The sequence below is a fragment of the Ceratotherium simum genome, chromosome 16 (assembly GCF_057802395.1).
Source record: "Ceratotherium simum simum isolate JZ-2026a chromosome 16, ASM5780239v1, whole genome shotgun sequence".
Taxonomy (NCBI): Eukaryota; Metazoa; Chordata; class Mammalia; order Perissodactyla; family Rhinocerotidae; genus Ceratotherium; species Ceratotherium simum.
In genome coordinates, this window is record NC_141915.1 from 8,498,714 (window position 1) to 8,570,802 (window position 72,089).

At 46.5% G+C, this 72,089-nt stretch overlaps 1 protein-coding gene across 1 annotated transcript; it reads left to right on the forward strand.

Annotated features, from left to right (window-relative positions):
* Positions 1-7,154: 7,154 nt before the first annotated feature.
* Positions 7,155-56,105, forward strand: LOC101408566 (myosin-13). Its single transcript, XM_014789501.2, is given in 40 exon segments — positions 7,155-7,358; positions 9,317-9,460; positions 9,546-9,702; positions 11,183-11,210; positions 11,299-11,410; positions 12,433-12,525; positions 14,320-14,383; positions 14,475-14,573; positions 14,686-14,789; positions 17,156-17,294; positions 20,226-20,344; positions 21,066-21,215; positions 21,334-21,504; positions 22,307-22,616; positions 24,746-24,819; positions 24,916-25,003; positions 29,997-30,114; positions 31,403-31,526; positions 32,570-32,706; positions 34,350-34,605; positions 36,093-36,335; positions 38,465-38,641; positions 39,654-39,799; positions 39,911-40,001; positions 40,870-41,259; positions 43,355-43,481; positions 43,570-43,688; positions 45,720-45,916; positions 46,297-46,480; positions 46,877-47,042; positions 47,700-47,747; positions 47,750-47,823; positions 48,570-48,878; positions 48,960-49,163; positions 50,677-50,802; positions 51,101-51,271; positions 53,770-53,874; positions 53,974-54,069; positions 55,528-55,662; positions 56,091-56,105. Coding segments are annotated over 40 exon segments (5,814 nt in total).
* Positions 56,106-72,089: the final 15,984 nt, after the last annotated feature.

Consider the following 72,089-nt stretch of genomic DNA (forward strand, 5'->3'; position numbering starts at 1 on the left):
CACATTCTCATTCTTGCTGCACACATAAGAAGCTGAAATTGAAAAAAATTACTTAAGTATTCTTAAAGGCAGATTACAAACTACGTAGCTTTTACTAAAGGAAGAATGGTTCCCCAAATTTGCTCATTACACTAATAGGTATAAAATACAGTGCAGAACTTTGACATGGCAAGCTCCAGGTCAAAATTCTTAGTTGGCCCAGAATATGATGTTCATAGGGTCAAGATTCAGTTTTCACGCACAGGCTAACTTTGCCATTCCTTGAGCAGAGTCTGCGCTCCTGAATACACCCAGCTGTGCCTTTACTCACATGTAACACTGAGAGAATAGGGATCAATTCAAACTTATGCCCAGTATGGTAATAAAAACAATTTCCTCCCCTCCCCTCCAAAACGTATGTTTATTAGAGGTAATTCTAGATGAATTATGACCAAGGAAACCCAAATATGATTGAGTCATGACCACACTATTGCTGACAAGATACAGTGGTTGAGAAATTCCCGGGAGAGGGATGAAAGTCAAGAGCAGTGTCATGGTGCACTGAGAGCAAACAGAGAGAGGGAGGAGCACTCGGAAGGTGGTGATGGGGACTAGGCGGACTGGCGTGGCTATCCCAATTAGAAGACCCCTAAAGACAGAAACAGACTTGGTGGTTGAAGCAACATGGCTATGTAGGATTGGAAGCAGGGCAAGCTCTTGGAACAGAGGAGAGGCCAATTAGGGGACTTTCTGGGGGTAGAGTCCGGGAGCACCAGGAGTCATGTCAGAGAGTTGGATCACACCTAACAAGGCAAAGCTTATCAGCCAAGAATGAATGGTTTTAGCCTTGGGTCCCAGAACACAGGTGCATAAATATGGGGAGAAGATTTGACTTAGCAACCGCATGCACGCAGAGGATTGAGGGGCTTTGCTTGACAGTGAGAGGTGAGTCAGCAGTGTGATGAAGCTGCCAAAAGGCAGTCACCACCTCAGGCATTACACCTAGGTCAAGAGAGGTGAGGGCACATGCTGATGGAGGACAACATGTGGTTTGGATATCACACTTGAAGAGATTAACAAGAGTAGGTTCACCATGACGTAAAGGAGATTCAAAAGCACATCATGGAAGAAGCAGACTAAGAGGGAGCTGGGGCTCTTTAGCACAGAGAAGATAAAGCTAAGGAAAACACACAGCAGCCATCAAATGGGTGAAGAGGTGTCTTGTGGGAAGAAGGTTTGAACTCTCTCTGTTGTACCAAGAGCGAGAATGAAGATTGATCGACCTGAAGTTATAGAAAGCCAGATTTTAGTATTAAAGCAAGAAGAATCTTTGGCCTGTGAAACCTGCCCAAAATGGAAAAGAGTTGTCCCTGAACAATTTCAAGTAGGCCGGACATCACCTTTGCAAGAATATTGCTGATACAACTCATGCACCATCTAGGTAGCAACATTAGGAGACACTGGGTTCTGAGTCACGGTGAGAGTAGTGGGTGAAAGGAGAAAAATCTCCACCTCAAAACTGGTAGTGTGGGCCGGCCCCGTGGCTTAGCGGTTAAGTGCGCGCGCTCCGCTGCTGGCAGCCCGGGTTCGGATCCCGGGCACGCACCGATGCACCGCTTCTCCCGCCATGCTGAGGCCGGGTCCCACATACAGCAACTAGAAGGATGTGCAGCTGTGACATACAACTATCTACTGGGGCTTTGGGGGGAAAATAAATAAATAAATAAAATCTTTAAAAAAAAAAAAAAAACTGGTAGTGACTTGAATCCCAGATGGAAAGTCTTGTTTTTCTAAGAAGCCTAAAAATATAGCTTGATCATGAGCTAGTGTAGTCTCTCCTCAACTTCAGGCTTTATTCTCACACCACCATCACAAATTTTGCAATATCCATTTATCACTAATACTATTAATTCACTTAATATTTTTATTTACATTAATTCCTTTTTTTTCTTAGATTTGTTTTTTAAACTTACCCTATATGCTTGCTATGAAAGTGTGGACCATCTACATCAGCATTAGCTGAGATATTTGTTAGATATTCAAAATCTCAAACTCCACTCCAGACCTGCTGAATCAGAATGTGCATTTCAACAAGGCTCCCAGTTAGATTCATATGCACACCAAAGTTTGAGAAACACCACATTATATGTCTAGTATAAACAGATATCACACAATCTCTAAATGGGAAGCACATATTACCCTATTTTATCAATTCTAATTTTCTTCACATTTTTCACAAAACGTTATCTCTGAACTTGGGATGCATCTTATAATGAATGGAAGGAGTATCATAGTTAGCTGTATTTTTTAATTAATCTGTGGAACACAAAATAGTTTATTTTACAATTGATGGCATCTTAGAGTTTGATAAAATAAGGTAATAGACTTTAAAATAAGCCTATAATTACTAAAATTAAGAAATATTTGCCTAAAATCATTTTGTGGATGACCAATGGGACCATGCCATTGTTTTAGGAAGAGTGGCTTTAGAAAAGCAAGATAACACTTTAAACCAGTGGTTCCCAAATGTCACTGTGTTTGAAGCCCTTGGGAAAAATGCAGATTCCCCAGTCCCAACCACAGCCATTCTGTTGCAGATGATTTTAATGTGGATTATCTTCCAGCACTTTGGGTATCCTGTTTAACACTAAGTCAAGCTAAGTAATACAAAGTCATAAACCTTTAACCTGACAAGATTCCTTCATGCCATAGGGCAACAATTCTCAAAGTGTGGTGGTGGAACCTTGGAGATCCCCAAGAACTTTTCAGGAGGTACATGAGGTCAAAACAATTTCCATAATAGTATCTGGATGCTATTTGCCTTTTTCACTGTGTTGACCTAATGATGCAAAAGCAGGATGGATAAAACTTCTGGTGCTTTATTACAAATCAAGGCACAGCACCAAACTGTACTAGTGGTCATTGTATTCTTGATTGCCACACGCTGGCACTGAAAAAATAATTTTTTTTTTAGTTTAAGAAGCCAGCTTCACTTAAAAATCACTTGAAATTTACAGCAGTAAAATTATTAATTTTATTATGTCTCAATTCTTATATACACATCTTTATAATATTCTATGTGATGAAACAGGAATTCCACATAAATCACCCCCACTGCACACCAGAGTTTGATGGTTGTCTCGGGGAAGAGTATACGTGCAGTTGTATAAGTTGTAAGAGGAACTAGCCACTTTATTCATGAAACACCATTTTTACTTGAAAGAACAACTAATGGACAAACTATGGTTATTCAGAGATGGATGTTTGGCAGACATTTGCTCATTATGTCATTGTGCTCATTATTTCAAGGAAAACAACTGATAGTATTTGTTACTAATGATATATTTGAGCTTTCAAGCAAAAATTAGAATTTTGGAAAACTTGTATCTGCCACTGTTAGCTTGACAACTTCTTAATACTGAAAGAATTTTCTAATGAGATCCATGCTGATATTAATGTTTGTGATTTCTTTATTTTGTATAATGAAACGTGTCAACATTCGGAAGTTCTTTATAACTCAGTGAACCAATATTTTCCAAATGACCAATGCATGATGTTCATACACGGGTGTAAGATTTATTCGAAGTTTAAGTCAGATCAACAGATTATAATGTAACAGAGTACAAAATGTTTGTTGATATGGTTTCAGATTCCACATTGCAACTAGCCTATAAGAAACTACCACTTGTCAAGTTTTGGTATCATATCAAAGAAAAATATCCACAATTATTTGAAAAAGCAGTTAAAATACTCTTTCTTTTTCCAAATTGCATAACTATGCAAGGCCAGATTTTCCCTATTTACTTAACCCCAAAAAACACAACAACAGACTGAATACAGAAGCAGACATGAAAGAAAGTAGCAAAAATGAAAAACAATGCTACTCTTCTCATTAATTTTTTTCGTTTTAGAAAATATAGTCATTTTCATAAAATATGTTACTTATGTTAACATGTAATGGATTTGATAGTAATTTTAAATGAATTAATATTTTTAAATTTTCTCTATTTTAATCTCTAATATGGTAAATATCAATAGTTATGACCTATATAAACCAAAGCTAATTGAGTTCTCAATCATTTTTAAGAGTGTGAAGGGGTTCTGGGAACAGAAAGTTTGAGAACCGCTGCTATAGGAAAACCCACCTAAACCACAACACTAGGGTCCACCTTCAGAGAAGGAGAAAGCAACGTGGATGAATTCTTCCTTCTCCGCCAGGTAGTAATTGAGAAAATTTCAAAGATTTTATTTATTTATTTTTTCCCCCAAAGCCCCAGCAGATAGTTGTATGTCATAGCTGCACATCCTTCTAGTTGCTGTATGTGGGACGCGGCCTCAGCATGGCCGGAGAAGCTGTGCGTCGGTGCACGCCCGGGATCCGAACCTGGGCCGCCAGCAGCGGAGCGCGTGCACTTAACCGCTAAGCCACCGGGCCGGCCTGTAATTGAGAAAATTTAAACCGGCTTGATGGCTGCAGTCCAGGAGCCCTCTTTGTAGGTGCTATTGAATTCCAGCCTCTTACTATGAAAACTTAACCACGAGCCCACAGATGGTTCAGCAGAGGCACTGGCCAAAGTAAAACTAAAACACAGCATATCTGAATAAGGCCCAGAGACAGGCGGATGCTGCCCTTTCTGTAGGAATCAAACTCCGCAGAATCGCAAGAAGGGATATTGAAACTTCAGTCAATTACCAACGAAGAGTACTTTCATAAAGGGGAAGCACGAGGAGGGTGACTTCCAAGAGAAAACTATAAAATACTCAACTTTCCCACTTTTAATAGGGAGCATAAAGACCTTATTCAAAAAATATGAACTATATCTTAAGAGAGAGATGGGAATACCGTGTGTAATTTAACTCCATTTTACGGTCAGTTACCGGAGAATGAATGGAAGGGAAAAAGGAGAGAAAGAATCGGAAAGGGGAAGAGATGTGGGGACAAGAAGTAGAGGAGTCTGGAGAAAAGAGATCCAGAGGGAGATGAGGAAAAGGAGTCATAAAGCCACACAGCCTGCGGGGACCTTAGAAATGAGCAAGGCTGGCTTCTTTACTTTCAGTGGGAATAGACAGCGGCCCGGAGAAGTTAAGTGGTTTGACCAAGTTCAGTGTCAGTACTTTAAGCCAGATATTCCGGCTTCTAAGCACGGAAAATACATAAAGAGAAGGGCCAACCAGAAAGGGGGATGGTTTGGGGAGGGAGTGACGGGAAGGATGAGTGGGAGTGTGTGGGAGGGGGAGGCAGAGAGAGAGAGAGAGGCAGAGAGGCAGAAAGACACTTATACACACAGCACACACACACACCCCCAACAGGCAGTGAGGTCTAAGGCAGGTATTAATCTAATTAAACACTGTTTGTCACACCCTGACACTGCTACACACAACTAAAATTTGGAGACCACTGCACCAGGCCCAGTACTTCTAAACTCTACTATGCGTAGAAATCACCTGGAGATCTTGTTAAAATGCAGATTCTTTTTTTATCTATGATTCTTTTTTTTAATTGAAGTATAATCGACATAACATTATATTAGTTTCAGGTGTACAACATAATGATTCATTTGCATGTATTGCAAAATGATCACCACAATAAGGCTAGTTAACATCTGTCACCACACATTGTTACAAAATTTTTTTTTCTTGTGATGAGAACTTTTAAGATCTACTCTCTTAGCAACTTTCAAACATCCAATCCAATTATTAACTATAGTCACCATGCTGTACATTACATCCCCAGGGCTTATTTATTTTATAACTGGAAGTTTGTACCTTTTGACCCCTTTAACCCATTTCGCCCATCTCCCACCTCTAGCATCCACCAATCTGTTCTCTGTATCTATGAGTTCTTATGTTTTTTTAAGAGTCCACATATAAGTGAGATCATATGGTATTGGTCTTTCTCTATCTGACTTATTTCACTTAGCAGAATGCCCTCAAGGTCCATCCACGTTGTCACAAATGGCAAGATTTCTTTTTTTTTTTTTTTGTGGTTGAATAATATTCCATTATATATATATTTTTTTAATTTTCTTTGTCCATTTTTCATTATCCATTTATCCATCAGTGGACACTTAGGCCGTTTCCATGTCTTGGCTATTGTAATAATGCTGCAGAACATGGGGGTGCAGATATCTTTTTGAGTTAGTGTTTTCATTTTCTTTGGATAAATACCCAGAAATAGAATTGCTGGGTCATATGTAGTTCTATTTTTAATTTTTTGAGGCACCTCCATACTGTTTTCCATAGTGGCTGCACCAATTTACATTCCCACCAACAATGCAAAAGTGTTCCCTTTTCTCTACATCCTCGTAAAATGCAGATTCTGACTCTGTCCCCTACGGTGGGTCTGAGATTCTGCATTTCTAACACACTCCTGAGTGATGCTGATGCAACAGGTTCAAGGACCACACTTGCAGCAGGAAGGCTCTATGCTAACAGTTGTCAGATGTGGTCCCCGGACCAGCAGCAGCAGTAGCATTGCATAGGAATTTGCTGGAAATGCAAATCCTCAGGCCCCACCCCAGACCCACTGAATCAAAATCTCCAGGGTTGGGGCCCAGCAATCTGTGCTTTAACCAGCCCTCGAGGTAATTCTGGTGCATGTTAAAGTTTGGAACAATTGCACTAGGCCCTAACGCCTCCCATCACCTTGTTACCTGTAATTAGCTAAACAAGTGTGGCAAATCTTTATATTCAAGTCATTACTTTTCACTGGGCTGTCTGAAATTTCTGCTAGGAATTATCAACATTCCAATAATTCTTTTCAGATACACTTAAGATTTGGGGACGACACTAAGATTGCGGGGCTCAAACATGATGCGCGATTAAGGAAGTACTTCCTGAGGCCTCTTTATTGGGCTCTCCTTGGCTTCCTCTAATTGGTTCAGACTTCCATGCATGGGGCTGAACTAAGAGATATTCCCAAAATCAACACTCAGAGATGAAAACAATCCCTGAAACTTTTGTCTTAGAGTAAAATATCCCCCTGAGCTCATTCCCACTTGCCCACTCGTAGCCCCTAGACCTGGCCCTAAATTCCTCAAGACCTAGGTTAATCCCAGGAGCTTTTGAATCTGGCCCCTTCTGAATGGAAATAACACGGTGGGACCCTTCAGATTCAAGAGTCACCCAAGCTTCAGACTCAGAAGTCCCCCTGGTCTTCCCAGCCCCCTGCAGTCATGAGCTCTGAAGCAGAGATGGCCATTTTTGGAAAAGCAGCTCCCTATCTGCGGAAACCAGAGAAGGAGAGAATCGAGGCTCAAAACAGACCGTTCGATTCTAAGAAAGCCTGCTTTGCAGTGGATGATAAGGAATTGTATGTGAAAGGTATGATCCAGAGCAGGGAAAATGACAAAGTCACAGTCACGACCTTCGACAACTGGGTAAGTGTTGACCTCAGATGTCCTTGATAATATGGGCATCTTCATTTTCCTTTGGAGTAGAATATTAGAAATTCCATGCTGGTCCATAGGAATCTGAAGATAGAACAAAACTTACATTTATCTACTTTGTAGTGAAGTAGCAGATGAAAACTGCCATTGCACACGTTTGCTCCTGCCTCTTTCCTCCTCAGAAGACTTGGGCTTTGAGAGTTTTTGTGATGTTTGCTTTGGAGAAAGGGGGAAGGTGAGGGTGGAGGAGGTTGGACTATTTAAGGTAAACATGGTTGATTGTTGCTGGGTGGGCCAACCAAACCTAGCTCTCTAGGCTGCAGAGTGACTTACAGAGGAAGCTCCAGAGGCAATGCCTAGTTTAATGCAGAGAATTACAGAGCACTGTTCAATTCAACATTTACTAAACTCTCACCACGTCTAGGTCACAGTGTCCATCACTTGCAAATATAAGCAAATCTCAGCACTTGCTTTCCCCAAGTTGCCACCTAGTGTAGGAATCAAGATGTGCACGGCAGGTATGAATCTCAGTTCACAAACTTGGACATACCAAATAGATTCATCTTTTTTTTATTTATTTTTATTGAACTTAACTTTTTTTTTTTTTAAAGATTTTATTTATTTTATTTTTTCCCCCCAAAGCCCCAGTGGGTAGTTGTATGTCGTAGCTGCACCTCCTTCTAGTTGCTGTATGTGGGACTCGGCCTCAGGATGAACGGAGAAGTGGTACCTCGATGCGCACCCGGGATCCGAACCCAGGCCACCAGCATCGCAGCGCGCGCACTTAACCACCAAGCCACAGGGCCGGCCCTGAACTTAACTTCTGATTTCAGCTTCTTTTCACTGAGCTGGAAATAAATTTTCTTCAGTCATTCTTGGGGTCCTCCCCCAGAATTGTGCCACACTTTCTGAACCTTACACAGTACCACACTGGGGTCTCACTGCCTCCCCAAAGGATCTGCTAAGAAACAAGTCCAGTCTCTGAATCTTCAGGATACACAGACTTTTCCGTCTCCCCTTGTGCTCCCTTGGGTGTCTCTCTCTAGAGTAGGGCAGTGGGCAGAAGATCCTCCTTTCCTCGAGAGATGTGGTCCATACCAACAAATCCTCTTCCTTTTATCTTTTCAGCAGAACCCTCAAAGCTCTTCTAAGGACTTAGACTTTTGGAAAACAAAAGCCAGAAAGCATTACAGGCTCTTGCTCTTTTCTGCCCTATTTTCTACCTCTCCTGAGTAACGGAGTGCAGAGCCAGCTGTATGCTTGAGTCGGGGAGAAAGAAGGGAAAAAAAAATGGAGAGGGGAAAATTAATTAATAGTCTCAAAATATTGTTCGGCCATGGACCATACTGCAAGTCCAAATGTTTTAACTGTCAGAGCAGAGGTACAAGGAATTATGAAAGCCTTGAAAAGACAGGGGAGAGAGGAAACGGGTCATGGAAGAGGTAGCACTTAGGAAGAGCTTTGAAGGTTTCAAAGAAGATATTCCAGACAAGGGAACCCACGTGAGCAGAGGTATTGAGGTTGAAATGCACAGACTGCATTGGAGTGGTTCTTTCCAACTTTCCAACATTTGTCTCATTGCAGTATTTAAAACAAATGGGGTAAACAGAGGCAACTTGCCCTGGCCCTGTCCACCCTGAGTCCCACCTGGCCACCCTGAGACCTAAAGGTCCCTATCGCTCTGCACACCTGCAACCTGCTCCTGACACACAGGATGGCGCGCTGCCTGGGGAGCATCAGACCAGAATTGGTTGCGCAGTTCAGCCAGAATTAGATTAATCAAGGACTGTTATTTACGGATCATCTCTGGGCATGGAAATGATCCATAAAGTTATCCATAGTAATGGGGTAATCACACCACAACATCTCACTACTTCCACCGTACTAGTAGAGTGAGGTATGGATCTTGGATCTCCCACTCATCACATGCTTTTTCTCTCAACACCCAGACACTCACTCTGAACAGTGACCAGGTGTTCCCCATGAACCCTCCTAAATTTGACAAGATCGAGGACATGGCCATGATGACTCACCTGCATGAGCCTGCTGTGCTGTACAACCTCAAAGAGCGCTATGCAGCCTGGATGATCTACGTGAGCACCCTTCAATATCTCTTTATTCCATCTATCTCTCTGAGTAAAAATAAGATCCATATGTTGCATATTTTGATTTTCTCAGACCTACTCAGGCCTCTTCTGTGTCACCGTCAACCCCTACAAGTGGCTGCCGGTGTACAACCCTGAGGTGGTGGCTGCCTACCGAGGCAAAAAACGCCAGGAGGCCCCGCCCCACATCTTCTCCATCTCTGACAATGCCTATCAGTTCATGCTGACTGGTGAGTAATTTCTTCCATTCAAATTTGTTAAAATAGTTTTTAGTTAATTATTCAAGCCCTTTAACTGGACTGGTTCTTAGTTATCCAAGCCCTTCACAGGCTTGGTCATCTGGTGCAATGATGCAAGTGACCTTAGGAGATTCACATGATTTTATGATGGAAAGCCAGGGGTGCAGTATCTTCCGTTACCAGTCATGATGCATAGGCCAGTGCTCATGAATGAAACTACACTAAAGACATGCTTCTTTGAGGGGAATGTGGAACATAAGGAGATGCCCTGCCCCCACCTCCAAAGAACTCCCCAACAAGAGCATGTTTGGAAGAGAGATTCTATTAGTAGCCAGTTAGGAATGCAAAGTTGGAGAAACAGACATAGCAATGTCCCTTCAGCTGTCTTCTTCCCCAGACGCAGGCTGCTATTTCTCCTCCCTAAATTGCCAGAACGGCACAGGAAATAGCGATGTGGTAATACTGTCACACCATCATGCCTAATATCACTTCTGTCTGTTCAACTTTCACCTGACTTGGCTTGGCACAAATACAAGAAGTAGAAGCAAGCATCTGAGATCTAACGATGCTTAAAAGTCATCTAGAACAATGTGGCCCAAACATCAGTCGTTCCCTGTCTCACCTTCATAATCCTAGTTATTTCTGCATACTTAATATTTTTCTTTAGATTGACTGAAGTTACATCAGTTTTAAAAGGAAGATTAATATCACTGTTTGTATTAGTTTCCTGGAGCTGCCGTAACAAAGTACCACAGACTGGGTGGCTTAAAACAACAGAAATTTATTGTCTCACAGTTCTGGAGGCTAGAAGTCCTAAATCAAGGTGTTGGCAGGACCATGTTCCTTTTGAAAACTTCAGGGGAATCCTTCCTTCCTCTTCCTAGCTCTTAGGGGTTTGCTGGCAGTCTTTGGCGTTCCTTGGCTTGTAGAAGCATCACCTTGATCTCTACTTTCATCTTAACAAGGTGTTCTCCCTATGTGCATCTGTCTCTAAATTGCCCATTTTATAAGGACACCAGACAAATTGGATGAGGGGTCCACCTTCTCAAGTACGACTTCATCTTAACTAATTACATCAGCAATGACCCTGTTTCCAAATAAGGTCACATTCTGAGGTACTGGGGGTTAGGCGTTATAAGCTCTGAGTCTGAAACTTGCTTTCTTTCTTAAAAAGGGAGATGAGAAAGTGCTAGTGAAGAGGTAAAGGTCTGTGAAGAAGAATAGCTTTCACACTGGGGGATTCACTCTTTGCATCCCATGCTGCCCATGTTACACATCCCACTTTTAGGAAATTGGCACAAATTGTTTCAAAGAAGATTAGAGATGCCTAAATTGTCACACCACTCATTAACGGCAAAGCCAGAACTAGAACCTATGTACTTTAACCACCCCTAATGTTGTCCAATTTTTATACTCTATTCTGCCTGTTTGATGTTTATTTGTTTCCCTTTGCTTCCCTCTGCATTTCTAGATCGAGACAACCAGTCCATACTCATCATGTGAGTAACCGTGTTTGCACCATGGTGACTTGGAAGCCAGGGCTGTCCCTTCCACTCTCCTTGATCTCACTTACTTTTAAATTGACAGCGGAGAATCTGGGGCTGGGAAGACTGTGAACACCAAGCGTGTCATCCAGTACTTTGCAACAATTGCAGTTACTGGAGACAAGAAGAAGGAGCAGCAGCCAGGCAAAATGCAGGTGAGCAGCTCCCTGCACCAGAGGCTTGCTGGAATAAGTATAACTGAAATCCACGTGAGCACCAAGTGTATGCGGGGCTTTGTGCTCAGTGAAGATACACAGCACAAGGTCTTGCCCCAGGAGTGCTTATGAGGCAAGGCAGGAAGTGGTCCCACCTAGTGGGCTCAGGCCCTAGCACCGGCTCCACCAGTACCACCGAGTGACGTTGAGCAACTGCACATCCTCCTCTGGCGAAGGAATGGTTTAGGCCAGTGGTTCTCAAACTGGAGCGCACATCAGAATCACCAGGAGAGCTTGTTAACAACTGATTGCTAGGCCCCATGCCCGAAATTTCTGATTGAAATTCCTATCTCACGTTCACAATCCTGATAATTTGCGTTTCTAACGTGTTCCCACTGTTCATGCTGCTGGTCCAGGAATCACGCTTTGAGAATCACTGGCAGGACAGTAGTTTCCGAACTGCTCTGGAGCCAGAAAGATAAGCTATCATGGGGGGTGAGGGTGAAAACTATGCTTTCTATAGGTGCTTCTGAGCAATAATTCTCATGAAATATTTTTTGCCACTTAAAATTTTTTTTGAGAACCACTATTTTTATCGTATGATCTCTTGGGTCGCTTTCATTGCTCACATTCTATTTATACTTCTGAACCCAAAGGTCTATATTAGATGGGTTGTGATGCATACAGTAACAGAGGTATATATTCTAAAAATCCATGATTTATAATGAAATGTTATCGGAGAAGAAAGACTGAGAAATCAAGATGGAGCCTGGAATCTGGTGCAGCCAGAAGTCACTTTGATGCTATACTAACAAGACCCTCTCTATGACGGGACACTGAAGACTCCTTGGGTTGGGGGTGGGGGTGGGATTGGGTATCTCCACACATCTGCACTGGCCACCAGGCTAGGCTGGTCCACATCTCTGCTTGGACCCTGCCCAGAGCACCTATACTTTTGGGTCATCAAGGGGCTACTTCGGAAGTCCAAAGTCCTCTCTTTTCCCCTTCTTGTTTATTATTAGGGGACCCTGGAGGATCAGATCATCCAAGCTAACCCCCTACTGGAAGCCTTTGGAAACGCCAAGACCGTGAGGAATGACAACTCCTCAAGATTTGTAAGACCCAGTCCAATTTTCCACCACCCGCAAAAAACAAATCTTTTCCCCAAATGCCACATAAACTAGAATATATCTGGCCTTATTCTACCCCCAAGCGATTCAGATCAATCTACCCAACTGGGGTATTCTGATACACTTTGAGGAACATGTTGGCTTGTTCCCAGCAGAGAGAGGATCTAGCTATCCTTCCCTGACTAGTGAACATCACCTCTGAGTATTCTGAAGTCATAGTAATTCAGATTCCGCAAGTAGACAGCAATTTCCTAATGCTAAAATTGATCTCTCTAGGTGGGAACATTTTAAAATGCTGAAGTACATTGAACAATATCCATTGGCTTATTAGCCACAGAAACCTTAGTGTGAACTAAGTTAGCAGATTTGAACTCCTCCAATTTATGAGGCATTGGGAGCAGGGAAAACCCAGTGAAGGCAGTAGAGCTCAAAAATTGGGAATAGGTTGATATTGAAGATATTGAAGGATATGTTCTGTCCTCCAACATTTCACTCAGGATTAATTCAACCAAAGAGGCATTTACTTCCACATTGGCAAATAAACAAACATCCAGCCCTCTACCTAATTTCACTGGCCAGTGGAGCAAGTACCCTGAGGTGAAGCCCTCATTTATGCCTGTAGTTGCAGAAGTACATCGGAACTTCACACGTCTCAGTAGTTGGATAATCACAAGCTTGCATTTTATTGTCACCTCTCAAAGACAAAATGGTCATGGATGAGAAAGTAAATGCATCCGTCGAAGACTGTGGCTCTGAGCCTTGACCTTTCTTTCTTTCCCTTGGTCGTCTGTGCATTGGCCACTTGCACATCTGTCTTCCTAGGTGCACAACTAAACTCTTCCTTGTAGAGGATCTGGGTGCAAGTCACACAGCAGAGATATGTTACACATGCTTGGACCAAGTTAGTTGCTGTGCTAACCAGGCACCAGCTTAAAGAGGAAGACAATGCCTTCCTCTTCTCACTCCCATTTATTTAGTTGATAGGCCTCTCTTCTTGGCCCTGACCCAGAAGTTACAATCATTCCAGTTTTTCTGTCCACCTTCCACCCTCCAAACATTTGCAGGCTGAGTGACTTCTATCATCTTCCATTAAGCAGCTAAAAATCCTGAAGACCCAACACTTACGATTCCCACATACCTCCATGACCCTTCACTAACTCGTCTTAGGCTTCATTCAGAAATGTTGAGAACACTATTGAGTACCAACTACAATCCACACTCTGTGGGTGAAGAAGCAAAGCAACATTTTTTTGCCCTTAAACTTGCTCACAGTATAGTAGAGACCAATTAAACAGATACTATAAGAAGGGAGTGCACACTCACACACACACACACACATACATGCACACAAATATATATAAAATTTCACCTCTCACTCCCCCAAAAACAGGAGGAATCTAACACTGAGTGGGTCTTTGGGAGCCTGAGACCTAGGTTTGCTTGTAGTAAGCAGTAAAGGAAACTGAGGCAAGAAATCTCAGAAGTAACACTCAGAGACAAAAAAGAAGACAGACAGATGATCCAACCAGGTTATCAATTCAAAGGTGTCATGAAGATTTTGAGAATCCAGGTACAAGCAAGATAAAAACCAAGAAGATAGTCTGGCATGGGGTGGTCCCAAGCAGAGAGGTGGGCATCCCCTGAGCTGTAGAAAGGAGCTGCATCACCTCCCCTGTGACCCTACACTTCCCACCCACCCGTGGTAGCACCTAACAGAGGCCAGCCACAGCACCATATAAATACAATAACTGTGGTGTTTGTCAACGTGCCATTGGACAGGGGAAGTTCATTCGGATTCATTTTGGAGGCACGGGAAAGCTGGCATCGGCGGACATTGAAACCTGTGAGTCCAAACACTCTGTTTGGTACCTTGGTATTTGGACACAGAGGCATCTCTCGGGAGCCTGATATCACATGATTTTTTGTTACTTTAGATCTCTTAGAAAAATCCAGAGTGACATTTCAGCTATCCAGTGAGAGAAGTTATCATATTTTTTACCAAATCATGTCAAACAAGAAGCCAGAACTAATTGGTAAGTTCTTAGGATAGTGTTCTCATCTTCTCATCTTTAAATCAGTCACATTGGAAAAAAACCCCAGAGTAAGTTGTGCATGAGATGCTCAAGGGATCTTCGTGTCTCACAGACCTGCTTCTGATCTCATCTAATCCCTTCGACTTCCCTTTCGTGAGCCAAGGAGAGGTCACCGTGGCCAGCATTGATGACAGTGAAGAACTGTTGGCGACTGATGTAAGCATTTTATTTATTCACGTATTTAAGCATGGAATTATTGAGTTTATGAACTGCGAGGCACCTTAGTGGTCTAATGAGAAACCTGGGATGCAGAGATGCTAAGTAATTAGACCCAACATCTCAGAGAATTAGTGCAGATTACTCCCCTCTCCGCTCAGCTCCACTTCACAAGACTCCAAAAGGGGAAAGCAGAAAGTTCTCCAAGGCAGGGCTTCAGTTTTATTCTTGAGCATTTTAATTAGAATAAATTTTTGCATGTATAAGGTTTTGTTGGAAGTTTTCGGGTTACAAAACCATCTACACGGTTCTTTAAAAAAATCTAGAAAAGACAGAAAAGTATAAAGCAGTAAAAAAAGCCACCCCACTCTGTACAGCTGCTCCTTTCCTCCTGCTGCCTACCACCTCAGGCTCACCTTATACACCCACCTCCTCAGCATGCCTGTCAGGCCTCTGGCCTTTAGCTTTGGGGAGTTGAGAACTTACATATGCTAGGAATGAGATAAATGGCTGTACCTGCATTTTCTCATTTAAGCCTCAAAAAGCCCTTTGGGATAGGTTCCACTATTGCCCCCTTTCACAAAGGTAGATGCTGAGTCTTAGAAAAAGTACATAATTTGCTTGAAGATACGGAGTTTGTAAACGAGAGAGAGAGTGTTTGAACCCAGGTCTGCCCAATCCCAGAATTTGCATTTTTAACTAAAATAAACCATCTCTCAGCCATTAATCTCCACCCCTTAAGCTCACCCCCAATTAAGCTCCGCCCTCAAAGAAGTTGCAAGAGCTTGTGGAAAGGGGTCTTGTCCTAGGGACATTGCCCAGTGCCCAGCTTCTTGGCCTTCATTGTGTGACATTTCCAGGTGACACTAATTGTTTTAAGGCAAGTAGAAAGTTTTCGCGATCAAATAAACTTTGGTTAACTTAAGTCTAGCCGTTACGTATTTTTAAGCAGGTTTCCCCAGCCTTTACTAACCGATGAGTACAGAAAGGGCAGGTTAATGACCCATGCGAGGCCTCCAGCCCCCAAGAAAGGCCCTCCTGCGTAATTCTAAAAGTCGCCAAGGGTGCCTCAGGTCCTCAGCGTAGATCCCCTGCTGCCAGGAGCCGCTCTTGCTCCTCCCTCTCATGGGGCTTCTGGGAGACGGTTTACGGCTGAGTAGAGGGGGATTGCTTCCTTCTCCAAGGGACTGCACTCTCCAGGAAGCTCCCCAGGCAGTACTGCTTTCATCTGGTTCCTCTCAGCTTTTAGCGCAAGTTCTTTCCCTTTTAACCTACAGTGACCCTTTCTTAGGACATAGATCTGCAACTGCCAGGGTGGGATATGGATTCAAGGGGGGCCATCAAGGCCTCAGCATCTCTCCTGCCCTTGGTCAGCTCCTGGCATGAACTCTTCCTCCCCCAAAAGGGGGCGCCACCCCAAGAATGCCTCACTTCAATACCATGCTGATCCTGACCTACTGGGTCTGTCTCACCAGCTCACCAGACGTGTCCAGACATGTTTTAACCCCACCCATGGACATTGTTTAGGCTCAGGCTGAAAACCCTGCTACACAATCAATATGTATATCCCAGAGGATTTTCTAGTTGAAACCTTTGTGGTGGAAGATGGGCCAAGTGGTTATAAAACCAAACCAGCACCTGCTGTAGGGTTTGAATTGACCCAGCGACGCTCTGGTCCCAGTTTTATCACATCCTGCCTGCATGACTTGGGGCAGGTGACTTACCCTCTTAGAATCTCAGTTCTTCACCTGGAAATTTGGAAAAATCGGTACACCTATAGGGTTTTCATGGGCACTTAATGAGATAACATATGGATGGTGCCTAACCCCGTGCCTAGCACATAGAGAGACTCTGCAAACATTTGCCCCTTTCTCATTTGAAAAATGATGGTGTTTCCTTTGATAATCTTCCCTTCCCGTTCTAATATTCTATGATGCCATATTGCCTCAATTCTGAACAACACTGGAATTCCTGGATTACCACGTGAACCCCTCAAGCTGTTGGACACAATTTCTTGGATACTATCCATGAGACTTCCTTCTCCCAGTATCACACAATGGTTCCCAATGGTATCATGTAGAAAACAGCCCCCAAATCTGTGTACAGTGGGAAAGGATTGTAATCAGTTCTTATTGGATGGGAGAAAGCAGATTATTCACATTTTCTTCCCATAATCTCCACGAACCCACACAAACATGTTAAAGAAATGGTTTTTAACCCCTAACTTACCATACCCCACCTGTCGTCCACTTATTTGGGCAAGTACAGTCTCACATGCTATACAAAAAGGTGAAGTTTTTGCCAGGAAAAACCTCCATTTGGATCCCTGAGTCCTACTGTGATGGCTCTCCTTTTTTAATTCCCAGAATGCCATTGACATCCTGGGCTTCAGCTCAGAGGAGAAAGTTGGGATCTACAAGCTCACGGGGGCCGTGATGCACTATGGGAACATGAAGTTCAAGCAGAAGCAGCGAGAGGAGCAGGCGGAGCCAGACGGCACCGAAGGTAACCACGTCTGGGAAGGGGACTGGGTCTGACTCTGCCTCTGTTCACAAGTGGACTCTGCTATATGAGAGAAACTTTGTGTTCATCTCAAGAGCTGCTCTTCAAATATTGTACAAACCGAATTCGAGACGTCTCAAGCTCATTGTACATGGGATGAGGAAGTCCATTCACTTGGTCAAGGAATCCTATAGTGCCAAATCCTTAAATACAAAAAGTATCATTCTCATAAATGAATAACCACTATCCACTCTGCTACCTCTCACCATCACAGTTTCCCTGTTATTTTAAGGTGGATATCCATGAGAGGATATGGTTAAGTGAACTTCACTTTCTCTCTGTGCATATCATTATCAATACCCAGAATATTGTTCTAATCACCCCAGCCTACGACAAGGCCTTTTATAAGGTGGCAGCTAGGTTTCTTCCTCCCATCGCTTTCTCTTCCACTCCGACATCTGTAGAACTTGACTGTGAACCAAGGACTGGTGTACATATGTTCTTCCCCATGATTCTGACCTGGATGGTCTCACCCTCCTCTTCTGCCTCATCCCTAAGATGCCTGGAAATAGAACAGAGGGCAGTGGGAGGAGCTAACAGCTGCAGGGCCCACCCACCATATGCCCTGCTCATCGGGACTCATATCTCTTGCACTACATCTTACAAGCTCTGTGAGTAAAAGGCTGGTTTGTCCCTAATAATTCTACCTTTTGTAATATCCCCACACTGTGTGAAGCAGCATGTCTTGAACCCCAGATGATAGAAGGGAATAGTAGCCTTGAATTAAAGACCAGGAAAATATATATGACTTTATCACTGCCCATAAAGGCTTACCTGGTTAGGTTAGGTTTGTCCAGGATAATCTTTTCATTAACTCAAAATGAACTGATTAGTAACCTCATCACAGGGGTACTATCCCATCACATTCACAGATTCCACCCACAGGCAAGTGGAGGGGATTATACAGGGAGTGTACACCAGGGGGCACAAATCTTGAAATCCTGCCTATCACAGTGGTGCATGCTAAGAAACAGGAGAGAAACTCAGTGTTCAATGCAGCAAGCACTTCTGATTGGGGTAATCAGGGAAGGCTTCCTGGTGGGAGGGAGTGACTGACATGGACTTTGAAGGATGGGTAGGATTCTAAAAGGTGTGAGAGAGAGAGCAGTCTAGGCAGAAGGAACATCATGAGCAAGTGGGCAGAGGAAGGAATGTGATGGGGACTGAGGAGCAGAGAGTGGTCCACTTTGACTACAGAAGAGGATACATGTAGTGGATTTGTAAGAGATGAGAATTAAAAAGTGATTATTTTGGCATCAGTTTGGGAAGGCCTTGAGTGCTAGGATAAATGGTTTAGAATGTGTGTAGTAGGCACTGGAAGCCATGGACGCTCCAAGTAGCAGGGGAAGTATGTGTGACAGCCTGGAATTACTCTGTGAGCAGTCAGACTCACCAAGAGTGCGGAGCCTTGGGGAAAAAATGTATCAGGCTCCTCAGCAAGGGCAGACCATATTGATATGTATCATGGCAGGGTCCCAGGCCCTCTTCCTGACAGCTATGTCTTCAGTGTTTAGGAGCAGAGAGAGCCTGGAAAAGGGGAAAGTGGGGGGCCGTGATCAGGGCCTGAGCTTCTCTGGTGATGGTACCAAACATTTTCTGAGTGTTCCCTATGCACCAGGCCCACTTCACAACAACCCGGTCAATGGGGTACTGTCACCATCCCCCAGCTTACAACTCACAAAACCGAGGCATAAAGAAGCAAAACCAAAATCTGAACGCAGGCAGTCTGACTCTAGAGCCCAGGCTTTCTGCCACTATCTTATTCCACAACTCTTAAAAACATTGGAGATGCCAGCTATTTTGTAGGTGAAATGAGCAGGATTTGGTGCCTGTCTGAACACAGGCATGTCAGGGGTGAGAAGGAAGGATGTAATCATCCAAGCTTTCAAGTTTAAGTGACTAGAAGAATAACCATCCATCCAAATGGACAAAGCAGGAAGAGGGGATAGTTTGAGCAAAGAGTAAAGCACACATTTGGCCTCTTATTAAGTACTTAACATATACTGCCCTGGATTTTTGTTAACTTGTCTCCCCAACCAGCAGTAAGCTGCTGGTCCCAACCAAGGAGGAGGTGTCTCTGGGGAGCAGCATTTCTCTACCTTCTCAGTGAGCTCAATGCAGGGAGCCAAGTCCATCCCAAAGTCAACTGAACTCCCAATGGACTATATGAAATTGCCAACATTCAACCACTTTTGATCATCTCCAAACACTTGAAGGCTGGGTCAAGGTTTTGTACTTCTTTCTCATCTTGCATAAATTAGGAAGGTGCTTAACATATATTGTGTTTTTTTTTGTTTTTTTTTGTTTTTTTTTAAAGATTTTATTTATTTATTTTTTCCCCCCAAAGCCCCAGTAGATAGTTGCGCGTCACAGCTGCACATCCTTCCAGCCGCTGCACGTGGGACGCGGCCCCAGCATGGCCGGAGAAGCAGCGCGCCGGTGGGAGCCCGGGATCCGAACTCGGGTCGCCAGCAGCGGAGCGCGCCCACCCAACCACCAAGCCACGGGGCCGGCCAACATATATTGTTAATTGTCCAGATGGTACCTCCTTTCCTTGTACACCATTTTGTTGTATTATCAGACTCCAATATTACTATGTAACTATATCTTTTTTTAATGAAATTTAAATACTAGTAGGTCAAGATCAACCTATACTTGAAGATTGCATTTAAAAGGCAAATTGAAAGTTCTTGAAAACTTGGGACCCTGGACCATGGGATTGAAGCTTCATTGGACAAGCCCAGGCCTGGTGCACATGGAAAACGTAAAAACATCAAAGAGGATGATAGAAAACATTTCTGGGAGGACCCAGGGCCTGATTAGACACTTTGCGGTTGCTGTTTTTGTGTGACACCATTTCTCCTCTTCCTTCAGTGGCTGACAAAGCTGGATACCTGATGGGTCTGAATTCTGCAGAAATGCTGAAAGGCCTGTGCTGTCCGAGGGTGAAGGTTGGGAATGAATACGTCACTAAAGGGCAAAATGTCCAGCAGGTAATGGAGAAGCTCTGAATCCAGCTGACTCACGCATTTTGCTATTTTAACCATCATCTTAAAATCCTTTTGGTTGCAAATATCAGAAATACATATGAAAGGAGCTTCAGGATTAAGGGGGACTTCATTCTTATGCCTTAAGGGTAACTCAAGGTATTCGAATTAAGGAGTGCCCATTGGGTGCCATGAGCCCTCTGGAGCCAGGCAGCCTCTCTCCACCTCCTTCTCTGGGGCTCCATGGGCTGTCATCTCTCTCCTTCTCTGTTGTGTCCTCGTCAGGCAAATAAGCTTTCACCACCTCTCCAGCTGTGACCACCCCATACCTCCCAAGGAGTGTTCATATCCATGGTTCCAGCCTCACCCTGAAACTGAGACCAGTGTCTTTTGATCCCAATTCCAAATTCTCAGGAGAGACACACTGTTTAATCCAACTTGGATCAAATGTCCACCTCTGGTTCAATGAAGTATGGCCAGGGGCTAGAGTCATGTGTTATAACCATGGATGTTAGAAAACTATCTTGGTAAATGGGATAATTCACAGAAAAAGCGGAACATCATGAGCTGGGCAAACGCCTCAAAAAATATTTAATATTAGGTTGGACTATATGAATTGCCACTCTCCAACTACTTTTGACCTTCAAGATGTCAACTTCATATGTTTCAACTTTATACAACCATAAAAACACTAATTTGAGGGTTGAGTGAGTGATCTTTCTTCAAGGTGACCAACTCTGTGGGTGCTCTGGCCAAAGCTGTCTACGAAAAGATGTTCCTGTGGATGGTCGCCCGCATCAACCAGCAGCTGGACACCAAGCAGCCCAGGCAGTACTTCATCGGGGTCTTGGACATCGCTGGCTTTGAGATCTTTGATGTGAGTTGTTTGGGTAAATGACTGGCCTAAAACAGCCCTTCCAGTTTGTGTCTGCTTTGTTGAATCCCCACTGGATTTTCCAAACTCACTCAAACTCTTTGGTATTTGAAACACCCAGTTCAACAGCCTGGAGCAGCTGTGCATCAACTTCACCAATGAGAAACTGCAACAGTTTTTCAACCACCACATGTTCGTGCTGGAGCAGGAGGAGTACAAGAAGGAAGGCATCGAGTGGACGTTCATCGACTTCGGGATGGACCTGGCTGCCTGCATCGAGCTCATCGAGAAGGTAGAAAAATAAATGCTGCTGCCCTGGGACAGCTCCTCCGTGGTTGGGACAATCGCCTCTTTGCTCTAACTCTTCCCTGATAACAGACGGTGCCCCTAATTCCACTTCCCCAGGCTGTGAGCCTTCAGCTAGCTGAATCCCCGTGTGCAGAAAGGGTAAGTGTTTGGAAAGCACCCAGAATCCATTCAGACACCTAAAGAGGTGCTTGGGTAGTTAAGATCCAAGGGCTCAGTTATCCCCAAGAACGTGAATTGGAGCCCAGTGGGGACTGTGGCATTTCATACCTATCTGACATGTCCAAAGATCTGAGGAGGAGGGATCATGGAGCAGTGGGGTTCTTAGAGGAACATCACTATGAAAACAGCAGATGACATTAACTTTTAAAAAAGGAATTCCCATAACGTTTGAGTACCAGTCCTGTTGGAATGAGTATATCTTCTTAAGATGGCTACTGAGAAATCCGGATATTATTGTTTAAAGTATTACTCATATTACTTTATGGCTATGTGTGTAACTTTACATGTTTTTGTAAACCCATTGCTAAAAGTGAGCTACATGTATATGCACAGAATTTCATTCCACGTTCTTCTGTTCAGCAAATATTAAGTACATACTATATGTCTAACACGGTTCTGTGATCACACCCAGCAGACCAACGGCCTTGCTCTCAGAGTGCTCACATGCCAGTGCTCCTAGTAACAGAACAACTGCACTAAAGAGGTTGTCTTTGGCTCCTACAGACAATGGAGTCACTGGGATGTAACATTAAATGCTGAGGCGTAGTCTGTTATCCTCCTTCCAGCCTATGGGCGTCTTCTCCATCCTGGAAGAGGAGTGCATGTTCCCCAAGGCCACAGACACCTCCTTCAAGAACAAGCTGTATGACCAGCACCTGGGCAAGTCCAGCAATTTCCAGAAGCCAAAACCCACCAAAGGCAAGGCTGAGGCCCACTTTGCGCTGGTGCACTACGCCGGCACCGTGGACTACAACATTGCTGGCTGGCTTGACAAGAACAAGGACCCCCTGAACGAGACCGTGGTCGGGCTGTACCAGAAGTCTTCACTGAAGCTGCTGTCCTTCCTTTTTTCCAACTATGCTGGTACAGAAGCAGGTGAATTTTTTTCCCCTTGAAAAGCTCTGTGTGATTACTCATAATCCAAAGCTGCTCCTGAAGAACCAATAGTGGAAAATGAGCTTCAGGCTGAGCTTAACGTATCTGTCTGTCTCTGATCTCCATTTTCCTTTCTCCTATTCTTCCTCCTCCTTAAGAGATTGAGTTCTGTGGAAGTAAACAGGGCCTCTCAGTGGACACAACAGCCAATACCACATTCTTTGATGGTTTTTTTATTGCAGTATAATTCATATAAGTAAAATGCACACAAAAAACTTATGTGATTTTTGGTATATTTACAGGGTTGTGCAACCACCACCATTACCTAATTTGAGAAAATTTCATCACCTCATAACCCATTAGCAGTCATTTCTCAGTCCCTTCCTCCCTAGCCCCTGGCAACTACTAATCTACTTTCTGTCTCTATGGACTTGTCTACTCTGGACATTTCGTGTAAATGGAATCATATAATACATGACCTTTTGTGTCTGGCTTCTTTCACTTAGCCTAATGATTTCAAGGTTGTTCTGTGTTATAGCATTGATCAGTACTTCACTTCTTTATATAGATGAGTAATATTCCGTTGTATGGCTATTACACATTTTGTCTATCCGCTCATCAGTTGATGGACACTTGAGTTGTCTCAACTTTTTGGCTATTGCGAAGAATGCTGCTGTGAACATTTGTGTATACAAGTTTCTATGTGGGGTCCAGCCCGGTGACGCAAGCGGTTAAGTGTGCATGCTCCACTTCGGCAGCCCGGGGTTCGCAGGTTTGGATCCCGGGTACGCACCAACACACGGCTTGTCAAGCCATGCTGTGGCGGTGTCCCATATAAAGTGGAGGAGGATGGGCACGGATGTTAGCCCAGGGCCAATCTTCCTCAGCAAAAAGAGGAGGATTGGCAACGGATGTTAGCTCAGGGCTAATCTTCCTCACACAAAAAAAAGTTTCTATGTAGACATGTGTTGTCAGTTCTCTTGAGTTTATACCTAGGAGTGGAATTGCTGAGTCACATGGTAACTGTGTGTTTAACTTTTTGAGGAACTTCCAGACTGTTTCCCAAAATGGCTGCACAAGCCAGTATCCCTTGTTAAGATTATCCATATATATATATACACACATTTAAAATAATTGCCAAATACGGTTTAAAAATTATGGACTATCTTAAAGCGTAAATTTAACAAATTAGTGTTTTTAATTAGAAGATATATGGAATATAATCATTCGTTCTATAATTAGATCATTTTTAAAAACTAATGTCTGGTGTACTTTGGGCAGTATGGAATATTAAAAACAGGCACAAATTTAAACTTGAATGACGAACATCATCTTTGAATCTAATCAGGGTACTCTGTAACTGTATTGCATAACCTCACTTAGCGATGACAGCAAGACTCTAAATATAAGGCGGCAAATAAATATAAGGATCTGGGGAAGTGGCTTTCTTGCCTCCCTTCCCCTTACCCAAACACACGTTCACGCTAGACCCTGGGGACAAGGAGAGTGGAGTGAAAGGAGTGTGGGGGCATGAGACGTGACATGTCCCTAAAGACTGAATCTTGATTACCTATCAGAGGCTAAATCTGAAACTGAGACATTCAGAAAAAGTAGACCCAATATCACTGATTCCAACTTAAACTGGTAAATTGGGTTGTTTCTTTTAGACAAGAAAAAAAATCAACTTGTAGAACATTCCTGAGAAACTTCAGTTGTATTACTTCCACTTGCTTTCTCGTTAAGAGATAAGCAGGGACTGAAGAATAAGAGGTAAACTCGTGAAAGAAACTATAGTCGTCAAGGGGGATGTATCAATCTTGCCAACTACTCAGTTGTCTGCCATGTCTGATTTCTGAAGGAAAAGATTCCACTTTGATGCTGAGAGTCTAAGTTATCCTCCTGGTTAAATGCCACCCACATCCCACATCACCTATTCCCTCAGTGACAAAGATGAGCGTCCCCAAATCTGAGTAGTTTGGAGGCAGGCTAAAAACAAACAAACAAGTAACCCTCCGCTCTGTGATGTCAAAAGAAAACCGAAACTCTGGTTTCAGGGCTGGGAAGGGGTGGTTTACAAAACCTGTGTCCTGGGGCTGCAGCTGACACACCCTCTGTCTGTCTGTCTCCAGGTGACTCTGGGGGAAGCAAGAAGGGAGGGAAGAAGAAGGGATCCTCCTTCCAGACCGTGTCGGCTGTGTTCAGGGTTGGTGTACCAGCAGCTTCCACGTTCGGTGGTTTTTCTGCCTGGGGAGCTGGCACTTGCTCAAGTAAATGTGCTTTGTCCCGGTTTGTGTCCCAGGAAAATTTAAACAAATTGATGACCAATTTAAGGAGCACTCACCCTCGCTTTGTACGATGTCTGATTCCCAATGAGACCAAGACTCCTGGTGAGTAAGAATCTGTCAAAACAGTGCTCCCTGAAATGTGTGCAAAATTCTGTGTGTGTGCACACACACACATGTGTTTCCCTGAGGAAAGGGTTACAGTCTTTATCACTATATATAGTGACTCTATGGATAGGTTATATATATATAGTCTTATCAAAAAGTAGTCTATGAAATAGGGATGCCAGATTTAGCAAATAAAAATACCAGATGCCCCGTTAAATTCGAATTTCAGATAAACAGTGAAAAATTTCTTAATATAAGTATGACTTATGCAATATTTGAGATATACTTATACTAAAAAATTATTCACTGATTATCTAAAATTTGAATTCAACTGGGTATCTTGTATTTTATTTGGCACCCCTACTATGAAATCTTATCCAAAATATTGTATGTACGTATAGAGGTACATTGGATCCATAACTTTCATCAGCTTCTTAAAGGGCTCTGTGGCTCCCTTCCCCCAAAGTGGAGAACCACTACATCTGGCAGATAATCATCTTATATATTCCATAATTAAAACAGCATCAATAGTAACTGTTTTCTGAGCCTATACTGTATGTCAGTCACTTTATTATATGATCTCTACTGCTTACAATTGTTTTTGTGAGATAAGTATAATATCTCCACTTTACAGATGAGAAAACTGAGACTCAGGGAACACAGATATAGATATGGAACACTGTGCAGTAGCCTAGCTCTTTAACCATCACCCAGTCCTGATTCACAAATATTCTTAGAGTGTAGCTGTGTTTCAGGGTCATTGTTACAAAAAGAAACAAACTGTCACCCGGAACTGTGGCCACGAGGCGGCCCACCCACAACCGAGCTGTTCCGTCCCAGACGTGGACCCCGGCCTGTGAGTCAAGTCCCACCTCTGCAGTGTCACAGGTGAACAGAGGAATCAGATGATAGAGGAAAAACCCAGGTCCACCTATTACTGCCTGTGGGACCCCACGCCAATACTTTAGCTTTCTGCTCCATAAAACAAGAATTAAAATGAGCATTTTATTCATTCATTCACTCGGTTAGTTAGTTATCCATTCTTTCATTCATTTGTTTGTTTAATGAGAGCTTATAAAGTGTTTACTCACTTTGTAAATATTAACTCATCGAACCCGCCTTAGAGGGTTGTTGTGAGGATTAAATGAGCCAGGACATGTCAACCATTTAAAATAGGGCTGAGCACATTGTGAACACTCAGTAAATGTTGACTGTCAACTAGAATAATAATTATTATTGTTATTCTTAGAACAATAATTATGAGAATAATATTACGTATAATAATAATGACAATAATAATAATAATATTGTGGGAATTACTATTATTATTATTACTGAAAACCAGAAACTTTAATTCCCCAAACAACCCGTCTGCTATATTTAGTGAATTCCTCTTCCGGGGAAGTTAGGTTTTGAAGTCTGAGTTAAAGGCAAAAGCACTGATTTGGCGCGCCTTGTCTGGGGCAGGCTGCACCCCTCCCAGTGCTCCTGGCACAGTCAGTTTCTCCTCCAGCGTTGGAACGGAGCTGTTTCTTCGGTTAAGCATCAAACAAAATCAGTGGCTTGTGTGTAGGTGTTTTGTCATAAAGAAAATTGATTTCCATTGTTGTTATTGTTGCACAAATCAAACGTGTGTGGCATGATTCTTCTATGAAGCACATGCCTGCAGGTATCAGGTGACAGGAGGATGGATTGAACCTCTGTGGGTTCAAACTGTGCCTCTAGGGGTTCCAGGGCTTTTGGTAATCCACTGGATTACTTTTTCCCTTGGATGATAGATTTTGGTGAGATCTCTGTCCCCTCTTCCCCATTTGGCTTTTCCTTTGCTCTGGCACCCCTCTGTTTTCCGTCTCATTTCTTGGAACAGACTAACATGCTGATACACGACCCTGGGCCACACCTTAGAAAGCACCTGGAGTGACCTCTTCATTTTCTAGAACAGGAATTGAGACAATGGAGACTTCCATGCCTCCCCAGGGCACCCAGAGCTGGGCTGGAATCATGGTCCTGGATCAAATCGCAAGCCCCTTTCCCCACCCACGGCACATTTGTGCGTTGTAGCTGTTCCCCTGCTGTCCTCCAGGGCTTCACTGCACGGGTTCTCTTCCTGCCAGCTGGAGCAGGAGCCCCCTGGAACAGGCGTCAGGCTCCATCCCTCTCACTCTCCTCCGTGCAAGCCTGGGTCCTGCTGAATGTGTGCTGTTGGCTGCCCAATGGTTGACTCGCTGCTGTTATCAACTGTAGGTTTTATTATTATTCAGGCATGGTGAGGCCACAGATCAGGAGACAACTGCCACTGAAAAGATAGTTCCTCACAGCGCCCAAGAGGAGGGGGCATGCCACACATACAGGGCCACACGAGGAAGCCCCAGGGTTGGTCAAGAGGCCGGGGGAGCAAGGGGAAAACGTGGGAAGGGCCTTCACCGTGGTTTCTATGGAAGGAATGGGCGAGGCAGGTGAGCAGGTTTAGGATTGACTAGTGTGAATAATTTCAGCAGGCTCCAGGGTATAGGGCCTGGCCTAGTTGTCTGGTACCTGGCCCTGGGGTGATCAGGGCAGCGCATATCGAGAGAGCGTTGAGTGTGAGAGCCTGATTCAGGTAGTGGCTGGGGGACATGGGCTTTGGGTCGGGTGGTCTGCATATGAAAGGCATGCTTGCAAGGGAGCAGTTTGCTACCTCTAGGAATTGGCTAGCTCTGGGAAGGACAGTCTCTCCTGGGTCAGCAAGGCCTCAAGATGTCAAAGCATCATAAAAAACAGAAAACATGATTAATACAACTGCCCGTGAAGGCTGAGATGGCCAGAGAAAGCAGCGGGACAGAAGCAACAGCTGAGAGAAAGAATAAAGAGAAAAGCCCTTCAGTGACTGTAGCATGAGAAGATGAGGCTCAGGGAAATTTTTAAAAGTTTTGCACATTGTACAAAGGCAGAGGAGGATTCTTTCCATGGACCTTCCAGAAACCGTCTCAGCCTGGGGTGGGAGGGACAAAGGGTGAGCCCTAAGAGAACTCAGCCAGAATTCTGAGCCTGACAAACAGGAGGGGCCCCGGGAGGGAAGGGGGTCCAGTCTCAGCAATGCTACCAGCTTGTAAGGCACTTCACCCCTCGAGGCTCGGTCCCCCTCAGAGTCCTTCCTTCTTGTAGGACGCCTTTGTAGGAATTAGAAAAAGTCTCCCCTCTGAGTGGACACAGCCCCAACACCATGCCCAGTTTGGCAAGACAGCAGCTGCTGTCTCTCCATCATAAAATGATAGTCTTTGAGTTTTCTTCTGTCTCTAAAAGGGTGAGTTGTCCTCTGATTATGCCTTTTCTCCCCGCTCCTGGCTCCTGTGGAGATGGAGGCCTCTGCCATGCCTTTAACCACGCCTATTCGCACCAAAAAGCAGCAATAGCAAGTATCTACTGTGCCCCTTACTGTGGGTCAGGCACTGTTTGTTTTTTTTGTTTTTGTTTTTTTTTGGTGAGGAAGACTGGCTCAGAGCTAACATCCATTGCCAATCCCCTCCTTTTTGCTGAGGAAGATTAGCTCTGAGCTTACATCTGTGCCCATCTGTTTTGTATGTGGGACAGCACCACAGCATGGCATGATGAGCCATGCGTAGGTCCGCGCCCAGGATCCAAACCTGTGAACCCCAGGCTGCCGAAGCAAAGCTCGTGAACTTAACCACTACGCCACCAGGCCGGCCCCTATCAGGGGCTGTTTTAAGCTCTTTACTCATGTTAACTTACTTAATCCTCACAACAGCCTTATGAAGTAGATACTGTCATTATCCTTATTTTATAAATGAGAAGATTGAGGCATAGAAAGTCGAAGTTCACACAGCTAGTAAACGGCACAGCTGGGATCTGAACCCCTCAAAATCCTCATCCGAGAAACGGTGGGAGCTGGACTAGATGATTTCTAAGGTTCTCTCACATCAGAGATTCTCTGAATTTCTGATACATTTTCTCCTTGGTCTTAACCACTTTTTCCTCTAGAGAATCGCTGTCCACTAGAACTTCCAAGAATGATGGAAATGTTCTATATCTGCGCTGTCCAGTGTGGTAGCCACTAGTTACATTAAATGTGGCTGGTGCAATGAAGAAAACTAACTTTTGATTTTGATAAGTTTAAGTTTAGATAGCCACATGCGGCCAAAAACTACTGGATCAGACAATGCAGCTCTAGCAGAACCTTGAAAATTATATAAATGTATCATGATGTTTCCTCACAACAACCAGGGAAACTTGCCAGCATTCTAGAAGTTTTCAGAAGGCTAAGTCAAAGCCAGCTTTAGCCCCACCTCTGTCCAATAACTTAGGAAGCCCACAGTGAGAAGCCATTCTGTAGCCATAGTACCTCTCCTCAAACCCCTCACGCAGCCCTAAGACAGAATTTTCTTGGTCTCCGTTTGATTTGTACCTGACCCAGGCTGGTTACCAAGAGTGACCAAGTCAGCTCCTCCATGGGGCTTGTTCCTCTGGCTCCTCTTCTCCACCCCAGCTTCAGTCTCCTCTTGCTTCTCAGAGCAGATACTCAATAGTCAACAGGTGACTGTCCTGCATTAAACCCCCTCCATCCCTCCCACCGCCCTCCTTCTTCTCTCCTCTTTCTTTTCTCCCACTAAAGGCACAGCCTGCAGATTATACCTCCGTGTCCTTGACCAGAGGCAGAAGGGCATCTCAAGTTACCTAATGGGAAGCCCTAGGGGTACTCCACACTCATTCTGTCCTCTTTGGAGCCCAGCTACAGAGTTAAGGGCCATGAATAGGGTAAAGATCAATATTTTGGCTCTTAGTCCCATGGTTTATGGGGTGTAGAGTCTCCCCAAGAGGTTGGGATTATTTCTACAGTGAGACCGTAGGCAGGCTCCAGCCACTCTCAACCCTAGAGCCAGCATTAACCCTTTCCACTGAAGTCTGGATGTGTTGGAGTGTCTCACGGTGCCCAGACCCTCAAAGAAAACCATGGAAAAGCCACCGACACATCCCTAGGACACTCTTTCCCCAGGCGTGATGGACCACCACTTGTTCATTCACCAACTGCGCTGTAATGGGGTCCTCGAGGGCATCCGGATTTGCAGGAAAGGGTTTCCCAGCCGGATCCTCTACGCTGACTTCAAACAGCGGTAGGTCGCCTTGTCTTTGCATCTCTCCTTTTGAGGGCGCCTTTCTCATTCCCCAAAGGTGCTCCCTGGGCGGGGCTCTGGTGAGCCCACAGCCTCCCAGGGGTTCCATGGACCTCAGCTTCTGCTGGGAGAGTGATCCTATGCCAGAGTGAGTGCTGGGCCAGCCCAAAGTGGCTCCAAATTCAGAGCTCAGCCCATTCTAGTCTGACTGTGACTCTAGGGTTTCTCAAGCTCCGCTCTGTGGGCATGTGGGGCTAGATAGTCCTATATCGTGGGGCTGCCCTGTGCATTGTAGGGTTTTAGCAGCATGCTTGGCCTCTACCTCCCCCAAACCTGTGACAATCAGAAATGTCTCCAGGTATTGCCAAATGTCCCCTGGGGGCACAAATCGTCCCCATTGAGAGCCACTGCTCTAGACCAACTCTCTCCTCCAAGCTGCCCTCTGGGCCCACAAGCCCAGGCCTTGTCCGGAGTGGAGGAGGGGAGAGGACCCTCCAGAGGTAGGAGGACCAGAGGTCTGCGGGTCCCAGCTGATTTCAAGGCTCTGTTACGTCAGATAACATTTTCTCTGAAAGCAAAATTCCAGCCATGCAGTCAGCTGGGCTTCCTTCTGTGACGTTTCTCTCCCTCCTGCCCCACCCAGCTTGTCTAGAATCAATCCCTAGCTTCCCCTTCTGCCAGACTAGCTGCACAATATTGCATTTCCTCTTAAGGCTGGAGCAGGAGAAGGTTCTAGAAGGCCCCCTCTCAGGTACAGGGCTTCTCTCAGGAGTTGAATCCATTCAGGAAATTTCATTCCTTAACTGAAACCATCACCCTACCCAGCACTGCCAAGCTGATGAGGGGGACCTGAGCACACACGGGGCCTAACCCAGCCTCCCAGCGGAGGGTGTAAGTGAGGGTGAGGCTTTCCTTCCACTTCCTGTGTGCCCAGCCAGCTGCTGGCAGGTTCTTGTCTCCTAAGCCTCAGTGGCTCTGTGGAGTTTGTCTTCCCTCAGCCTAGTGACTCCCATCCCAGGTACAAGCTACACCACCTCCCCCATGAGCTTTACCCACGGGAAGGGGGAGGGCTGGGTCACCACAGAGCGACTGGGCTGGGCCCTCGCAGGGCTCTGAGGACCCTGGGCCTGAGCAGAGAGGAGCGGGCTGCAGTGCTCAGGAAACAGCACGGGGGAGCACCCTCCCAGCTCTGCCCAGGGCTGTGCAGCCAGAGGCCTTTCTCCCCTGAAACCGCTCACACTCAGCTGCCAACAAGCCCCAGAACTGACCCGCTGTGCTCCCTCCTCAGGTACCGGATCCTCAATGCCAGTGCCATCCCAGAAGGGCAGTTTATTGATAGCAAAAATGCTTCTGAGAAGCTTCTCAACGCCATCGACGTGGACCGGGAGCAGTACCGTTTGGGCCACACCAAGGTGAGAGTAGGTGAAGCTGGGACACCCCCACCCCGGTAACCACAGCCCTGGGCTCCTTGCTAGCTGACTGGAGGAAAGGGATCTCTCCCTTTCCCCGTCCGGACAACCTCACAACCCCTTGCCCAGGAGCCCAGGTGAAGGGAGCCTTGTGTCTAAGTACAGACGGCTCCATCTCTAGATTGGTTTTTAAGAGTCTAGGGGCTTAATTGGAAGCCTGAGCCCCGCCAACCATAGAAGAAAGCACTGGGGAGCTCTGTTATCCTGGAGGGAGTAGAGAAAAGCTCCTCTCAAAGGGGAGGAGAGAGCCAAAGAGAGAAGAGAACATAGGAAGAATTCCAGGGACAGGGAGGAAGTAAGAAGATAATTATAACTGATAAAAATGGCTCCCATTTACTGAGCACCTGTGCATCAAGCCCTGTGACACGCCTTCTGTACACATTTCACTGAATCCTCCAATCCCCTGGCGGTGACAAGGGCAGAGGGTGGGGGAAACGGAGGTTCCCAGAGGACAAGAAACTTGCTCCAGGTGACATGCATAGTGAGCGGCCAAGGCTGGCTTCAAATGCTGGCCTGATTCCTAAGCTGTACGTCCCAGATAGGGCCAGGCTGGTGTGGGGAGCGTCCATCCCCACCAGGGAAGAGCCTGCTGCCCCTCAAGGCTGCCCTGTTTCCTTGGCACATCACAGGGACCAAGGAAGCTCTTCTGTGTGAGCAGTGCAAGGTGAATGGGCCTGAGGTGGGACGAGCCTCCTCAGATGGGCAGAGAGAGGAGGACGGGGAGGCTTCCCGTATGTGAGCGCCAACAGAATCGCCCATGTGGGTTGCTGGGGCCTGGAGCACACTTTGGAACAGGACACAGGAGGGGCCACTGCAGAGACCAGAGCTGCCGAGAAGCGAGTCCTGGGAGGCAGATGGCTGCCCGGCCCGACCAGGGCTCTGGAAGCCCAGGGTTGCGGTTGGGCAGAAACAGGCTCCCAGGAGGGCCCGTGTTGAACACCTGCTGAGGACAAAGCAGGACTTGACTCGAATCTTCTTTAATGCAGGTGTTTTTCAAAGCTGGGCTCCTGGGACTTCTGGAGGAGATGAGGGATGAGAAGCTGGTGACCCTGATGACGCGCACGCAGGCCCTGTGCCGGGGATACCTGATGCGGGTGGAGTTCAAGAAGATGATGGAGAGGAGGTGACACAGACCCTCGCCTCCACCTTCCCCTGCCCTCACCACAGGGCTGATTATTGCTTCCTGCTTTTAGTTTTTGGATATTAATTTACTCATTCATTCATTTAACCAACCTTTACTGAGCAGCAGTTTTGTGCTGGGGACTCTGCCTGGCACTGGGGAGGCAGAAATGAACCCTGCCCTCCAGGAGCTCACGATGAATGGGAAGCAGGCATGTGTGTGGCTAATTTTAACACCTGTGACAAGTGCAACGTTAGAGTTATATTCAGGGCAATGGGGGCTGGCAAGAATAAGCCCCCAGTCTGGCTGGGTGCTGGGACTGGCCTGAAGGGGTCAGCAAGAAGAAAGAACTTTCTGGAGGAAGCTTTGCATGACCTGAGAAAGGTGGCCTGGGAGGGAGACCGAGAAGCAGGTCACCGTGATGGGAGCACGGAGCAAGAGGCAGGCGGTGGAGACCCCCACGCACCATGTTAATGAGCCCAGATTGGATCAGCTGGTTGCTGGGAGCTGTGGGAGGCGTGTAAGGAGACGAGTGAGTGGATCGAGTTTGCAGCTCAGAGAAGTCACTCTGGCAGCTCTGAGGAGAGCAGACATGAGGGGACAAGAGAGGCCAAGACCAGGCTGTGGCAGAAGTCCAAATAAAAGATGACAAGGACCTGAATTAGGAAATAGTTGATGGGCGAGAGAGGAGGGGATGGGCTGAAGGAATATTTGAGAGTCCTACTCCTTCTACAATTCAGCATAAGGAATAGCAGCATTGATGGCTGGTTATGTGTGGGAATTTCGGAGAGAGGGGAATTTGGGTGGAAGCCCATTCTCCCCCATTCCCTGATATCCTGTGCAGATCTAACATTGTCATTGCTGCGATGGGCCACCACTACGTGTTAGTCAAGAATATCTCCCAGGCATCTAGTTCGGTGAAGCAGGGGGAAGCCAGCGGGGAAAGGAAAAAAATCCCAAAGAAGGGGCCAGTCAAGGGAAAGAGAAGCAAGAGTCCAGGTCCAGGTTCAGGTGCACGTGAGCTGTGTGATGAGAAGCTGTGGAGGATGAAGAGGAGGAGATAGTGTGGGTGCCACTGGGACGTAGGCAACAGTCGAAATTAGGAAAATAGATCAATTCCATGAGGGCGAGAGTCTGGGAGATGAGCAGTGGGGTGAAGACACTCCTGGTGGACTCCAGCACTCAAGCAGAAAGAGGGAGCCCATGTGGCAGAATACTGTGAAACAGGAAAACTGCTTCATCATGCACTGAAAGGCAGAGGGGAGTTTCAAAAAGGTGAGAGTTAACAGTTCAAATGTGGGAGAAAGACCCAATAAAACAGGAATGACAGCTGCTCATTGCATTGGTAATTAGGAGGCACTGACACGCTTAGGCACAGTATTCTTAATAGGGTAGCGGAGTTGGAAGCCAGGTGGATGGAGATCCACAGATGGCCCCATGCCCTCTCTCGCCTCCCACCTCCCAACCCTTGCACATGCTGTTTCCCCTGGCCTCATCTGCAGAACCTCTCTGAGCATCTGCAGAGCTTGGCTGGACCTCGTTCCCACCCAGCCGGGAAGAGGAAGGTCCTGAGGTCCACAGGGGCAAGCGGGGGTGGAGACTGGACCTTGCTGGGGTTCATTAATCCCGGTCCTAACGATGTCCAGGGACTCCATCTTCTGCATCCAGTACAACATCCGCTCTTTTATGAATGTCAAGCACTGGCCCTGGATGAACCTGTTCTTCAAAATCAAGCCCCTGCTGAAGAGTGCAGAGGCTGAGAGGGAGATGGCCACCATGAAGGAAGATTTCGAGAGGGTCAAGGAAGAGCTGACCAGATCTGAGGCTCGCCGGAAGGAGCTGGAGGAGAAAATGGTGTCCCTGCTGCAGGAAAAGAATGACCTCATGTTGCAGGTCCAGTCTGTAAGTACCTTCTTCCTCAGAACAGGAGGGGCAACCTTGAGGCGCCATCGGTGGTCTATTCAAGAGACAGTGGTGCCACCCAGTGGGCATATTGAGTATTGCAGCACAACTCTGCCAGTAAAAGGAGGGCCTGGCCCTGGCTTACCGGAGGCAGGGCGCGCTGGAAAAACATGTGTACAGAGTGAATTTCTGCTCGCCCTGATTTCTCCCCATCTTCAATAGCACGTTACACAATAGCGCCTTACCCACGCGTTTTGCTGTGGGTATGAGAGTTATATGTCTGGCAGGAGTGCACCAAGGTCTTTCAAAAGTCCTGTAAATGAAAATAAAAATAAATCACTAAAATTAAATAACTCAGTTCAAAGTAGAAAGAGTAATTTTCTATACACGATTTTCAATAATATGATTCTACTCAAAAAATACTTTAAAGATACGCACTTTTATCAAACAGGGGAAATGAAGCCATATATACAGTACATGGCACTGGCAGTGTAATCGTCTCGTTTTGCAGAGTTAAGGCATTTATCCTTTGCTCGTTTTACTAAACCCCCAAATCTTCTGCCTTATGTGCAAAGCGTTTTCTCCTCCTCTTTCGCTTTCCCAGTCAGTATGGCACCTCCCCAAGCACAGTGAACCAGAGAACAAGCTTTGGAACCAGATCGCTGGGTTTACATCCCAGATTTGACAGCTGTGTGACCTTGGGCAAGTTGCTTATCCTCTTTGTGCCTCAGTTTCCTCATCTGTAGAACGGGCATAGTAATGGTACCTGCCTCATGGGGCTGCTGGGAGGATCAGCTGAGTCCACAGGTCTGAAGTGCCCGGCACACAGCACAGGTTCAACAGACATGGCACCCATTTTCTTTTCATCCATAACCTTGAAATGTGTGTCCAGTCCTCATGGTACCCTTGTCTGAGAAGACGTAGCCCAATTAAGTTTAAGAACTTGTCTTGGCCTGTCCTAGACGAGTCTTCTGGGACATGGATTTATTTATTTACTTATTCATGTCTATTTTTAATTTTCTGTTCTGTGGCTCAGGGAGGCTGGCTAAGGAGATGTAGGCAGCACTTTCCTGTTGAAAGTTAAGCGGTGGTAATGTTTTGGAAATATTAGTTAGGTTGTGATAACATAGAGCAGATGAGTCGTTTTTCGACCAGTGGTAGTAGGAAGAGTGAGATGGCCAGGTTTCAAATTCGGTGGATTTGCAGAGGCTTTACCAAGTTCACGAACGCCTTTGCTTGAAATTACTTTAGGTGAATTTTTATTAAGTAGATGGTGTCCCTAGTGGTTAAAAATATATATATGGATGATATATAAGTGTGTGTGCATGCGGGTGTGTATGTATGTGCACATGAGTGTGTGTGTGCACAAATGTGTGTGTTACCCATTCCTTGGTTTAGGTCTAGTCAATGGGCTTTTGGTGGCAAAGCCCTTCCCTTCTAGGGTTTGTCAAGAGGCCAATCAAAACATAATGATCTGGTTCTTTCAGGAAACAGAAAACCTGATGGACGCCGAGGAGCGGTGCGAGAGGCTCATCAAAAGCAAGATTGAACTGGAAGCCAAAGTCCAGGAGCTGAACGAGAGGCTGGAAGAGGAGGAAGAAATGAATTCTGAGCTGGTTGCCAAGAAGAGGAACCTGGAAGATAAATGCTCCTCTCTCAAAAGAGACATTGACGACCTGGAGCTGACCCTGACGAAACTGGAAAAGGAGAAGCATGCCACAGAGAGCAAGGTGGGCAAACCCCGGGCTCCCCACCGTTTCTGGAATGATCCTGACTCCCGCTATGTAAGGAGGAGACGGGCGGGGGCAGGAGCCTCACAAACCCAGCCCGGCCTGGAAGTGAGAGGCAGGAGCGAGGAGACGGGTGGTCAGGGCCCGAGCGCTGTCCTCAGCCCTGTTATCTACCCCGTGGGCTCCCCTCCACCCTCCTCCTGCCTGCCTGGGTGTACCGCAGACCTCCAGCCCCAACCCTGCCTCCACAAGGCAAGAGATCCCAGAGAAGGAGGATGCTGCCCTCTTCATCTTGGTTTCTCACAGCACTGGGCACAGGAAGAGCAAACCAAAATGCCTCCAGGGGCAGGTGGATAATGAGGGAGGCAGTGGTGAAGGAGGCAGAAAGCTGATGATGGAAGGGCCAGCCCGTGGCTTAGCGGTTAAGTGTGCGCACTCCACTACTGGCCGCCAGGGTTCGGATCCCAGGTGCGCACTGACGCACCGCATCTCTGGCCATGCTGAGGCCGCGTCCCACATACAGCAACTAGAAGGATGTGCAACTATGACATACAACTATCTACTGGGGCTTTGGGGAAAAAAAGGAGGAGGATTGGCAATGGATGTTAGCTCAGGGCCAGTCTTCCTCAGCAAAAAAAGGTAGATTGACATGGATGTTAGCTCAGGGCTGATCTTCCTCACGCACACACAAAAAAGTTTAGAAAGCTGATGATGGCAAAGACTGGAAGGGAAGTGGGGGTACAGGGACCCTCATGCATTATTGGTAGAGTATAGACTGAAGCAGCCTTTTGGAAAGCCATCTGGAAGTACTTAGTCGAATCAAGAATCCACATATCCTTCAACCCAGTGTTTCTGCTCCTGGGTGACTAGACCAGGGAATTCTCCTGTGGGCCCATAAGGGGGCATATGTACGAGGATGTTTGTGGCAGCGTTGCTTGTGGTGGGGGAACTGGAGGCAGGATCAGGGTCTGCACTGGGAAATGGAGAGGCGAGGTGTGGAGGATGCGCATCAGAGAGTACGACACAGCCATCAGGAGCAACAGGCTCATGCACACAGGGCAAGAAGATGGATGTAAAAGACCTAGTGTTGAGTGGAGGAAAAGTAAGAAAACGAAATATGCAGCGTGATTCCATCTGTGTAGACTAAAATTGCATGCACACAAAATAGTGAACATTTTACAAAAACAAATGAAAAACACAATACGTGATTCATATCGTAGTGGTTGCCAACGAGGTGGAGTGAGGGATGAGGTTGGCCAGGTGTGAGATGACTCAGAGTGAGTGTTGAGTAGACAACTGGGAGTAGAGGAAAGAGACAATAGGGAGGGGTGGAGACTGTGGCAACCGGAGATCCCTTGCCCTGTCCACAAGTGGCAGCCATGACTCAGCTCCTGCCACTGTTGCCAGGTGGGAATGGGAATCCAGCATTGCCAGAGCTTCCAGCTTTCTGTAGCAACCCAGAAATCCAGATTTTATGTGACGTCTCATTTTTTTCAATGTTGATAACTTATTTAAAAGTTGTAAATCACTATGTGGACTAAAGAAAAGACGTCTGTGGCCAGATTCAGCCTGTGGATCAGGAGTTAGCAATCTCTGATCTGGAAGAATGTTGTACAGGGAAAAAAGTTCCATTTAATGCATTAAAGCTCCAAGTTTGGTGCCTTGTCCTGCTTCCTGACGACACAGGACGCCCATTCTGGATTTTCTTGCATAGCACCTCGTGCCTCTCTCTCCCCTCCCTGCCTCATTCTAAACCCCAATCAGCCAACCTGAGAAGCAAATTCCCATGGAGGTATTATGATGAATACAGACTGACGTGTTACCCTTCAGAGGTAGAATATCAGCGTTTAACAGAGTCCTTCCTTGTAACATACAACGCCCTCTTTAAACAAATAATCCTAATGGGAGGATTCGAGGCACGGTAAGGGCCAGTGAGAAAGAGAAAGAACTGAGAGGCGGCCAATTCCAGGATGAGGCAGCCAACGCAGCAGGCTCCTGCTGAGGAGGCAGAGAAGCAGTAGCCAAAAAGGAAAAGAAAGGAAAGAGAAAGGAAAAGAAAAGAGAATCAACAGCTTTTGGAAACTTGTGGTTTAATTATCTGAACATCCATTGGTGTTATATCCTCCTAGGTAAAGAATCTTTCTGAAGAAATGACAGCTCTTGAAGGAAACATTTCCAAATTGACCAAAGAGAAGAAATCTCTGCAGGAGGCCCGTCAGCAAGCCCTGGACGACCTGCAGGTTGAAGAAGACAAGGTCAACGGTCTGCTCAAGATGAACGTGCAGCTGGAGCAGCCGGCCGACAACGTGAGGACGCTTTCCTACCGGGCTCTCACGGTCGTCACTCGTGGACGCACAGGCGGGACAGAGTCGAGGCAGGACGCGGGGGTCGAGCATTCAGACTCTGGAATCGGCATCCCTGAGTTCAGTCTCAGCCCGCTCCAAACGAGCCCGGAATGCCGAGTGAGCCGCTAGACCTCGTGAAGCCTCAGTTTCCACCTTGTGAAACGGGGCTGCAACTAGCTCTGCCTCGGAGGGTTTCCGTGGGAAGCTCAGCACGTGCAGAGTGTGCACTAAAACATTGGCTACTAGTGTCATCGTCATTGTTATTATCATTTCGGCATCCACTTGTAGGTCCTTCGGGTTCCAGAAGCTCCAGACCTGTCCTAACATTGTTAAAAATGAGTTCCATTTGTGGCCGTGAAAATTCTCGTTGTTCCCCCATCGCTCTCTTGATGTAAGAGCGAGGTTTGAAGTTTTCAGGTTTTCCACATTTATGGCTAGAACTTTCCCAGATCTCTAATTTTCCTGAGGCCAGAGCAGGCGTGCTCCTCCTCAACACCCCCTTTCCACTGCACACACACACACACACACACACACACACACACACACAAATTCTTTTCCTAAATCTCCCCGTGGTTGCGTGGTGTCAGTGGGGGAGGAGTGATGGTGAGCAGTCTAGACCTTCACAGGCACAGGTGTAGCAGTGCCCATCCATATGAGCCCCCTTTGTTCCTGTCTAGACAAGAGCATGCACCTACCGGAACCATGTTTCTATTGGGAGCACGGCCTGGGACAGGCTAAGTGGGAATTGGCTGAAAGAGGCTCCAGGGGGCCTCCGAGGGATGCAGCCCCCTGGGGTAGCCTTTGCTGGAGGAGAGAAGGGTGGGGAGGCGGGGGAAAGCTTGCTCCCTCCTGGGGCCAGAGGCATGCGGTCACAGCCTATGGGACCCAAGGAGGCTGCGGTGTGGCTGCGCTGGCTGAAGGGGCAAGCTCGTTCCCCAGTAGGGTCTCAACCTTCCCCCCCGTGTCTTCCCAGCTTGAGGGCTGCTTAAAGCAGGAGAAGAAACTGCGGGCCGACCTGGAGAGAGTGAAGCGGAAGCTGGAGGGAGACCTGAAAATGTGCCGGGAATCCATTGTGGATCTAGAAAATGACAAGCAGCACGCAGAGGAGAAATGGAAGGAGTAGCTTTCATTTTCATTTTCACCTGTGTTTGAGCCTGAATGCCAACCTTCCCCTTTAAAACACTTGTATTTCGTGTTATTTTAAATATATATATATGTATATATTTGCAGGAAGGAGTTTGAAATCAGTCAGTTACAAACCAAAATTGATGATGAACAAGTCCAGAGTTTGCAGTTACAAAAGAAGGTTAAAGACCTGCAGGTAAAAGTGTCAAACCTTCCCCATCCTGAAAATCCCGTTGCAAGTGTCCCTCCTTGCTCTTTCCCTGTGTTTCTTTAGCTTCTGCTTTTTTTCCTCCCCTTGGAGCTGGAGAACACGTCCTGTCCATCCCTTTATTTTTTGAAATTAATATTTTAATTTTCTAGGTAGCACATAAATAGATTTCCTTGAAAATCATTAAAGTATTACCAATAAGTTTAAATATTATTGATAAAGATGGTTCGGCCACCACCCCTAAGCCCAGGGCCCTTGCCATCTTCTCAGAAGTAACCACCAGTCTCAGTTGGATGTGCATCCTTCTGGATCTTTGGCTATGAATTTATGTACACAGTTAAGACCCAGAAAATATATAGTATATATGTGTATATACACACACACATATATATGTATATGTATATACATAAAAATATAAAGGAACAAGAACATAAAATATATAAAAATATATACATAAAATATATATAAAACATAAAAACATAAAAATATGCACATAAAAATATACACAAAGAACACAAACATTTTATATCCTTTATATTTTTTAGCCTAAATATTATCATACTGAGACCATCATTCTGCAACTTGCTCCCTTTGCGTAGCGATGCATTCTGCAGAGCTGTCCATGGTAGACAGGGGTGGCCGGCTCACTGCTGCGTGGACTCCTGGAGCACGGCTTCCTCACAGCTGATTCGACCATTCCCCTACTGATGGACATTTAGATTGTTGCCAAGTTTTTTTTCGCTAATTTAATATTACAATTCTTTACTTTATGATGCCTACCCCCATCCCTCACCACCCATCCCTCCCAAAGTGGGCTGTCACCCCCACAATGTTCCTGATACAGTGACCCTTTCAGGCCCGCACAGAAGAGCTGGAGGAAGAGATTGAAGCAGAACACACTCTCAGAGGCAAGATTGAGAAGCAGCGCTCGGATCTGGCCAGAGAACTGGAGGAGATCAGCGAGCGCCTGGAAGACGCCGGTGGGGCGACTTCTGCCCAGATCGAGATGAACAAGAAGCGGGAGACTGAGTTCCAGAAACTCCGCAGGGACCTGGAGGAGGCCACCCTGCAGCACGAAGCCACCACAGCCGCTCTTCGGAAGAAGCACGCGGACAGTGTGGCCGAGCTGGGGGAGCAGATAGACAACCTGCAGAGGGTCAAGCAGAAACTGGAGAAGGAGAAGAGCGAGCTGAAGATGGAGATCGATGACATGGCCAGCAACATCGAGACTGTCTCCAAGTCGAAGGTACCTGACCCTTCTGCTCTTGGTAAACGCAAGGCCGCCATATCCAGCTGCCCAGGGGACTTGTGTAATTCAGCACTCCAAACTCACTGCATGTTCTAAATTGAAACCCTCTCCCCCACTTCTGCCTGCTCCCAATTCCCCAAATTCATTCAAGTCAGTCAAGCTTGATCCAATGATCTGCTATGACTCAAGCTCTCGTCATCCTTCCAGAAAGCTTCCAATCCATCTGGCATTTTCTAGAACTAAACCTGTGGATGGATTGCACCACGGGGCCTTGCTGGGTGTGGTTTTCTACATGTCCCTGTCTTAGCCCATGATATTAGTCCCTGGGAGGCACAGCCACTGTGAAGTTATGCATGAGAGCAGGGGTGGATCCAGGTGTTGTGGGACTTGAAGCATATAAAACTAGAGAGGGGAAGGGAGGGCTCTTTAAGAAAATGTACCCAAAATTATGAATATTAAATTAAGCATATAAATAAATATTTATTTAGAATGAGAAAAATAAGTCACAAATTACTGGCACCTTGGAGACTCAGGTCTCTGTCTTCTGAGACCTCTTCAGGCCATTTTTCAGAAATGCCTACCTAGAAATATATTCTGCTTGCAACCTGCCTCCCCTCCCCACCTGGAACCTTCTACAGCTCCCTGCACAATCTGGGGCCCATGGGAATGAGGGCCCTGAAGCTTAAACTTCACCAGCTTTATGGTAAACTGCTTCTGCACGTGACTTCAAAGCAAAGGCTTCCTCGGAGCATGACTGTGTGCTCCTAGATCAAAGAGTGGCCCTCCTTCCAGGGGCTCCAATCTGTGCTCGGTTGGGGCTGTTGAGCTGGGCTGGAAGCAGTGACCCCAGACGGGGGGCCGTGGGCTCCTGCAGAGGTCTCCCAGAAGGTCAGCGTGTGTGGAGAAATGGAATGGGAGATACGGATCAGAGAATGAAGGTGGTCTCCTCGGTGCCTCCTGCTGCTGCTGTTTAGGGTCTGGGTTCACACCGTTGTGCTTTCTCTTGATTTATTCCTCACTCCCTGGCTCTAACTCCTTTCTCTCTCTTTCCTGCTTCCCCATTTTTCTGCCTGTCTTGGTTTTTTCCTTTCTCTAAGAAGTTGTGTCTGTATGTGTAACCATCCTCTCTCTCTCTCTCTCAATCTCGCTCTCTCCGTCTCCTACACTCTCTCCCCTGTGTAGCAGACCAGGCCAGATTACAGGGTTGACTGACTTAGAAGCAGCTCCAGCATCCCCCACGAGCTGTGCCTATGACCAGCCCTTCCCTACAACCTCCTTGTCTCCATCATTGCTGTCTGCTCTCTGTTTTCAACTTTAAAATCCAGTAGAAGAAGCACTTTATATTGCTTTACATTTTTTAAGTTGTTTTATCCTTTGATTTTTCTCCTTGTGAGTCCCCTTCCCTTTTTCAGCTGCCCAGATTACATTCTTTTATGTGCGTATGTCATCTTCTCAAAGATATCCTAAGCCCCTTGAGAATTTCCTTTGGATTTAATATTCCTACCTCTTCTGCTGCCATCTCATACATCACAGTCTAAGGAAAAGTATATGCTCAATATATTTATTTTATGTTATATGAGGTGGGGGGAGGAAGGAAGAGGTCTACAACATATGCAAGGTTTTTAAACAAATTTCACAAAAATACAGGCCGACTAGAAGCTGGGGATGAGAATTCTTCCATGCCACCTCCACTATGGGGAACCATTTACATAATTAAATGAAGTGCTCAACACTGTCACCTGAATATATTGCTTGCAAACAGACACATCAGAAAATATTATTCACGTGACAATAGAATTGCTTATATTACAAGAAGATCCCAGCATTCCTTTGAGTGGCATTTTCTCAAATATTTGTTTACAAATCATTAGATACTCATCTACCAAAGCTGACGTTCCAAGCTATTGGTGATCAAGCGGCAACCACAAATAAAAATAAAGCAAATATGAAATGACTATGATCTTTTAAACTGAGCTTTTGTGTTCTGTATTTTTATTTTACCTGACAAGAAGCTAAACTATCAAACTGTCCAGTTCAATACTAGGCACCAGGAACCCATTTTTCCCATTCATGTTGACTTTTTTTTGTACAGAGTAACATAGAAAGAATGTGCCAAACTATGGAAGACCAATTTAATGAAATCAAAGCCAAGGAAGACCAACAGACACAGTTAATCCATGATCTGAACGTGCAGAAGGCAAGACTGCAGACCCAAAATGGTGAGGAGGGGCAGGGCACTGTGGTCCAGCTGGGCCGTGGGAGAGGATGCTCAGCAACGCTGACACGGAGGCCACCTCTGTTTGGTAGGGGAGCTGAGCCACCAAGTGGAACAGAAGGAGGCTCTGATCTCACAGCTAACCAAAAGCAAGCAGGCCCTCACCCAGCAGCTGGAGGATCTTAAGAGGCAACTAGAAGAAGAAACCAAGGTAAGGATGTCTTTTTTTGGAATAGCAGAGTCAGAAAGAACCCAAGAAGCCACGAAGCTGGTTGGAGGCAGAGCTACATCACAAAGTCTGATGCTTCTCCTCTCTGCCTTGTAGTATGGCAGGAACCTGTTCCTTGAGGTTAGAGGACCTTGGCATTGGGTCTCCTTCCTTAGAACTAGAAAACTCTACGAGGGTGCTCCATACTCTGGGCTCCTCTGTTCCCCACAGGGTAGTCTAAAAATCCCCCTCTCCACCCAGGGACATCTCCTCCCCATCACTGCACTAGCTTGACCTTCTCTGCCTCTGTGTATTCTTTCACTCTGCCCAGCAATTCATCCCGGCCACTTGAAATGCCCTCCTCTTTCTTCTTCATCACACTTTGTGCATTACCTGCTACAACACCTGATTTTAAGCTCCTTTCCTCCAAAAAGACTGCATGGTTTTAGGGGCACCCTTGGGACATTTTCATAAACATGAACATCACCATCATCATCATGCTCTTGACATCAATATCTAAATATTTATGTTTATATTTTATGTCTCCCCACTGATCTGTAAACTCCTAGAGGGCGAGAATAATTTTTCCCCATTGTCGTGGTAAACAGTAGGTACAGTGCACAGTAGAACAGTGCACACAGTAGATGCTTAGTAAATGCTGCCAATGTGTGTTCAAGTATTAGAATAGGAATCCAGGAGTTCGCAAAACTGCATAAATGTAAATCTGAGGTTGCCATGCACTGGCTAAGACGTATGGGTAATCTTCTGGAGTTCTCCCAAGATCCATCTGCCTCTTCCAAAAAAGAAGAAGTGCTATGTTTGTCTCCATCTTTCTAGTATATGGTAAGGGTCTTTGGTGGGCTGGGAGGGCAGTGGGAGTGGTGAGAATCAGAGTCTGAACGAGCAATGAGAAGGTCTGTTACAGGAGCGAGGCTGTCCTCTGGCCAGGATACAGTAGCAACTAAGTTTTCCTTCTTTGGCAAAGTTTTGCTGTTTATTTGTGTTTTAAAAAGGATGTAAATGGGGGCCAGCCCCGTGGCATAGCGGTTAAGTTCACGCGCTCCGCTTCAGCAGCCCAGGGTTCACAGGTTTGGATCCCAGGCGCGGACCAACATACCGCTTGTCAAGCCATGATGTGGTGGCGTCCCATATAAAGTAGAGGAAGATGAGCACAGATGTTAGCCCAGGGCCAATCTTCCTCAGCAAAAAAGAGGAGGATGGCATCAGATGTTAGCTCAGGGCTAATCTTCCTCACCAAAAAAAAAAAAGGATGGAAATGTACAGATGACTCCATTGAGTTGACACAACTCTTTCTTTGATGGTGGCGCTAGAAAGTGTTTTGTGACTATCATGATGAGAGCTGAACTGTCCTCCTGACCAGATGGGAGTGAGTGATGGAGGCCTCTGGGCACGTCCTTCCCTGCTCAGGAAGATGAGGCAGAGCCATGGAAAGAGCATAGCTCAAATCAGAGATCCCAAGTGCAGGGACACAGCCCACTGGTGACCCCAAAAGTTGGTTTTAGGTTTTTCACGGTCACAGCATTCCATAACATTGCATCAAGTCGTGAGAAAATTATTCCCTTTCTAATTCTGTCTCAGTTCTTCTGATTACATCAAGAAAGATGCCTCAGTCTGGATACATCTCTCTAGCACATGCTTATTTTCCTTATTAAGAGACAGAGAGCAGGCCTCAGGCACAGAGCACAGCAGCCGAGTGCCTACCTAGAAGGTGATAACATTGCTTTATTTCTGTTGCATTTATTCTTATGGTTACCTTCTGTTTATGGCAAATGTCAGTGGTTCTCCATTCACCGTAGTATAATAGTTTAGTTCTTAAATAAATATATTTAAATATAATGAAAAGGTCAACTTTTTAAAAATTAAGTAAATAAAACAGGCAATATGCTGATAAGGCAAAGTTTGTGAAGGCAGCATGGAAATGATTCAAGTTGGGAAATGCCAGTTTAAATGAAAATACATTAACTTGGAAAATGGCAAAGGTTTTTGCAATTTGTCACCACTGTGATTCTGCAGGCCAAGAACGCCCTGGCCCACGCCCTGCAGTCCTCCCGCCATGACTGTCACCTGCTGCGGGAACAGTACGAGGAGGAGCAGGAAGGCAAAGCCGAGCTGCAGAGGGCGCTGTCCAAGGCCAACAGCGAGGTTGCCCAGTGGAGGACCAAGTATGAGATGGACGCCATCCAGCGCACAGAGGAGCTGGAGGAGGCCAAGTACGGGCTCCCAGGTTACTGCAGGAGAGGTGACCCTAAGACACAAGTGAAGGGACAGAGAATTCTTCCTACCTTGAGAGCATCTCTCTTCCTCCCCAGGCCTCTGAGTTTTCTTAAGCTTCCTGATAGGGTCTCCCTGACCTTCCCTGGGACTCTCCATTCCACCTGTTTCCCTTGGTGCCTCCTTGGTGACCTGCTTTGCCACCGAGAATTCTGGGATTCTGCAGGTGATTCTTAGATCCTGTGCATTCATCAAACTCTAGGTCTTGGTCTTATCAAGTTGCAATCCTGTAAAGACTGCTCATCTCTCTTTTGATCTGATAGTTACTCCTAAAATAGTCTACCTTTGCCAAGAAAAAAAAAAAGTCTGGTTCTCTTAGGAAAAAACTGGCCCAGAGGCTCCAGGAGGCAGAGGAAAACATAGAGGCGGTGAGCTCCAAGTGTGCTTCCTTGGAAAAGACCAAGCAGAGGCTCCAGGCGGAAGTGGATGACCTGATGCTGGATTTGGAGCGGGCCAACACCGCCTGTGCCACCCTGGACAAGAAGCAGAGGAACTTCAATAAGGTCCTTCCCAACCACTTGGTAGCAGTGATGAAAGTCACAGCCTTTCATGCCTGGATGTGTGAGAGGCACACACGTTCTGGGAGGCCCTCGGTGACAGCATCAAGTCCCAGTACGGGGGGTTTGGGATTTGCAAAATCTCTTTACTTTTGTGACGGCCCCTCCAAAGGGAATTTTATTTTTAGTTAAAGGTAATTCAAATGACTTTGAGATCAAAATACGTTCAAGAATACGACAGATTACCTGGAGGGCTATGTTGATCTAGAGCGGGGCCCACCCTGTTTCTTTGGTCCCTGAGGATGGACGGGTAACCTTGGTGTTGCCAACAGCCCTTGTTATGTGGACTCTTCAACTCCCCTGGCCCTTTCTGCTTCTCAGGTGTCCTTTGTCATCTCCTAGGTCCTTGCAGATTGGAAGCAAAAGCTAGATGAGAGCCAAGCTGAGTTGGAAGCTGCTCAGAAAGAGTCCAGGTCACTTAGTACTGAAATCTTCAAGATGCGGAATGCCTACGAGGAGGTGGTGGATCAGCTGGAGACGCTGAGGCGGGAGAATAAAAATATGCAAGGTGAGCTCTCCCCACGGCAGGTGTGTGATGGTCCCTTTCTCTTCCTGCCACCTCTCCCCTACTTGGCCCAGCCACCTCCAAAGGCCTCACCCTTCCCACCGCCCACAAAATCCTCACAGTTACTCAGTTGACCCTGAGGCCCAGACCCTGCCTTTGATATAAGGCACAGTAGCAGCCAAGTCCCATCCTGCAGAGAGGAGGGCATGGTGGGTTGCTAAGCTCCCCGCTCTGTTAGAGAACAAGATCTTCCACGGATTCTGTCTCTACATGGCTTTGTGTCCTCGGGTATGTCACTAAATCCCTTAGGGCCTCAAACTCCTGACCTTCAAAGTGAGACCAGACCCAATGCCCCTTATAGCCCCTTCTAGTTCCAAAAGATTGATTCTACACATTTCCTCCACAAGTTTCTCCTCTGGTCCTCTCTGTGACCATTCATATACTTTGTGAGGTTTTAGGGCTATCTGGTGTTCTCGTCACCCCTCTCTCGGCGTAGTTCAGGGGCAACGTGCCTGTGCTCACCCGAAGGGCCCTACTGTATTGTCTCAGATATAAACGTTGTGAATGAATCGCCAGTCCCCAAATGGCCTGGCAAATGCCTGTGCTGTCAACTGCACAGGAGCCTGTTGAAACAGCCTAAATGGAGTCTGTCCTTTGCAGAGGAGATTTCTGACCTAACTGAGCAGATTGCAGAAACTGGCAAGAATCTTCTGAAGTGGAAAAGACCAAGAAGCAATTGGAGCAAGAAAAGGCAGACCTCCAGGCTGCCCTAGAAGAGATGGAGGCAAGTGTCTGGGATATGACATTGGGAAGCTCAGAGGATGGGACACTGAAGGAGGGGACTAGACCACCCCCTTGGGGCCCTTCCTGCCAGGAGGTGTGAAGGCTCCACGGGGAAGAACATCCAGCCGTCCCTGGGGAAACGGCTGTGCTCTGCTGCTTCACCTCCTAGCTGTCTGCTAGTCGTCATATTTCCCCTTTTGAAAATAAATAAATTTATTTGCTACGTCCTCAGTGTCTTCCTCTCAGGAAGCAAGAAATCAATCACCAAACATCCTGAGAGCTGCATCAGAGTCCCTCAGTTCTAACAGAGAGTTGCACACGATCATCTTTGGCTACTGGGAATTCTGTATAATCCAAGTAGGGCAGTATCCTGATGTAATAATCAGCTGTGGCCGGTGCACGGCGGGTGGTTGAAATTTTCTAGGGAAATTTGCATAACGCAGGATGATGGGAGAACAGCTGCTCCGTCATTTTAGAGAATGGGTTGGCTCCTGACTTATGGTCAATATTAAAATAGACACTCAATACAATTTTTACTAATTCAGAAAGATGCTCTGTCCCCCCAGGACATAAGATTGTTTGTTAATAACAAAATTTTAGCTCCAGTTTCGTTACTAGTAGGGACATTTGGGAGCAAATCATTTGACCTCATTGAGTATTGTTCTACTCATCTGGATGGGGATGAAAATACCCAAACAAGAAGACGGCTGCCCACGGCACTCCCAATCACTCCTTTGCTTTTATCAGGGTTCCTTGGAACACGAAGAGAGCAAGATTTTGCATGTCCAACTAGAGATGAGCCAGATAAAATCTGAGCTGGACCGCAAGGTCACTGAGAAGGATGAAGAAATCGAACAACTAAAAACAAACAGCCAGCGGGCAGCAGTGGCCACGCAGAACATGCTGGATGCTGAGATCCGGAGCCGGAATGATGCCCTGAGGCTGAAGAAGAAGATGGAGGGAGATCTCAATGAGATGGAGATTCAGCTGGGCCATTCCACCCGCCGGGTGGCAGAGACCCAGAAACACCTGCGCTCCGTCCAGGGCCAGCTCAAGGTGAGCGCGCGGCCTCTGGCGGACCTGGCAGAGCCCTCAGCCTGCCTTGGGCTCTGGCCTCACCCCTGGGTTCCCCTGAAGGACTCCCAGCTGCACCTGGACGATGCCCTGAGGAGCAATGAGGACCTCAAGGAGCAGCTGGCCCTCATGGAGCGCAGGCATGGCCTCTTGCTGGGGGAGCTGGAGGAGACGAAGGTGGCCCTGGAGCAGACGGAGCGGACCCGCAGGCTGTCGGAGCAGGAGCTGCTGGGCGCCAGCGACCGCGTGCAGCTCCTGCACTCGCAGGTGCGTCCATCCTCCTCCACTCAGGGTCCACCCTGGGGGCAGGCAGGACACGGCGCGGGGGAAAGGAGCACCGCCATTCCTCCCAGACTAGTGGTTGAGACCAAGTTTCGTTAAGCTTAGTTCTTGGAATAACTTTGACTCTAGATGGACAGATTTCTGAGCTCTCTTTTATCTGAAGATAAAAGGTCATGCATCTTGTGGGGAAATCAGAGCAAGGAAGGGGAAATTATTGCATAAGGAGTGTAGAGAAGGCTTCACAGAGGAAGTAACATTTAAGCCACAATCTTAGAAATCTGGATTGTCTTTCAAAATAAGTATTTTGATTACTTCTATGAAAATTTTAAAAAATTCCTTGTTATAAAAAATAGAGACTACAGGCAAACAAATAGAAGAAAAATATCAATCATATTGTTAATATTTTGAGATCTTTCATCCTAAGCCCTTGAATATGTACATAAATATTATATTTTTTGTAAAAATATGATCAATCTTTTTGCAATGTATTATTTTCATTTTAACAATGTATCATGAACGTATTTCTACATTTTTAAGTAGTCTTCTGTGACTATTTTTAATGGCAGAAAAATAGTCCATTATAGTCGTGTATCATGGCACTTTTATTTAATCAATGCTCTGTGGTTGGATGTTTTAAATTGATCCCAATAAAATTTTTTACTATTAGAAAGATTGCTATGACGAACTTCTTCCAAAATAAATTTTCATATATATCCATTATTATTATTTCCTTAATGTTCCTAGAAGTAAATAAATTCCCAGAAGCAAAATTCCACAGTCAAAGCAATAAAGATATTTGCAGTATATTGTTAATTGATCTTTAACAAGGTTGTCCAAATTTTCATTCCCATTGGCAAAATATGTCACAGCTCTTTCCTATAAATTCTCAAGACCCTAGCTATTATTTTTTTAATCTTCACCAATTTTATTGTTGAAAAATACCTTATTTTTAAAATTCTTGTTTCTTTGGTTACTGATGAGATGAAGCATTTCATCATATTTGTTGGCCATTTGTATTTCTTCTAGTGTGTTTTACCTATTTGTATTTTTTGCCCTTTTTCTTATTTGCATGATTTGTCTTTTTTATATGTTACGGAAGGAAATATTTTTTCAGCAATATATTGCAAATGTTTTCCGCTTTGTCATCACCGTTACAATTCTATTTATGGCATATTTTGATCATTAGAATTATTTTTCATTTTATATGGTTATGTCTATCAATCATTTCCTTTTTCCAACACCTTTTATTGAATAATCTATCCTTCCTCAAATATTTGAAAGTCTACCTTTATCATGTACTCAATTCTTTTATGTACAATTCTTGGGTCTGTTTCAGGACTTTCGGTTTGGTCAGGAATGAAATAATATCTAGCAAATCCCCATGTGAAAAATAAGAAATGGATCATGATTTATTTCCTTCCCCACCCAACTCTCTCCTTTCCAATTGTTTTAAGTGTCTAAATATAACCTGCACCTTGGTATCTCATTTTTCTTGCAGAACACAAGCCTGATAAATACCAAGAAAAAACTGGAAGCTGACATAGCCCAGTGCCAGGTGGAGATGGAGAACTCTATCCAGGAATCCAGAAATGCAGAGGAGAAGGCCAACAAGGCCATCACGGATGTGAGCTCTGTTCTTCCTTTTCAGAGACAGTGTTTGGAGATAAGAAAGGGGCTTCTAAGCCAGGGCATGGCAAGTAGGTTTCATCTCCTTACAACCTACGGTCAGTTAGTCATGGCTTCCTGGAAAGATAGAATGAAAAACACAGCCTCAACAGAGGCAATATGCTATGCATAGTCAGTGATGGCTGAGTGAGGGATGCACACGTCAGCATGCAAAGGACCAACCTTACAGCATCTTCCCTGTGCTCCGGGTAGGGATGGGTGGATGGTCTACTGATACTTCCTGTGAACTTAACCAGGCCGCCATGATGGCTGAGGAGCTGAAGAAGGAGCAGGACACCAGCGCCCACCTGGAGCGGATGAAGAAGAACCTGGAGCAGACGGTGAAGGACTTGCAGCACCGTCTGGACGAGGCTGAGCAGCTGGCCCTGAAGGGCGGGTAGAAGCAGATCCAGAAACTGGAGAACCGGGTAGCGTGGCTTGAGATGACTCTCACTCTCAAAGTGACACCGGTTCAGCTGCTTCAGGCAGAACCACAATCCGGAAATTTATGTTGCAGGAAAGTGGCCACTGATTGAGTAGACTACAAATTTAGTTTGAGGACTACTTGCAAAACTCTCTGTGAGCCAAATTTCCCACCTATCTCTCCTTCACTGGTTCCTCAACCCCAACACACACAAATCCACTTCAGAATGCTTATGCCTCAATAACTGTAGTGTAATGACATTTTTAAATGTTCACATTCTGGGGGGCCAGCCCCGTGGCTTAGCGGTTAAGTGTGCGCGCTCCGCTACTGGCAGCCTGGGTTCGGATCCCGGGTGTGCACCCACGCACCGCTTCTCCGGCCATGCTGAGGCGGTGTCCCACATACAGCAACTAGAAGGCTGTGCAACTATGACATACAACTATCTACTGGGGCTTTGGGGAAAAAAAAGGAGGAGAACTGGCAATAGATGTTAGCTCAGAGCCGGTCTTCTTCAGCAAAAAGAGGAGGATTGCCATGGATGTTAGCTCAGGGCTGATCTTCCTCACAAAAAGAAAAAAAATGTTCACATTCTGTTTTATACATGGATTCAGACCTACATAAATGGGGAAAAAATGTCCTTTACAGTCATAAAATTACACATTTTGGTGTAATTTATATTTTGGATCAAGCCCCACTTTGATAAACAATGGCCCATCCTACGTAAAATCTGTAGTCTCCCTTATCTCCCACTCCCTGGTCTCATTCCCTTCCCAGATTTCCTAATCTCTAAACACAGTCTGCAATGCTGGTATATTTCTCCCTCCATCCTAAATGGGGGTGATGGGCGCTTCCTCCAGGCTAATGCACCAGCGAAGTTCAATGCCCTGCACAGGACAGTCCTGCTTTTTCTTTATCTGGAGCACATTGTGCGGTTGGTTAGTTCCTTTGCTGATTGCTCCCTTCTTTTCCTGCACCCCTGCTTTTCCCTTTAGACTTGGGATGGTTGATTTCATTTGTTTTTAAAATGGGCTCCACTACCAGTTGACATTTTGGAGAAGGGCTCCGCGGAGGAGGTTGTTAGAATGTCTCTGTTGTCCCTGGAGGGGAGGAAAGGAACCAGTGGTGGGCAAAGAGGAGGAGGAGCGGGCAAAGAAGGAAGCAACTGCTCCCAGCAGAAAAGCCCCAAATGCAGTCATTCTTTAGGCCAGCCCCCAAGGATGTGGTCACCCGCACTTGTACACTTTAAATGTGAAAGGATATTTTGGCTAAAATCTATGAGGCCATGGACACGTGAGTAACAAAAGTAAATGTCAGGGAAGTTAGAGCTTCCCAAAAATTTCTTTAAATGCTTGTATTAAATTATTCCCAGTCCTATTCCATTAAAATGAGCTTAAGTCTGTCCTCCTCCCGGATCCCTCCATCGGGGGAGGGATTAGATCTCTGCCACCCTCTGTGATTCTTTGATTCCTCTCCCCCTCGCATGGTTAGGCACCTTGACTGTCCTCCGGTTCCCAGCTGCCCAGTTATCTTAGTTCCATAGACCTTATAGAGGCCTCGAGAGCATTCCCAGGGAAACTAATGTTTTGTAGAACCTGATGGGAGACAGCTTCCCAGGGCCCTTGGGGTGGGGGTGGGGATGAGGGGGTGGTATCTTTTTTGGAACAGTGCCCAGAGTTAGCCTATTCCACTGGTAGATTTCAAGGTTGATCTAGTGAGTCTGCAAGGCCAGAGCCGCCTACTCTCTGTGGCCACTGGAATTCCCAGTGGCTGGCCACCACCCCTGGCCTGGCTTTCTCTGGACTGTGGAGTCCACAGTTGGCGACCTGCATTCTCGGTGGTTGTCCTCTCCCCTCAAGACTTCAGGAAAGGCAGAAGCAGCTATGAAGTTAACACCATCTGTGTAGCGCTTTATCATTTAAAAAATACCTTCACATACTTTGTCTAATTGGATCCCCACGTTTGAGAGAGGTTGGGCGGGAATTATAATCTCCATCCTAAATACACAGACACTCCCACTGACAGCAGCTGACGTGCTTTCCATCGATCAGCTGGACCTGGGGCTTGAACACACCTTTGACTATTGCTGGCCCAGCTTCTCTCCATGACCCCTGCGGCCTCACTTGATCAGGAATCGGGGCCACCATGAAGGGTTGTGCAGCTTTCGCCTACAGGGACAAGTCGAGACTGAAGCACAGCCTTCGCCAACCTGTGTGGCCCCAGAGGAAGGGGTGTCTTTCACAAAGTCTCACCCGGTAGCCAAGCTGTGTGCACTTGGGGCTGCCTCTGCCCAAAGAGAGCGTCTTGTTCTCATTTGCACAAAGCCACTGCATGGGCTGGTGGTGGCCTTATGAACAAAATGTGGTTCTTGAGCCCTAGGAGGAGACACATTTGCAAAATATAACTAGAGGGTCTTGAGTTCACCCTAAAATGACTGACACATGAGTCCGTGAGAGAAGCCTGGGAGACCTATCTTGAATTCTGCGTTCTCCCCACCACACCCAGGTGAGGGAGTTGGAGAATGAGCTGGATGCTGAGCAGAAGAGGGGAGCCGAAGCTCTGAAGGGAGCCCACAAATACGAACGAAAAGTCAAGGAAATGACTTACCAGGTAGAGGTCTCAAAAACCTCCACGAGCGCTTTGTCGATCAGACCCTGTCGGAAGCAGCAGTGGGCGTGCGGGCCCCTGGCACGGATGCTTTGTTTGCAGGCTGAGGAGGACCACAAGAACATCCTCAGACTCCAGGACCTGGTGGACAAGCTGCAGGCCAAAGTGAAGGCTTACAAGAGGCAGGCTGAGGAGGCCGTGAGTATGGGGGTCCCTGGGAGCCCACGCTGGCCAGGGTATCCCCCAGCCCTGAGCGGGAGTGCGTTCCTGTTTTGTCGAGTCCACGGAGCCTGAGTTTTCATTTGCAGGCTATAAACACAGGGCCGCCTGCCCTCCTCCTCCTCCACCTCCTCTGTGCCTCTAGCTTCACCTCACACGGCCCAGCCCCCTCCATCCCTGCACTCTGCCTCAGCCCCCCTCACTTTATCCCACCCCACCCACCCCAGAGGATCTTAGCCCACCCTGCCGGCCTCCCTTCACCCTGACTCCCTAACCACCTCAGCCCACCCCACCAGCCCTCCCTGCCCCTGTGACCTGATCTGAGACCCTTCATCCTAATTCAGTTATCCCACCTTGCCCCCTCCCCCGGTCCCCACCACCTCCATCCTTCCCGGCCCTCCCTGACTCCCACCACTCCGGTCCGTTTTTTGATCTGCCCTTGGTCAGATAGGCCAAACCAATAGCAAGGAAATGGAATGGGCTGAAACCTGTGTTTCCCAAAGTGTCTTCTGGGGAAGCTAGGACTGAGGGATAATAGCAGGAAGCCGGGGTTGGGGCGGTTGGGGGGTGGTTCTTTTTCTTTTATAGAAAAGAAATAGTTTTGGAAACTCTGGGTTAAACAAAGTTGAACTGGTTGCTTTACTTCAAGGATTTCTCAGATTTTGTAGGTAATATGTAATTGACTCTTCAAAGCAGAAGAGGCGTTCTAGAAGTAGCATTTCCCACCTTTAATGGACCTGGGAACCTTTTTGTTATATGCAGAGCATCCCACAGGACTAGTGTTTCGAGGAACAAAATTTGGGGGACCCTGCTCTAGATGAATGACTGAGCACATGGCTTCTCTCCTTGTCCTTTTTCCTCCCTGCCCAGGAGGCTGGTCGGTTCCGTCCTGACCTCAGGGAAGCAGATCCAAACTGGTTAAATGGGGGAGGGATTCGTGCCCATTGCATTAGTACAGTCACAGCAGGACGGGCCAGCCTGGAGGGTGCCCAGGAGGCCGTCTTTGTCAACAACCCTGGGACCACCCTCAAGCAGACCTGCACAACGGCCTGGCCACAGACAGGATACTGGAAGCAGGCACGGGGCAAGGAGGACTTGGGCCATTGGTCTCTGACACCTCCAGGTGCCTTGGGAAGACTCTGGGCTTGGGTCCCCTCCAAAGAGCTCCAGTGGGAGAGACGGCGTAGAGGAGGAGTGCAGGGGAACACGAGGGGGCCCCTGGGGGGCAGCAGCACCTGTAAGGTGAGCCGGGCAGTATACAGGGTCAGGAGCTGGGAGCACCATCCTCACCCCCAGAGAGCTCAGCTTTCCCTCTGCCGTCAGGGAATCCGGGGCCCAGCTCTCCTGGTTCCCCAGGTCCCCAAAGGCCTTCAGGAACTAGGGGCCTCAGCCACAGTGAGGGGCTCCTCAGCCTCCCACCCGCTGTCTCCCGTTCAGGAGGAGCAGGCCAACACGCAGCTGTCCAGGTGCCGGAGGGTCCAGCATGAGCTGGAGGAGGCTGAGGAGAGGGCTGACATCGCCGAGTCCCAGGTCAACAGGCTGAGGGCCAAGAGCTGAGATGTGGGGGGCCAGGTGAGAGCAGACTTCTTCCCCAGAAGTCCTGAGACCCGGGACCAAGGGAGCACTCAGAGGGAGAGCGTGGAGGGTGCCTGTAGGTGCCCCTTCCCTGCTGCTGGGCGTGCGCTCACAGATGCCACTGCGTTAGCCGGGACCCCTGTAGTCCCAGGCTCAGGGGAGTGAGGAACTGTGGGCCAGACACCTTATCATCCCTGTCCCTCCTTGTTGTGAGAGGCACTGGCAAGAAGCCCCTGCTGTTCTGGGGACTCGTCCCATCTCCAGGGGCTCAACTGCTTTGCCTTTACAATGCACAAAGGGAAACAACGCCAGTCCTTAATATTTTTCTGAAGTTCCAGCCTCCCCAGCTGCCCCACTTGAAGACGATGCTCTACCTTGCCTTCTGTTTGACTCCTTTCCTGTGTACGATTTTTTTTCTCCCACAGAAGATGGAAGAATGAGGCCTTCCTGATGCCGTTGCCATGGGACACCTCGCCAGAGCGGAGGGAAGATGTCATGAGAAATAAAGTCTCCTAACTACTCGGATCCCTGGCTCTGCTCTGTTTATTATCTCGGGCTGTTCCTCTTCCATGGGGTGGTTTTTAGATTCTTACCGGGTCTATTGCACATACAAAGGAAGTGAGAATGTGAAAGTGGAGCCTCCTTGCCCCAAGGAGAAAAGCTGGAAATACAACCCATTGCCAGGTAAATCACTGGCTTCCTTAGCATTTAAAAGTAAAGACCCTTTGAGGTAACCATAGCACATTTTCTTCCTAGGAAGAAATTCATAATTCTTTCAAGTTCAGTTTCCCATTTTCTCCCTAAATTTACAGATAGGGAAACTGGGCCCGGAGAGACTAAGCACTCTGCCTTAGTTGTCCAGGGCAGGGTGGAGACTAGACCCCCAAGGTCCCAGACCCCCGGCAGTGCTCTCTCCACCAAGCAACTCGGCTCTTCCATCCTGTCCCTCTTAGGGTCTGCGTCTACACTCTTCTCAAACCCTCCCACAGCTCCCGATGACACCTGAGCAGGTGGGGGGTACTCTCAATCTCATTTCCCCCTGGGAAGATAGATGCTCTGGAAAAGAGTGGATAGGGGCTTGCCTGTCTTGCAAGCCTTGCTCCTGCTTCTGGCTGGGGTCGCTCCTTCCACCTGCGTGGATTCTCCCCACGGTGCTCAGGGCCAAGGGTGAAGGGAGCAGCTGGGCCCAGAAAGCAGTTCACATCCAAAGACCAGGCTGAGGCTGGGCCCAGGCACCAAAACAGAAGCTCCTGCTGGTTTTAGGGCTAGCTCCTGGATCCTAGGGATCCTGCTGATTCTGATTATGTGATTCACTTACCCTGAAGGGGTAGGAATGCAGCGATGGAGTAAGGACAGGGTTAGGACCCAAACTAAATTTGAGCCTCAGCCTGACCACTTAATAGCAGGCTGTGTGGCCTCGGGTTGGTCGCACATACTATCGAACCTGAGTTGCCTCAATGGTCAAACTGACCCGTGTGGTGAGGAGCATGGGCTTCAGGTTCCGGCAAACTTGGATGGAATCCTGGTGCTGTCACACACCAGCTGTGTGGCCTTGGGTAAGTTAAGACTAACTCTCTGAGCCTCGTGTTCCTTTCTCTTTAAGGTGGAGATAATAAAAATCATAGCTTTGCTGGGACAGACGGGGATTGGGGTGATGGCAAGGGGTGCAGGGTTTCTTTTTAGAGTAATAAAAATGTTCTAAAATTGATTGTAGTGATGGATGTCTTTTTTCGTAGTGCCATCAAGTCAATTCCGACTCCTAGCGCCCCTGTGCACAGCAGAGCAGAACCCTGCCTGGTCGTTCTGTGCCATCCTCTCACCTTCCGGTGCTCTATCAGACTCTGCTGCTATTCACAGGGTTTTCATGCCCAATTTTTTTGCAAGTGGGTGGCCAGGTCCTTTTTCCTAGTCTGTCTTAGTCTGGAAGCTGTTATGAGAGGTTCGGGGATTCGATCGGAGACATACAAGAAACTTTCCACTTCAAACAAATGGACTGAAGGTATATTTTATTATATAGAGGATAGTAAAGGCGATAGTCTGCAAACAGATCCGAATAGGTCAAATAATAAGAGGGAAAAAACACCAGCACTACTGGAAAGGGAAAACATCCACATCGGCTGAGATAGCAGAGTCGAATAGGTCATATAATAAGAGGGAAAAAACATCAGATCAATTGGAAAGGGAAACACCAGATCGACTGAAGGGAAATGACACAAATCAACCGGAAAGAGAAACACCAGGTTGACCGAAAAGAGAACACATCAGATCAATTACTTCACAATAAATCAATTACTCACAACATCCACGCCCCACTGCCGGGAGAGTCCTGTCAATCTACACGGCTGGGCGGGAATCACACGTCCTGGGCAAGGCGTCCCTTCCACAGGTGGAACTCTCACCGGGTCTCAGTCTCCAGCAGTTTATATAAGCAGTTACAGAGTTTACAGAGCAAGCATCCAGTGTTCCCATGCACAAATGGTTATCAGTGGCGTACGTGCATTGAGCCCCTTGGCTAACGTCCCAGCCCAGTAACTGTGTACGTGTGTTGTTCTCTTTGGTTATCGTCTTAGCCCGGAACAGATGGCCAGTCCATCCCGTGCTCCGACGCTCCAAGAGCCTTGAAATGTTACAACTTGCAACTCTCTCCGTGGGAGAAGGGCCAGTTCCCACCACGCAGAAAGCAACTTTTATATTTCTTTTTGTGCTGGTGGCTGTAGGTCAATGGAGCAGCCAAACATGGCTGTACTCATGTCAAGACAGAAGCTCCACTGAAAGCTGTCCAGCATGGGTGACCCTGCTGATATTTGAAATACCAGTGGCATAGCTTTCAGCATCACAGCAACACGCAGCCACCACAGTATGACAACCAATAGACGAGTGAAATGGTTCCCTGACCAGGAAACAAACCCGGGCCATGGCAGTGAGACCGCTGAATCTTAACCACTAGACCTCCAGATGGATGTATACCTCTGTGAATATACTAAAGCCATTGAATTGTAGGGTGTGTCAATTGTATCTCAAGAAAACCATTAACTGGTAGTCAGTACTGGCTTACTGTGTACCAGGCACTGAGATGAGCACACGGTCCTCTAAGGTCTTGGATCATCCCTTCTCTCTGGCCTTCTAGATCCGCCTTTCCATCTCATCACCAGCCCACCCCACGTGCCTTTGACACAGTGGGGTTGGAAGTTGAGGAGCACTGGCAGCGTGGTGGTGGCAGGAAATGGTTCTGAGGTCAGGTGACCTCAGCTGTCCCACATCATCGTTGTCACCACCTTCACCATGCTCATCATCACATTGTTGCCACCACCACCACCACCATCATTATTAAACAGTAGGACTGGAAGAGTCTATTAACAATGATCTCTTCAATCTCCTCAGTTTTACAGACAAGGAAACTGAGGCCATTCTCCAAGTCCCCAGACACCAGCCCCTAGTCCAGCCCTCTGGCCACCCCGTGTCACCTTCCCAATAAGAGTGATGATACCATTTCAAATAAACAGAACAATTTTGTGTTCCTAAGTGTTCACATGCACGTTTTCCTCTTTTCCATTCCAGCCTCCCAGCAAGCCTATTAGGAGATCAGGCAGGTATTAACGCCCTCATTTCCTAGAGGTGGCGCAGACAGGCCACAGCTTGCCCAGTGTTGAGAAGGAGAAGAGACAGCGGCTCTTCAGACTTGCCGTACAGCACACAGGGGTCGCGGGGGGGGGGGGTTCCTGCTGTGTTGGCATGTGCTGTACAGGTAAGGGACCCGGGTGCCACCCTGCCTGGGTCCAGTCCTGCCCCTCACACACTGGTTGTGTGATTTGGGACAAGTTACCTCATGAATTTAAGCCTCAGCTTCCTCGTGTGTAGAATGGGGTGTAACAGTGTAGGCTACAGGATTGTTTTGAGAAGTAACTGAGAATATGCAAGAAGCACGCTTGTCTAGAGCCTGGCCCAGGTTGGCACTCTGGTATCCTGTTACCACGATGAGGAGGGGTGAGGCATGGCTCAGGACATAGGTGGGGTGTGAGACACGGCTCCAGACGGACAACAGTCTGGGGCTTTGGCTGTGTCTTGAAGTGGCTTCCTCTGACGTGAGGAGTTAACACACCATGTAGCTGGAGGTCCGAAACAATTCCTATGGAATCACTCCTCCCAGACACCCCAACAAAAGCAGATCCAAGACCCATCTGCTCAAGTACTCCCCAGTTCACCTGGGGCTCCCTGGGAAGGAGCCACCCCCAAGTGTCTCTGCATTCACTTGGCCCCCCACATCCCAGCTTTAGGCCCCCAGATCTCTGAATTAGAAGAGAAAGAACATTCCTACATCCTTCACAGTGTGTAACAGTGTCTTATACCACATTGGAATCCTGATTATTGAATGACGGGATGAATGAATGAATGAGAGTCTTTCATGCCTAGACACCAAGTATGCCGTGACAAGAGTAAAATAAAGATAAATATGGTTTTCTTTTCTTTTCTGAGACCTGGAAGAAAGAAAAGGAAGGAAAGATGAGGTTCCTGTGCTGAGTTTTCTTCTCCAGCATCTGCCTGTCAAATTCCAGCTGGAAGCCAAATTCAAGCCCTCAGGCTCTTTTGTTGGCACCCCTGGCCACTCAAACTCTTGCAAAATGAAGAGGCGGGCAGAGGGGACCTCGCCTCGGGTCTCCCACACAGTGAGATAGTGCACAGGACTAAAGCTCAGGTTCCTGTCTTGGCACATCATACTGTCCAGAAGGCTTTGGGCAAGTCAGTGAATGTCTCTGAGACTCGACATGGGGCTAAATGTCCTGGAACTGCCTGCCTACAGGATGGGGTTGTTGAAAGATTCCTACGTGATGCTGTGTGAAAGGTTTCCTCAACAATGCAGCACTGCCCCAACTGGAGAGAGCGTTGTTGCTGCTGTTTTACTAACAATGATGATAACAATGGCATTATTATTATTATTATCATTATTTATTATCATTATTCAGCAGTGAAACCTAGCCACCAAACCTGGACTTTGAGCCCTTGCAAAACAGAGCTTTGCTGCCACCTCCTGGCTGTGGAAAGACACACTTTTCATTACGCAAATGACCTAGAGATTCTACTCCTAAAGTCTTGAAATGAGACACTTGGAGTTAGAGGTGTCCTTCGGAATCATGATCATCTGGTCCAGGCCCCTAATTCTGCAGATGAGAAAGTTCAGGTTAGTGATAGAATCTGGTAATTCTTCAGAATATAGTGTCAGAGCCAGACACCCAGGTCTCCTGGCTCCCAGGCTAGGGCTCCACCAGCTGAGTGTCCATAGAAGAGGACCCTGCAGAATCTTGAGAGGGAGGGCTAGGACTGGACAGGCAGAGTGGTCCCTGCTGATGGCCCTGGCAGCAGAGGTTGGGACCATGGACAAGGGTCTTCTCCCCAGACCTCATTCTCCTCATCCCAGGAACCTCTGCCAGGCTGAAAAGGAAGTGTTGGTCCAGGGTAGAAGGCAGTGCACCCCCACAGACAGCCCCCTGGCCCTAACAGGGGCAGGGGACCAGATCTGAATGTCTCTGGGGTGGAGGTGGCCCATGGCAGTTCCAAAAGTGAGGTTCCTTTTCCTAGGCCCATGACAGAGGGTCAGGGTGCCCACCCCACAGCGAGATACCCAAGGTCAAGACCTGTGCCATTTGACCCTTCAGACCCCTCCCACCTTTCTCCAGCACCCGCAAGAGGTCGGCAACAACTGGCTTCCTTGCTCTCTGGCCTTTGGGTGGGTGCAGCCAATGGGGAGCTGGGAATCAAGAGCAGAAGGAAGGAGGAGAGCGAGGTCAAGGGTGTTCATTCCCTCTGTCCCTCCCTGCAGGCAAAGGTCCCACATCCTGTCAGATGTTCCACTCCTCCAGCCCTCTCTGTCTCCATCTCTAGTAACTGGTCCCCTCAGCCCTGCTCGCACCTTCAGGCCTTGAGAACGTAATGGAGACCTGAGATACTGGACCTGTATTCTGCCGTATCCCTGTGGTTTCCCTGTACCGCCGACACCTTTGTGAGGAGTTTCCTCCTCAAACACTCCTCACGTTATGGTAATCTGGGAGTGCCATCTATCTCCTGCTGGAGCCCTGGCTGACACAGGACCCCCGCTCTGCCTGTCTATTTGGCTGCTCCATGGCCCTCCTATGGAGCGGGACCAGCTGACCGTGCAAAGTAGGAGTGCTACCTCTCTGCACTGTGCGGGCGCCTCCAGGTCATAAAGCCCACTCAGATAGCTAATTACACGTTCAGTTTCATGGCACACATCAACTTGGCACAGGCCTGCACCAAAACCAAGCTTTCAAGAGTGCCTCCCTTTTTAAATTTAAATCAGAGCGCATGCTCATAGTTCTTGAACCCAAGAAGAAGCAGTCATTTCCCCTGGGATCTAAATGGGATCAAAGGTGTACTGAAACCAGCTTGTACCAGCTCACCAGAGCCAATTATCAAATTTTCTGGAATTTTGTGAGCTACTTGTTATACACAGACTTTATTAAAAATTAAATTATATAAACTTACAATGAAATTAATTGCATTAAACACAAAGGTAATGAAAATTCAGAACATAACTTCCTAATTGTCTACTGCATAGCTTTATTGTCTATGCTCTTGAGGTTATTTACAACTATTCAATCTTCGTGGTGGAAATATTACCGAATGGTGTGCTACACGCATCTATTCCCATCTCCACGTTCAGTGATGTCATGTGGCGGCTTGAACTGGCCATGGTGGAAATAGTTACACTACAGAAATTGGCAAACCCTACAAAGCAGGGCTTTTTATTTGTTTGCTTGCTAAACATTTACCATCACACCACTAAGTGGAACGAATGAAATCCAAGTGAAAATAAATCTGCAATTCTGTGTATCTTGGAGCATGTAGGGCCAAGCCCACCCCCTAACCTCCCGCCAGTCCTGGGCAGTCAGCTTGTGCAAGGCAGCAAGGGAGAGGACTTCTCAGGCCTGGGGATTTACATCCTGCAGGGTGTGGGGAAGGAAAGTGTGGACCACGCTGTCCAAGTCCCAATTCCACCACCACACCCTGGTCATAAGATCTCATTCAGCTCTGACGGAAAGTCAGCTTCAAGTGTCTAGGCAAAAAAGATTTATTGGTTCACCTAAATGAAAAGTCCAAGGACAGTCAATTTTCAGGCTGACTGGGTGCACGAATGTGTCGTTGGATCTGGGTTATCACATGATTTCTCATTTTTCTCTTTCTTTCCGTCTCTCAGTTCTGCTTTTCTCTAAATTAACTTTATTCCCAGGAAGCCTGCCCCGTTGTGATTACAAAATGGCCAGGCTTATATCCTGTATCTTAAAATCTTACATTAGCAGTCTGAAGGACAGGGCTTCTCCTTCCCAGGAGTTCCTGCAAGAGCCCCAGGGCTGGTTCTCACTGGCTCTGATTGCCGGGATGGGCGGACCCCTGGTCAGGAGGTGGGGGGGCCGTGGAGCTTTGATTGGTCAGCTCTGAGTAATGGACCAGCCCCACCCAAACCCGGTGAACAGAGAGCAAGGAAGGGTGTTTCCTCTTCCTCTCACCAGGTCAAGCTCTCATTCCCAGAAGCAGCAGCGTGGGGAAAGGCACCAACTGCTCACCACGGGGCCTCGCTGGCAGGTGGCTGTGGGTCTTGCTGCGTCTGCTTCTCGCTCTTGGAATTGGGCAGACCGTGCCTTCCCACGGGGTCATTGTGTGGACAAATCCATACGACGGCTGTAAACCCCCTGGCACGAATCATTTAATGTTAGCTGTTGGCATCTTCCTTTCTTCCTTACTTATCCTCACTTGCCTCTTTCCCACAAAAGAGAAACTGCTGCTAATCTAGATTCTAAGAGATAGCCTATGTATGGGATGTCTAGCTCCACTTGCTGTTGAACCAGCTGGCACTCAGACCCAGCAGACACCCCCCATCCTTCAACACTCTCCCTAAGAGTCTAGCTTCTCCTAACATAACATCATTTCCTCCCCCGCCAATGACCCGAATCCCATGTAGAGCCTCTCACTGCTGACAGGAGGAGGAAGAGACCATTGCTCAGAGGCGCTGCACTGTAGCCAGGAGCTTCCTGTTCCATGAGTCAGGAAGGAGAGGTCTGCACGGGGCCAGACAAAACATCTAGAGCCAGGTCAGGACACGGCTGGGATCTGAACCCAGGGCCGGCCCACAGCAGGCTGGTGGCGCTGCTGGGGCGTTGCTCCTTCTGGAGAGCAAGCAGACAACTCATCCATTCACCAGGGAATTGACCGAGGGCCTGTGACAAGCCAGGAGCTGTTCTAAGCGCTAGGAATACAGTAGTGAAATAAATAACAGGCATTAGACGTGCCTTCCTCTCAAAGATGTTCCAAATTCATCTCAAGTGTCAACTGCTCCACCAAGCGGCTTCCGATTCTCACCTGCCTCACGTGCTCGCTCCCAACCCTCAGCGGACGCACGCTTCCTATCTGGCCCTTTGATTATTGTAATCATTCATCTCTCGCTTTCTCTCCACCACTAAACTGCCAGCTCCATCAAGGCCACACTCTCTTCATCATCTGAGAATCCTCTAGCACAGACGAGGCGGTCTGTAGAAGTTGTTGGAAAGGATGAACGTTCATAACAGCATTTTTATAATAATAAAATAATTGCAAATAACCAAAAATTCTTAGTAATAGGAGACTGCCTGAATATCTTATTATAATATAATCATAGCAGCTAACATTAAATGAGCACTTTTTATGCACTAGGTACTGCTTTAAGAAGTCTACACGCATCATCTCATTTAATTCTCACAAAACTCCTATGCTGTAGGCTCTTATTGTGTTCCCATTTTACAGGTGTGGCTCAGAGAGGGTAAGTATTTGCCCAATGTCACACAGCTAGTAAGTGGTGGGGCCAGAGCTTGCAACCACCATACTAGTCTAGGATTACCTGGAGGGTTTGTATACTTTAAAAGGCAAAAGCAGAAACAACATTTGGCTACATTGAGATGTATATATTAATGTATTTACTACAAGAAGTTAAACGAAAGAAGCCTAAGTGAATATATACATACTGATCATAGCCATGTGAAAATGTATGGATGTGTCAGACAAGCCCACGATCGGGGTAATGAAATGGAGTTTCTAATCTCCTCGAGTCTTCACTTCTCTGTAAACCCATGTATAATTTCTTAAAGTTATCTACCTGTGAGTTCTATGCCCTTGAAGCTGGGCAAACTCATCACTAATTTGACAGACGAATGCTTGCCGAGATATTCAGGCGTGAGACTGGCTCGATTCTGCTCTTTCCCAGCAAGCGCATTTCACAGGGATCTTCTGGAACAGAGCCGTGGCTGAAGCTGGCTTTGGGGGAGTGGGATTGGCTCTGGGCCATCCTGAGACACGGAGGAGGAGACTTTGCAGTGGTGGGGATGGGGGATCCTTGTGAAGAGTGTCACAAAAGTGTCAACTTTGTCACAAAAGCTACTTTGTCTTGGCCTGGGAGAGACCCCTCTCCCCAGCAAAGAAAGGACCCCCCTCCACTCTGTGCTATCTTCCCAGTCCCCCAAGTGTCCCAGGGTGCATTAAAGGGTGATGGGGATAGGAAAGCCCAGGTTACTAGTGTTTAATTGAGGTGACTTTGGCCAGGGCAGGCAGGGGGCCCTTGGAGAGGGGTGGTGGGAGCAGGAGGCTCCCCAGGGCGTGAGTCCACATTGCGCAGACGCCCATTGCACTGTCCAGCTCTGGCGTGATTTCCTTCCTCCAGCCTGAAGAGCTTCCCAGAAGCATGAGTGACCTGAAAATCTCCCCAGGACTGGAGCCAGCCCAGGAAACACTGAAGGAAATGGCTCCGACTGCTAAGAGGAGGTGAAAGAGGGTGAAGAGAGAAGAGAAGGCGTGGGCTGCAGGACGGGGAGTGGATAACATCCATAGAGGCAATCTGATTGGGGGGGGGGGCGGGGGGTTGTGGAAACATTGCTGCCTGAAGAGCAGTTGAGGGAACTGGTCACATCTAGCCTTGAGAAGAAGCCTGGGAACGGGAGCACAATTGCTAGCTTCAAATATTGAGGTAGATGCTCAAGAGAAAAGAGATAGAACATGCTATGCATTGCTCTAATCTAGAGCCTTGCTATTCTAAATGTGGTCCACGGGCCAGCAACATCAGAATCCCCTGGGCAGAATCTCGGCCCCTCCCAGATGTAGTGAATCCAATTGTGCACCTTAACAAGATCTCCAGGTGAGTTCTGAGCACATTAAATTTGAGAAGCACAGATCTGGAGCAATTCTACTAATGTCATGGTCCAGAGACCAGCACCCAGCTCTAAACTGCTTGTTAATGGTCTCCTATGGGTCTCCTTAATGTCCTACAGACATTAAGAGTGTTTGAAAGCTTTTACCGGCTGTGACATCCAGGTTCATGGTCAGTGGATTCACACCATTGAATAGGACACATCTTCAGTGTTGCAGAACTGGCGTTGTGAGTTTGGCATATGGTGCGAGGTGGGTACTAGTCATGCCCGGTAGGTCCACGTGGATTAGAGAAAAAAGTCCTTCACCACAGACACTTTGAGAAGCTGTGCTCCAGATCAGTGGTCGTCAAACTTTGGTGTGTCTCAGAATCACCAGTAGGGCTTGTTAAAGTGCAGACTGCTGAGCCCCACCTCCAGAGTTTCTGATTCATTAGTTCTGGGGTAGGGCCTGAGAATCTGCATTTCTAACAAGCTCCTAGCTGATGCTAATGCTGCAGGTCCTGGGACCACACAGTGAAAAGTGCTGCTCTAGACTAGAAGACAGGTCCAGACCGGTGGCTAAGAGTTACAGGACCCAGGTTCTTCCTTAATGTAAAGAAGAATGTTTTAGCATCGTCTAGTACAGAAACAGGTGAGCTCACTATTTACAAAATGCTTTAACACTCCTTATCTCCCTCAGACCTCACAATAGCCCTGTGAGGTAAGTTGTTACCTTATCTTTTTTATTTTAGAGATGAAGAAACTGACTTGGCTGGGGTCAAAAGGCAAAGCAGGTCCACATCACAGGGGGGTTCAGATAGAACCAGAGGGGCCTCCCTTCAGGCAATGCTGGAGGGGTTCTGGCATTGGGTGGGAGTTTGGGTCTGCTGGTTTTAAGGCCCCTCCTACCTTGAAGAAGCTGGAGCCTCTTCTTCAACGGATTCCGGCCAGCTGGCTTCACGGGAGCTCATGCAGATCTATCATCCCAGTTACCTGTCTTCCCAGGGGCGAAGCTCTCCTTTCACAGGCAGTCAGGCTCTGGACTGAAATACTCAACTATCCTGAGCCTCAGACCCTACAGTGGGCACTGTGGTGCTCCTCCCAGATCCCCCTTCAGGTACCCAGGCAGCCGTTACCACCACTATAGGGAGTGTTGGTGGCTAACAGCTCTCAGCTTAGTCCCTCCCCAGGAATTGTCCTCAACCTAAGAAAGCCACCTCACCCAGGGTCACGCCCCCTTACCCAGGGCAGTCTGCATCCAATGACTTGGCAGAGAAGGGATAAAAGATGATCCCTTTGCTCAAAGCAAGATAACACTGAAGAACCATCCCAACTCCCGAGTCCCACCCCATCACCCCACGCCTATGGGAGCCACTGAGACCTCTGTTGGAACTGTATCTCAATTCAACTTCTCCCACGGCCAGTCCTGCTGCTTTCATCCCCTCACAGGTTGTTCAGGAGAGCCAAGGAGACAGAGTTCACAGGTCCCGAACTTACTAGCTATATGGTCTTGGGCATAGCAAACTTGTTTTCCCATTTGGGAAATGAAAATAATCAAGGCTACCTCATAGGATTGTCGTGGGAATTAAAAGAGACAACTCACGTGATGTGCTTAAGCAAGAAGGAGCACACATTCGGCACTCGACAAACGGCAGATAGCAGCAGCAGCAGCAGCAGCACCATCAGCAGCCCTTGAAGGCTTACCGTTCCCTGAAAATGATCGAATATTTGTAGGTCCAGTTGAATCGATGTCATAGTGCATCATTTCTCAAAGTGTGGTCCGTGGACTTCTGAAAGTCTTGACGTCCCTTTCAAGGGGTCCTCAAGGTCAAAACAATTTTCATTATAGTTCCAAGATGTCATTTCTCTTTCTCACCGTGTTGACGTTGGCACTGATGGTCCAAGAGCAATGGTATATTATTGATGCCTTAGTCCACATCAAGGCAGTGGCACCAAATTGTCCAAGCAGTCGTTGTATCCCTCTCTGCTGGGCATTCAGAAAACACAAAATCCAGTTTTATATAAGCATGTCCTCAGTGAAGCAGTACAAATTATTAACTTTATTAAACCACAACCACAATACATTTTTTAAATATTCTATGTGATGAAATGGAAAGAATACAAAAACATTTCTACTGCAAACTGAAGTATGAAGGTTGTCTGGAGGAAAAGCACTTGTGAACTGAATACAAGTTACTTTTTTCACGGAACACTAATTTTGCTTCATGTATGAGGCTGGATTTTACAAACTGTGGGTATTTAGCAGACAATATCTTGAAAGTGGATCAAGTGTGCTTATCACTTAAGAAAACATGAATGACAATATTTGTGACCAATGATAAAATTTGAGCTTTCAAATGAAAATTAGAATTTTTGAAACCTTGCATCTGCTACTCTGAGCTTGATAGTTTCCCAATACTTAAAGACATTTCTGGGCTGGCCCCGTGGCTTAGCAGTTAAGTGCACGTGCTCCGCTACTGGCGGCCCGGGTTCGGATCCCGGGCACGCACCAACGCACCACTTGTGCGGCTGTGCTGAGGCCGCGTCCCACATACAGCAACTAGAAGGATGTGCAGCTATGACATACAACTATCTACTGGGGCCTTGGGGGAAAAAATAAATAAATAAATAAAATAAAATAAAGACATTTCTGATGAGATTGGTGGTGATATTAATAAATGTGATTTTTTAATATTGTATAATGAAATGTGTTAACATTTTGGAATATCTGTATAATTCAGTGAACCAATATTTCCCCCATGACCAATGCGTGATGTTACAAATCACACATGGGTAAAAGATCTATTCAAAGTGCAAAATAAACCAATGGATTCTAATGTTGAAGGGTATGAAAAGTTTAAGGATATGGTTTTAGATTTCATATTGCAACTAACTTTTAGGAAACTACGAATTGTCAAGTTTTGGTGAACAATCAAAAAAGAATATTCATAATTATCTGAAAAACTATTAAAATATTCCTCCTTTTCCAACTACATGTCTATGTGAGTCTAATTTTCTACACATACTTAAGCAAAAAAAAAAAAAACTTATTACAATAGATTGAATACAGACGCAGACATGAGAGTCAGCTGTCTTCTAATAAACCAGAAATTAAAGAGATTTGCAAAACTGTAAAGCAATGTCACTTTTCTCACTATTTTTTTTATTTTGGAAAATATGGTTATTTTTCATAAAAGTATATTATTTATGTTAATTTTAATGGTTAATTATTGTTACTTTACATGAATTAAATATTTTATAATTTCTCAGTTTTGCTTTCTAGTACAGCAGATATCAATAGATGGGATCCACATAGACAAAAGTTCTTTGGGGTCCTCAATAATTTTTTAAAGTATAAAGGGGTTCGGAGAACAAAACTTTTGAGAGCAACTAACGTAGGACTTTAACTAAACTTTGAAGGGGTCTGTTGTGGCCAGAGCTTTGGAAAGAAATGTAGATACCTCCTTCCACTCCTCTCCCAGCACAACTTCCACATGCCCCCAATGAGGCAAACATCCCCAGGGTGCAGTACAGGAAAAGGGAAAAGGAAACCTTCTCTTGTTTCCTTTCCTGGAATGTTCCCTGACCAGCCTCCCTGCGGAATGTCACACCCTGTCCTCCCAAACAACTGGCTGTGCAGGTTTCCCCATCTCGGAAGATGCTGAGAATGTCTTGGCCTGTCCGGAGAGGAATGGAGGGAGCCGTGGAGCTACAGAGCAAGGAGAGGTGCTTGTCGTCCACACTACTGTGATGAATCTGCTTCTAGCCAGTTCTCCAATGAATAGCTTTGGAGTGAACATGAATTTAGCTGCCACACTGGACGGTTGGGACTCTATACCTTGGCTTTCTATAATCCTCCATCTCCTCCCCGCCCCTAAAAATCAAGCCCATTGGGGGCACCTCCTTCAGCCATCACATATCCCACAAGCTTACAAAAACTAGTCTTCCCCACTCAGCTTAAGGAAAGACTGGTGTAAACGAGCTGTGGTCTGCCCCTGCTTCCAGCCTTACAGAGCCCTTAGAGGACAGGATATATACGTGCTCTACTCATTACTGTAAATGGTTAGTGCCCTCCACGGGGGGGTGCTCTGAGGCTCTGGAAGGAAACGGTGTGCTTAAGATGGTTGTGAGACACTCAAGTCAGGATCCCCATATTTCTTGGCTATAGACACTCATGAGAGTGAAACATTTAAGGAAGAAATAATTCCAAACTTACCCAAACTCTTCCAGAGAACCAAAAAAAAGTACGTGCCCCAGCTCGTTTTAGGAAGCCAGCGTAATCTTTGACATCAAAACAAAAATTATAGGTCAATCCCAAACATGGACGTGAACATACATGTAAAAAATTCTAAAAAATATATTAAACTGAATCTAGCAATATATAAGAAAGATAATATACCCTGGGATAAGATTGGGTTTATTCCAGGATTGCAAATTTGATTTAACATTAGAAAATCAATTAGCGTTAACACTTTACATAAACAAATTAAAGGAGAAAAATCACATGGGTACAGAAAAAAATGTTTGATAAAATTCAACACCCATTCACCATTTTTAAAATGCTGCTTCTTAAACTGGGAATAAAAGGGAACTTCCATGATCTGATAGAGTCTCTACAAAAAGGTTTACAAAAACTTCAGCCTTAATGGCGAGATGTCAAAAGCTTTTCTTTTGAGATCAGGAATAAGATATGGATGACCACCACCATTATTTCTATTAATCGGAGTACTGCTAATCAGAGACAGTCCTACCAAAATAATACACAGGAAAAAGAAATAAAAAATACAGGGATTAAGAAGGAGGAAACAAAATCATCATTATTTTCTGAATGGATACATGAAATTTTCCAAGGAATCAATATATAAATATTAGAATTAATAGGAGGCTTAGCAAGGTAACTGTTTTCAAAAATAAAAACTCACTAAATGCAATAAGGCGCCCTGGATTGGATCCTGAAACCAAAAAAAAAAAGACACTGTTGGAAAACCTGGATGTCTTCTGTGTTGACAGATGTGCCATTGTTATGTAAGATGTGACCATTAGGGAAACTGGGTGAGGGGTAGAGGAGAACTCCCTGTGTTATCTTTGCAACTTCTCTGTAATCCTAAAATTAATCCAAAATCGAAAGTTTATTTATAAAAATTTTAAAAACCAAAATACAAAAGTAAATTGTATTTGTATATAGCAGCACCAAACAGGTAGAAAATGATTTTTTAATTATACTATTTATAATTGAATTTTAAAAAATCAAGTTCCTAGCAGCAAATACAACAAGAATGTATAAGATCTCTACAGAGAAAACGATAGAACTTTATCATTAAAAGCTCTTAAAAGAGACCTAAAACAAAGATATAGCATGTTCATTGATTAGAAGACTCAATAGTATAAAGGTATCAATTCTTCCCAAATTGACTTATAGATTCAGTCCAATCCAAGTTAAAAACTTCGCAGCCTTTTTCCTTTATTCTTTTTTTTTTGTGAGGAAGATCAGCCCTGAGCTAACATCCATGCCAATCCTCCTCTTTTTGTTGAGGAAGACTGGCCCTGGGCTAACATCTGTGCCCGTCTTCCTCCACTTTATATGGGACGCCGCCACAGCATGGCCTGACAAGCGGTGCATCGGTGCGCGCCCGGGGTCCGAACCCGGGCCGCCAGCAGCAGAGAACGCACATAACCGCTGAGCCACGGGGCCAGCCCCTTTCCTTTATTCTCTACCCCTCCCTCTCACCTTCCATCCCTCTCTCTCTCTTTCTTTCTTTTGGCAGAAGTCAACAAGTTAATTCTAAATCTTATGAGGAAATGCAAAAGATCAAGAATAACTAAGACATTCTTGAAGAAGAAGAACAAGGTAGCAAGATTTGCTCCACCGAAAGGGACCCATGGGGCTCTGGGAAGAATGTATTTTTTAAAAAGAAGCAGTTGAGGGGCTTCTGGTGTAGTGTAGTGAGGAGCTTCTGGTGTAGTGAGGGGCCCAGTGGTGTAGTGGTTAAGTTCGCACGCTCTGCTTCTGCGGCCTGGGTTTCCCAGGTTCTGATGCCAGGCGCAGACCTACGTACTGCTCATCAAGCCATGCTGTGGTGACATCCCACAGACAAAATAGAGGAAGATGAGCACAGATGCTAACTCAGGGCTAATCTTCCTCAGCAAAAAGAGGGGGATTGGCAATAGATGTTAGCTCAGGGCCAATCTTCCTCGCCAAAAAAAAAAGAAGAAGCAATTTACCTTCAACAAATAATATGATATAGAAAATAGCTAATATTT